The sequence below is a fragment of the Monodelphis domestica genome, chromosome 7 (genome assembly GCF_027887165.1).
Source record: "Monodelphis domestica isolate mMonDom1 chromosome 7, mMonDom1.pri, whole genome shotgun sequence".
In the NCBI taxonomy this organism is placed as follows: domain Eukaryota; kingdom Metazoa; phylum Chordata; class Mammalia; order Didelphimorphia; family Didelphidae; genus Monodelphis; species Monodelphis domestica.
This window is the reverse complement of record NC_077233.1, coordinates 145478721-145550432: the sequence shown is the minus strand read 5'-3', so window position 1 is coordinate 145550432 and position 71712 is coordinate 145478721. Positions and strand designations below refer to the sequence as shown.

The following is a 71712-nucleotide window of genomic DNA, read 5'->3' as shown; positions in this document are numbered from 1 at the left end:
CTTTTTGTTGGTAGTAAAGAATCAGAAACAAAGTAAAGTGCCCATCACATGGGGTGATCAAATTGTGATTTATGGATATAATGGAATATTACTGTGATGTAAGAAGTAATGATTATGAAAGATGCACAGAAGCATCCGAAGACATAAAAACTGATAAAGTAAGCAGATCTTAGGTAACAAAGACTTTTAACACTGTAAATGGAAAGAACAAAAAAATAAGAACTGAAAGTTATGAAATTGTGATCACATTTAGCCTCAGAAATATGAGAATGCACCTTCTTCCAGGATATGGAACACTGTGAACTTGGCTGTTGTATTTGTTAAGTTTGCTGAACTTTTCCCCCCCTCTTTTCATTTTCTTCTTATAAGGGAAGGCTCTCAGAGAAAGGGAGAAGGGAGAGATATTAGGAAATAAAGCTGATATAGAAACTAACTATGCCAATGAAACTAGTTTGCTTGTTTTTTAAGTGTTTTTTCTCAAGTAAACTGGACCTGAGAGATTGGGAGACCTAGACTCAAGTTATGCTTTTTTGTATGTTCTTTATCATGACATCTACCCTCTGTGTGCTTGAGATTCCTCAACTGTAAAGTAAGGGATTACATTACCTTTCACAGAGATGGCTTCTAAATAAACGGAAGAAGAGTGATCTAGCTACATAAGACCCTATCTCTCATGATTCTGTGTGCTACTGACCATACCTGTCCCAGGGCATGCTGCAGAAGTGTGGGGTGACCCACAAAGCGCACGTTATCAATCTTCAGCTCAAATTTCTGACCACACATGTCAGACTTAGTTGCCAAGATTGTTGCCAGAATAACATCTGAAAATCTTTAAAAAAAGAAAGTAAAATGGAAAACAATTACAATAGAAATTAATAGCACCATAACCCCAAAACTTCCAAAGGGAAGAAGCAGATAATATTAACCTGAAGCTTCATTTAAGTTTAATTTTATGAGAGTTCCAATTAAGTTGCCCAATTGTGAACCTTATTGATTTCCAACAATTCATCTTTTGCAAAATATTTCCCTAGATTACATATTTCAGATCACCACAATTAGGAGATGAAAGGCATCAAGGAGCAAAGATTGTAGGCACATGCTGCCATTTTGTGACATGCTCTGTGAAATACAGGAGAGAAATATAAGTTGCAGTTTGCTTTTTATAAAAGATTTTTTAAAAAGTAGTTGAGATAGCCACTGTTTTTGCTGGAGCTACATGTTAATATATGTACTAAGCGATTATGGACTGATGCAGCCTTCTGCTCAAGCAAATGAAGAATAGGTATTAGCCACTGTGGGACTGTCACAAATAAAGAAAAAAATTATACCTGGAAGCCTTCTTCTTCCCACCCCCAAAAGAAACACTCAACTAAATAATTCATTTAAATAATAATAAATAATATAAATATAAATAAATAAATTCATTCCTGAATGAAAAGCAGAACTTAATTCTTTGATAATCAACACTATAAATATTTTACTATTAATTTTATTTTTTCTTCACAAATGGTAGTATTTTAATTTTATTGCTATTATTTTATAAGAAAGTACATATGCACATATGTATCAATGCATACATGTACATATGTAGATAAGTCTATATTTATCTAAATGTATATAATTTTATGTCTTATTATGTATGTCACTCTCCCCCCAGATCCCTCATGCAAGGATTACAGATAACAGTATCACTCAGAGAAATGAGGGTGGCCTATGGGTGTGCCTATTACATTCTTTTATCTCTTGTAGCCCAGACCTTTGAAAACAACCTGGGTCTTAGAAATAGGAATACATCTTTGCATATGAAAAAGTATAAAAAATAATATTCCTCTTGGCAAAACCCTCTAGTTTAGGCAAGTTAAAATCTTAATATATGAAATTGGTTTTTATTAAGATTCAGCATATTCCTGTTTCTCTTGAAATACTATGGTCATACTGTTTTAGGGAAGCCAAATGCAATATATAAAAGACTTCAGGTTCATATAGTCCAATTCCCAGCCCTCAGCATCTGAACAATCAGAAATAAATTATGTACAATCTCTTTTTAAATATCACCAAAGACAGATATTCTACAATACCTTTGGTGAAATGTTCTTTTTTAATCACTGAGGGAGTGTAGAGTTTTATAGATTTGGAGCGGAAAAGGATATTATAACTCATCTAATACAATACTCTAATTTTACGTGAGAGAAAACTAAGGCCAAAGAGGTTAAGTGAATTGCCTAAGGTCACAGAGGTAAGAAATAAATCAACTCGAACCCAGTCCTTCTGACTTTAACCCTGAACAAATGTACCACTACTGTCTCAAAAAGCTATTTTTGTCTGCATTTCTTGTTGAACATTAAGCAAATAATATTTTTATAGCAGAAAAATCAATCTTTTGGTATTTATTGGAGAACTAACACAATGATTTTCTTTTTTGTTTTGGAAAATGAGTTCCTATTTAGGCTTAACTGCTTCTACAGGTCAAATAAAATACAATAAAAAGGATTCTCAAACCCTAAGCCAATGACTCTTCATTGCTTCAAGCATACTTCTATACAATTGGACAATTCTCAATGTGCATATAATGGACATCACCCCAAATTCAGTAGAATATATGAAACTTCCTACAGATGAATAATATGCTAAAAAAATGAAGCAAGCAGAACAATTGTTCCAAAAGTCTTTTCATATCTAGGTTGGTCTTGTCCTGGTCTGCAGCAGAGCAGGCCTAAAAAGTTTTCAAGGTCTTTTAGAAGACTAGATTGGTTCTGAAGCATCATAAGTTTAGGTTCTCTTATGGTAAGCCTAAAGCTATTAGAGTGATACCAAACCAAATCAATTGCTCACTGGATTCACTTATAATTGGAATAACCTGACACATGGAATTATGCACTAATATTGGTCCCTTTCACAGTCAGTGACTAGAGAAAAATGTTCCACTTGAAAATACTAAGTCTAGGTGATTCAGTGGATCTCTATCCACTCTTGTAAACAGGAAGTCATGGGTTCAAATATGACCTCAGATACTTCCTAGATATATAGCCTGGGCAAATCACTTACTCCCACTTGCCTAATCCTTACCATTCTTTTGCTTTAGAGCTGATACTTAGTATTGATTCTACAATAGAAGGTAAGATTCTAAAAAAAAAAATACTAAGTCTTAGAATCTATTAAAAAAAGTGCCATTTAAGCTTCTTGAGAGTACTTGACAATCTTTTGCAAATCTACTCCCTTGGATATAGAATAGTGCCTGGCACCTAATAAGCATTAATAGATGCTTATTGACTGACTTTTGTAGGTACTAGATATTGTCCAGGGCAAGATAACGATAACAATCATCTGAATAGGCTTTGTGGTTTACAAAGCACAGTTCTCCTTTTCATAGATGAGGAATTAAGGTCCAGAGGTTAAAAAACCTGTCCAGAGGGTTAGAGAAAGGTGTTATGTGCTAAAAAGGGCCACAGATGGATCTACTTCTCAGTCTTTTCAGCCTCATCATGATATAGAGCAAAGGAAAAGGTAGGATTTAAACTGGTCAAATATTATTCTTGTTCAAATAATAGTTTCTCTTTTTCCTCTACCACCAGGTGGCTAGAGGAAGATAGAGGGAGAGGCTAATAAAATGAACTCCATCTCATTCAATGAAGTTCCCCATTTTTTTCTTGTGCTAGTTAGATATAATTTTGCAAGAATAATTGAGGTTTTGAATGTGGAGAGACACTAGACTACAAATTCTTAGCTTTCTATAAAGACGATTTATTACCTTCCACCCTTAAATGGACAACTAAAACCAGCTTCTCTTCAGCAAACTGATCCAGTTCATTCTTTTATTTCCAAAAGTTAAAAATGAACCAAATGTGGTTGTGAGAAAATATTCTAAGCTGTTAAGAGCCATGCCATACTTCCTCCTGGTCCACTTCTATAAATCCAACATTGTGTCTAGGAGGTACAAGCAATGTATTCAAGAAGCCTAAGAATGCATGCTTTCCCCAGAGTCTAGCTGGAAGCAAAGGGGTTAGCAGGAGGCATTACTCTTTTTAATGTAGACAAGATGAGCCAATTTCAAGACCCTATTTTAAATAATACTGGCTTAGATGGGACTCTGGTTTAAATGGAGCTCTCTAGATTAAATGCAAGAACTGGAAGAACTGAAGAGTTTGGTGTTCTGAGGGAATTCTTTTTATTTTAAGTCATAACTTAAAGAAAAAGAGGACCTTATAATGAATCCTTAATCACCAAGTCAGATAAATTTTCAGATTGCTGCAAGAGTGTTCATTCAGTAGTACATACTCACCCTATAAACTGTCTGAAGACTTAATATGATTCTCTAAATACAATAAAATTCATAACTTAATTAAAATTCCTATTATTCAGAATTAAGCAAATTTGTCAAATTTCTATAAGCAACTGAATAAAAAGCAGCCAAATGACTATTAATAAAATAAAAAAAATTTAAAAAATAATGACTAATTAATAAAATACATATCTTTTAATATTATAGGAACCATTTCCACTATTTAAATGGAAAGGGTTATATTGCAATAGTGCAAAAATACTATATGCAAAAAAACAACAAAGAATTGTGATATTAACTAGAAATTCAGGCAAAATATCCATAGGAGGAACAAAATAACCTGCCTGGTCACTTACATTCCTACTAATTGATCCTGGCATTCTAATTTGACATCTCAGGGAGCAAAGAGAAAAATGAGAATGATGAGAACAAAGGTGCCACCATGAGCAGTGAACTAGTCTAATAGTGCCACCTCTGTACCTTGTAAATCAGGTAACTGCAGCTTTCCAAGTTCATCACCTCAAGTTCTTAGAAAGTAAACAGGCCCATGTAGTAAGAGGGGGCCCCCAGGGTAGGGAAAGGAATGAGGATGATCATTTATGAAATCATATAATCCATTTCTATTTGAAGAGAAACTGGTTATAAATACTTAGAGGAGAAAATCTTTATCTCTTCTTGGTACTTCTAGCAGCAGCCATGACTTAATTAAACCCCACTTAATTCCAGAACCTGGATAAAAAGTGTACCTCTAAAATGTACCTGGAGAAATCAGGAGGGAAAATAACTAAAAATCAGGAGGGAAACTAACTAGTAAAATGTACTCTTCTAGAGGGCAGCTGGGTGGCTCAGTGGATTGAGAGCCAGACCTAGAGACGGGAGGTCCTAGGTTCAAATCTGGCCTCAGCCACTTCCCAGCTGTGTGACCCTGGGCAAGTCACTTGACCCCCATTGCCTAGCCCTTACCACTCTTCTGCCTTGGAGCCAAAACACAGCATTGACTCCAAGATGGAAGGTAAGGGTTCAAAAAAAAAAAATGTACTCTTCTGGGCATGTATATATAGGAACAATCTCTGATCCCTTTCCATAACAATTATGTTGACAATACAACCTGACACCCATATTCATCTAAACTTTGTCAGAAAGGTTTGAATGTAGTATTAAAGCTAAGCCCTGTCCAGAGAATCTTTCTTGGTATTCACTTGGGCTCTCTTGGAAAAACACAATAGCTCAACACCTCAGAGCTCAGAAGAGAAAAGAGTCTGGGTTGGAGGAAAGCAGAGAAATGTTAGCAGGCCCTTGGTAATTTCTATGGGGAGATCTGAGTACTGAGCATCAGAGAGATGGCTGCTGTCATCGTTTCGTTAGTTCATTGATCAACAAAAAATGAAAATCAGAAATTAAGTACAATTATAAAGAGAAGAAGAAGCATGAGTTGAGGCAAAAAGACAGTATAGAATGTTTTGATCTTACCCTGCAACCAATTGTTCATCAGTTAGAGGACATTGCTCGCTGAAATGGGAATATGACCATCAACACCAAGCAAAAATACAACAGAAGAATAAACCACCAAAAATAACATGAGGTTGTTTTGGCTTCTTTTTTAAAGATAGTATTAAAAATTGGAAGATGTACCAAATTGTTAGGGGTTAATTGCTATAAAGCAAAGATAATCAGCTGATGAGGGAAGAAACTGTTGAATAATATTTTTAAAAGAGCATTACCTATATTCAAAGGCTTACATATATGTCTTCCTTTGAGAATTCTGTAACTATATCCCCACTCATCTACCCATCCAAAAAGTCCCAGTTTTCATATTTAGGTGGTGATAACTGAGAAGGATAAGAGTATAGAATTAGTTTCAATTCTTCAAAGAGCTTGATCTCTTCCTTCACTAAAATATAGCAACCACACACAATATCTGCCTCTCAATATCAGCTTCCTTCCTTGAAACCCTTCTCTATTTATAAAACATTTGTAGTACACTGGATATCTTTTTTTTTTAAATTTTGATTTAAGTATTTTTCCATGGTTACATGATTCATGTACTTTCCTTCCCCTTTTCCCTTTCCCCCTCCCAGAGTCGACAAGTGATTCCACTGGGTTATACATGTATTTTCACTCAATACCTATTTCTGTATTCATCATTTTTGTAATAATCTTTTAAAAACCAAAACCCCATATCCAATACCCATTTAACAAGTGAAAAATATTAGATATCTTTTTAAAGTTACTTAAGGAAGATACTCCAAAGCCCCAGTTTCTAAAAAAAGAAATATCTGTTATTACAAACCGGGAGCATCCAATAGAAAACATGCCTAACAAAATTCTAAGGATTATGTATCTCTGTATTTTTATATTCTGAATATGTCAATGAGGAAAAACTTACAAATACCAGTAGTTGGCATTTATATAGTTTACAAATAACTTTACATATATATTATCTCATTTAAGGATCATGATAATCCTGGGAGGTAGAATAGATTACACCCATTTTACGGATAAAGAAACTAAAACTCAAAGAGATGACAATGAAGTTACTCTAACTCTCTGGCATCAGTCTTAAATCTGCAAAATGAGGGTGTTCAATTAGATAACTCTAAGATCTTATCTAATTTTAACAGTCTAGAATTAGGGGAATGGGGTATAGGGATTTAGATCTGTGAGTCCACTGGTCTAGGAAAATCCCTGTTAAAAGATCTATATGAAAGAGTAAGATTGAACCACAAATTTTATTTTTTTTTTGTATTTCCTTTCACAATATGACTAATATGGAAATGTTTTGCAAGACTACCACATATAACTTATATTAAATTGCTTTACCTTCTTAATGAAGGGATAAGGGAGGGAAGGTGGGAAAGAATTTAGAACTCAGATTTTAAAAAAATAATTATTAAAAATTATTTTTACTCCTTTCTTCTCCTCTTTCCTCCTTTTCTTTCTTATTTCCTCTCCTCCCCTCACTTTTCCTCTCCCCTTCCCTTCTCTCCTTTTCTCCCCTAACCTAAGTTTATAAAGGAAAAAAATGTTTGTAATTGTTTTTACATGTAATTGGGAAAAAATATTTTAAAATGACTGAACCACAAAAGGTAGAGGAAACTCCTCCTATTATTGATGACTATATAGCCCTAAAAAAAATCACTTATTCCAAGGAACTTTCCAAGATTATGAGTTGTGGAACAGGTATCAATCTGCAACATTCTAGAATGTCTCCGCTATTAAGGGACAAAGCAGAAATCTGAATCAATAACTTCTTACTCCAAATACAATGTTCTCTACATCAAAAAGCTGCTTTCTCTGAGAAGGCACCACCTCAAAAAATGAAGAATCCACAGCAGAGAGATCTGCAAAACTCGATACTAGTGTCTAGAACCCAATGGGTTTGCAATAAATGTGTACCAAATGAATGAATCAATTGGGCAATCCCTAAACTAAATAAACAAACAGGAGTGAGAGTTTGCAATAGTATAGTTGTACTGACTATAATAATTTGTCCCTAGGGACATGAAGTTTCCCACTTCCAGCTCATATTCAGATTAGTCAATAAGGAAAAAGAAAAAAAGGCTGAAAGCTCTCAAAATTTTTGCTGACTTTGGACTGCTGAGCTCTGGATAGAGAAAATTAAAATCAAAGTAAGACTTTTATTATTACCATTATACACTTATCATATTATAACAAATAAGATTGCTTTGGTTCAGTCTTACTGTTTCACAGAATTCTTTTAACAGGAAAAACCACAACAACAATGGACTTGAAGATAAAGTGACATGTACACCATGGAAAAGAAATGTATAGTCTGAGGATCTCTGATTTCAGAGGTCCTTATACTTTATCTCATTAGGCCTCACAGCAGTACAAAAGGAAGGGTGTGACATAAAACAGTGGAATCACAAATTCCAAAGTATTCAAAGAAACATCCAATCTGAGAAAGAAATATCCCTAAAATCACAAAGAAAATTCATGACAGTGATGGAATCAGAATCTAGATCTCTGATACAACTACATGTGGTTGATCAAATCACCGGATCATAGAGTTAACAGCTGGAAAGGACCTTGGAAGCTGTCTAGACTAATCCTACCTCACTTTTTTAACAGATGAAGAAACTGAGGCCCAGAGAATTTAAGTAATTTGCCTAAGATCACAAAGCTACTAGTAACAGAAATATTGACTCCAAATTCATCATGTCTAAAAAGTCAACAAAAATCATCGTGCAGGCTGACAAATGCAAAAGGTTTTTCCAACATGGTCACTCACTAGAAAAATCCCAAACTTTCAGGCATGTTGTTGCAGAGTTCCTCCAGATGGCTCTGTCTTTCAAAACTGTTAGGCTCTTCCTTACAAATATTTACTTTGTTTCTGAATGCATTTAGAAAGTATTTTGACGAGGAAAAGTAATGAACATTATCTTGAGAACTAAATCAATTTGGCTGGCAGGACATTGTGAAATTACAGAAAAACACTTTTTTTTCTTCTATAAGCTTTTTTAGAATTGGAGAAGCCTAGTTAGAGATATGAGTGTCTCAATCCCCCCCAGGAGACCAGAGCTGAGCCCCTTGTCCTATTTCTGCTTTCCATCTAACTTGTTTCATTGTGGGGAGGGTTACTGGTGTGGAAACCCCATCAACAGAGGAAGCCAGGAAACCTCTAACCCTCATTCTTAGCAAACTTATAAAGTTGAGTGAGTTGTTCAGAGTCACACATCTCTGTCTAAGGTAGGTCTTGAACTCGGGTCTTGCTGATTCAAAAACTTTATCCACTATACCATAATGACTCTCCATATTTATGGCCACCTGAATGAGAAATATTATCATTTTCAAAAAGGGAAAAGTTATGTTAGATGTTGAAATACTGAGCATATCTACATTGTCTCAAATTTTTATGGTTCTTTCAGAAGGAATACATACCTTCTAAAAAAAATGCTGCAAAGCATCTATTTTAGTCTTAGATTGTTTCCTAGAAAGAACTTCACAGTTCAAACCTGTGCTAGAAGTAATAAAGTTAACCTTGATGAGTCTTTGTCATTCCTGGATTTAAGGTGTCTATGGAAAAGAATTTTTAGTTTTGAATAGTTCTCTGAAAAATAAAATACATAGATGGCACTCTAAAGTTCTTAAGTAAAAGAGTAGAATGGGCCTCTGGCCTATATCTCTTTAGCATATAAATTGACAAACATGCATCTCATCTGTCATATATTGTGGCAAATGATGCAAATGAATTGAACAAATATTTATTAAGTGCCTACTATACATAAGGTATTATGCTAGGTACTGAGGATACAAAGACAAATGCTAAATACCAAATGCTAGGGGCAACTAGGTGACTCAGTATATAAAGTCAGGCTTTTGGTCCTGAGATCAAATCTGGCCTCAGACGAAGTTCCTAGCTATGTAACCCTGGGCAAGCCACTTAATACAAATTGCCTAGCCCTTACTGTTCTTCAGTCTCAGAACTGATACCTAGTATCAATTCTAAGACAGAAGGTAAGGGTTAAAATATATATATATATATTCTAAGGTGTACCATTTCCTCTTGGACCTTCTTACAGCACTTCGTTTTGCAATTTACTATAAGGTGCATTTAACTATAATATACAACAATACATAATACATCTGTACTTAATCTTCTTACTCAATAGAAGTTTCATTAGTACGGGGGCAGTTTCTTATCAAAATTTTGTATCTCTCTCCATGCTTAGCACAATGTTCCATATGTGTTCCATATACAATAAGTGCTTAATAGATGTTTGCTGAAAGAACAAGAAAATCAACTAAGTGACATTCTAACAGACAGTTCAGTGCACTACCTGGACACAGCTCCTTAGCTCTCACTGCAACAGACGCGCCCTGTCAACACACGATCCCATGAACTGCTTTGGTAAAAATAAATAAATAATAATCTGGCGGCCAGCCTTTCAGTAAACAGCCTTCTCAACACTAAGCTGGTAAGCTCCATGAAAGCAGGGAGTGATACATTTTTCTCTATCTACGGCATACTCTCTAGAACATTCATTAGAAAATAATCTGTGACTATGTCCATACTTGAAGCCCTTTTAATTTGTGAAGAGCCTATACTCGTCTGGCAAAGGTTTTAGTAACCCAAGGTAACTGCTACATTACAATGAGGCAGCAAGGAGACAAATAGGGCTTACAAGTAGGGAAGTGGCAACCTTGGTTTACAAACAATCTTAAATGGGCAGTTAGAACTGCTAGAACTCAACCCATCACAGTACAAAGAACATCTGTCCCACATCTCCAACCACCTCTGGGACACCACCACCAAACATCTCAAATTCATCAAGTCTAAAATAGAAGAGTCCAAACAGGAAGTGATCAATTCTTGCAAAAAATTCACCTTTCTCCAAGCTGCTTCTTTCTACTGAGGATACCACTACACTGTCAGGCAAACAGATGCATAATTTTCCTCTCCCCTCTCCTTCACCTCTTATCTAGTTATCAAGTCTTGGTAACTACATATGCCATCCCTCTCACAACTGTGGGACTCTTTCCATTCCTCTGGCCAGCACTCCAAATCAAGTCTTCATGATCTTTCACCCAAACCATTCCAACAGCTCCATAACTGGTTTCCCCCCTTCCAGTCTTTCTTTCACACAGCTTTTAAAACAATCTTCCTAAGGTACAGGCCTCTCCATGTTGCCCCCTTGATCCAAACCTGTCACTCTTCCCCAATTACCTCTATATACAAACTCCTCAGATGAGAAGCTAAGACTATCCAAACCTAGTTCCAACCAACTTTTCAAATCTTATTTCAAATTAAACCCCTTCATAAACTCCACATTCCAGGCAAACAGGTCTACTAGCTATTCTCAAAAATCAATACTCCACTTTCCAACTTAGTGCAATATCTCTTAGAATTCTTGTTTTCCATCAAGTGCCACCTCCTTTCAGAAGACTTCTTTCATGCCCCCACAATGTTAATGTTCCTATCCTCAAATTCTCTTGTATACCCTGATTTATGTACATGTTGTATCCCCCAATGAAATATAAGCTCTTTGAAGATTTTTTTTCTTCTTTATATCATCAGTTCCCAGGACAGAGCCTTAAATATAGTGGGCACCTACAGGAGAATCAATATGGGATGGGATGGGTGAAGCTTCAGCCACCTCATGTTTTTTCATCTCCCATCTTTTCTGAAAGGGTAAGAAGATTCTCTTACCTGGAATCCCCATCTTGGTCATCTGTAATGTCTCCTGTGTTGTTAACAGCATATCGGCTACGTGGCTTGTCTGTAGCAAAAGGAAATAATATATTAAACATGATAAGTTAGGGGTCAGGACTAGTACAGATAAATGAACTCCATGAATAATCTTTACACTTCTATTTTAATCATTTGTTTCCATCCTTTTCCCCAATATGATGTAATAGGGAAAATATTAGACATGGAATCAAGAGTTTATTCCTGGTTCTACAACTTAATGGCAAATCACAATCCCTTTGGACCTCAGTTCCTTTACTCATAAAATGGAGATAATGACTTTTGTACTACTTACCTCAGAAATTTGTTGTAAGAAAATTATTTTATAACTCTAAAACACTAAAGAAATATAGGAAAGGTTATATTAGCAAACTGTTGACTCTTGGCAGCTGATTTCCATTTCCACTTCCAAGATACAGGCAAAGGTGTTTTTGAAAAAGCAATGAATTTAATGAGTGTGAAGAACAAGACAGGGAAGTGGGTTACATCAGGATGATTAAACTCTGAGAAGTCCTGCCTATTCATTGATTCCTTCTTCCTTATCTCCTTCAGCTCATAATGACCTTCCTCTACTCAGAATTCTTGTAAAACTTTGAAATCTACCACGCAATTTAGTATTTAATTTTATACTATACAATAATGTATACATTACATATACAACACTGTGTACAAATAGTATGATATCCCCAACTAGACTGACAACTCCCTGAGGGTGGGAACCCTGTCATATATATATATATATTAGATATAGATATATAGATATTTTTTAATAGAGGTCCATCCAGCAGTCTCTCTGAGGACCCAGGGTTGTCTGCCCAAGTGTGATGTCATGGTTGGATAAATGAGATGAGACACACTGTGCATTCAGCCCACGTATGCAGACATCACACACAGTGCTCTGCCATAGTACCGTGGTACGTATTATATAGGTTTTTTGGTACACACACATAATCAATTTTCTACATATGTGACATTTTACAGTGTGACTGGATATTATCAAATCACCTAAACAACACTCTTGAGACGTTACTACAACAAAAAATTCTGTGATCATTTACTAAGTTTCTACAACAATCTGTGATAGATATGATTAACGTGAATAAAGCCATTTGTAGGTTAGTACCCCTTTACCTGCTGAATCACTGTGCTTTTGGCCAGCTTTCACTATTCATCATTAATTGCTTGGGAGATGAACAACAAAACATTATTTGTATCTAGGTGTGAGGACTTTAGGCAGACCAATTTTGGGGTTTTCCTCAATTTACAAGTTCCGTTTTTCTTGTGTTACTTTGAAGTGCCTAGCAATGCTGTTTGGCTTCTGTTCCAACAAATTCACTCGAGTGTGGTAACTGTAGGACAAGATTCATTATAGTACTCAACCTTTCAGCTGGTGTTTATTGTAGGGCCTTGGAGCGTATTGTGTGCTTGAGAAAGGAGGGGTCATGGGCAGTAATCTTTGGGCTTTTATTCTGTAATTGCAATCTTTGGGGGGTAATAACCTAGGGGGCTTAAAGTAGGGTATATATTTATTGATCCTATAAGTATTTGCTCTCATGTTATTTCTCCTGTATTGGGGAGAGAATAATAATAAGTCCACTAGTGGGGAAAATTTGGGGAAAGAAGTCACAAAGGGGAATCAGCAGGGGGCCTTCATTCGGGGGTCTGCTTTGCTGACCTTCCTTCCTTGGACTGTGACCTTGTCAAGCAGTCCAGGTATGATGGCCTCTGGCATTTTTTTTTAAATTCCTCATACCATCTAAAATAGTGCTTTGTATATAGTAGATATCTACTTGTTGATTGACAAGAATAATTTACTAATAAACTTATCTCAGAATATATTAACGCCTTACTCCATCTTCCCTTTAATCCCACCTCTTTTCATTAACTAGTTAAAATATAAAATTAAAGTATGTTTAGAAATATTTGATGTATTTATGTTCCCTGTCAGTTTAAAAATCAGATGATTTTAACCTTTTTCTATAAACAAACAAACAAACCCAACCTAAAGTATTTTTTACTTCTAAAGTGCCCTTAATTTTCTTTTTTTTTTTAACCCTTACCTTCCATCTTGGAGTCAATGCTGTGTTTTGGCTCCAAGGCAGAAGAGTAGTAAGGGCTAGGCAATGGGAGTTAAGTGACTTGCCCAGGGTCACACTGCTGGGAAGTGTCAGAGACCAGATTTGAATCTAGGACCTCCCATCTCTAGGCCTGGCTCTCAACCCACTGAGCTACCCAGCTGCCCCCTGCCCTTAATTTTCTATTGGTCACTGTTCCTCAAAAGATAAAAAGTCTCCCCATCTCTGACTTATAATACATAAGTTAGACAGTTAAACTCAATATAGTTAGAACTGACTATATAATAAAAGTTTTGGTATTTTAAGATTTGCAAAGCACTTCACTTGCCTTGATATTAATTAATCCCTGCAATAATATCAGCATACTATTAGTATTACTATCCCTGTTTTATAGATAAGGAAACTGAGTTGTGGAAAAGTTAAGTAATCTGTGCAAGGCTACAAAAGTAGTAAGCAAACAAATCAGGAATTAGCCCAAGTTTGTTTGCCTGTTTCTTTCTTTCTTCTTAAACTCTTACTTTCTATCTTAGTAGCAATTCTCAGACAGAAGAGTGGTAAGGGCGAAGCAACTAGGGTTAAATGACTTGCCCAGGATCATATAGCTAGGAAGTTTATGAGGTCACATTTGAACCCAGGTCATCCCAACTCCAGGCCTGCCACTCTAACCACTGTACTACCTAGCTGCCCCTGACCTATGACACTTTTAGACAGAAGCCAAATATAAACACATGGATAAGGGACTGCTATGTTTGACTAGCTTGTAACCTATATTCAAATCAGAGATCTCAAAAGTTCTGTTTTTATCTTCTGTACCTCTCTGGCTGGGGTTGGTTAGTAGTTCGTGCTACTTTTATGTTCTTGACAAATTTGAGGAAACATCTTTATAAAAATGAGAGACAATGGGTGTGGAACATTGCACTGTGTTAGTTTTGCTAAAGTACTTGCTTGCTTTTTTTTTTTTAAACCTTTACCTTCTGTCTTAGAATTGATACAAAGGATCCAGTTCCAAGTCAGAAGAGCAGTAAGGCTAGGCAGTTGGGATTAAGTAATTTGCCCAGCATCACATTGTCTGAGGTTATATTTGAATCTAGGACCTCCTATCTCCAGGCCTGATTTTCTATCCATGAGCCACCTAGTTGCTCCCTAAAATACCTTTTTTCCCCCTTTTCTTTTTAAAAACTCTGACCTCCATCTTAGACTTAATATTGTGTATTGATTCCAAGGTAAAAGAATGGTAAGGACAAGGCAATGAGAGATAAGTAACTTGCTCAGAGTCACACAGGTAGGAAACATCTAAGGCCACATTTGAACCTAGTATCTCCCAATTCCAGGCCTAGCTCTCTATCACTGAACTATCGACCTGCCCTCTCCCTAAAGTACCTTAAAAAAATTATTCTTTCTTCTACAGAATAGCCATCTGAGTAGGAATATTATTTGAGTGGGGAGGGAAATATGTGGAAAAAATAATGTAAAAACAAAAAGTTCAAATAAAAACTGTTTTTAACATGTGGCTAAACTGGTAGAGTTAAGTAAGTAATGAAATAAACTCAATAAGGGTTCCTAAATGCAGTGCTTAGTCCTAACTCACATATCCCAAGGGATAAGTGGCACAGAACAAGAATGTGTTCAAATCCTGATTTCCAACCCATGTGACTTTGACCAAGTTGCTTTCCCTCTCTTGGTCTCAGCTTTTTCATTTGTAACTGAGAGGTTTGCATTAGATGATATTTAGGTCCCTTTCAACTTTAAATCTCTGATCTAGGAACTGATGGCCAGAACTAGAGGCACAGTACATTGGGTGAATTATGGAAGGGCATGGCCAAGAACTTCACAGTGTAAGCAGCCAGGGATGAATTATGATCTGCTTGTAGGAGACAGCACCCATATCAATGAGATTACAGATTCACAAAGTATCAAAGCATAGGAATAGTTCCAGGAAGAAATGGCATGTTGAGAAGGGAAGGTAAATAAAATGTTTTCCCATAGCAGAAAGTACAATTATGAAAATTTTGACAATTTCAGAGGATCATATTAATTTTTGACCTCATCCAAAGTACAAATATAAAAATCAACTATTGATACTTTTTTCAAATATGGTTTCTCACACAAAAAATGGGGACAGTTAAGTGGTATAGTGGATAGAGTGCCAGGCCTGAAGTCAGGAAGACTCATCTATCTAAGTTTAAATCCTGCCTCAGACACTAGCTGTATGACCCTGGGCCAGTCATTAATTCTGTTTGCCTCAGTTTTCTCATCTGTAAAATGATCTGGAAAAAGAAATGGAAAACCACTCTAGTATCTTTATTAAGAAAACCCTCAATGAGGTCACAAAGAGTCAGATACAACTAAAACAACTGAATAGAGGGGAAAAAAACAACACAAGAAATATGAATGGATAGCATTTCAGAGTTGGAACAGAACTCATAAACTATAAAACACCTGACCTTCCACCTGCAATACTCCTGAGTGTGGCCTTAACCATTTAAAACATTAACTGGGAAATATACATGTTTTAAACCCTTACCTTCTATCTTTGTGTTAGTTCCAAGATGGTGGAACTTACTACCAAGGGTAGTAAGAGTTAGGCAATGGGGTTAAGTGACTTGCCAGGGTCACACAGCTAGGAAGTGTTTGAGGCCACATTTGAACTGACTCCAGGCCTGATACTTTAGTCACTGAGCTACCTAGCTGCCCTGTACTTGGAAAATATTTAACAAATAAATTATATAAATATAAAGAGCATAATTATTGTTAATATGTACTTTTCTGGGGATCTTTAAGTATGATTTAGTGACCTCCTTTTCTATTTAAGTTTGATGCTACTACTCTAGACTATATAGTTTTAGACCCTCTAATATAACATTCGAGGAAATTGAACCACTTTGGGATTAAATGATATTCCCAAAGTTACATATGTTGTGTCAGAGTTGACTAACACAAGCTCTCTGTCCATTTTAGCCAGTGTGTTTTCTACTATACCACTGTTATCAAAATATAGTTTTGATACTTGAACCAATTTGGAAATTTTTCATTCTCAAAATTTTCTAATACATGATTTACAAATTACTAGTGCACAGTCTTCTGTAAAATAAGCATGAAATTCATTTAGAAAGGAAGTTCATAAAGTGTTGCTATCATCATTTGGAACACCAGGCCCTATGATATGTGATCATTAAACAACTGCCCCTCATATCTATAGAATATGCTTAAATAAGAATCACCTATAAGGTTGTTTTAAAGGTCAATAAACATTTGTTGGAAAAATTTTCAACAAATAAGAAACAAGTTGTTTAAAATGTTTTCATTGCTTTTTGTTTCAGGTTTGTATAGCATATCTGTAACCTTTAAAAATAAAAGAGGCAAAGAGAAATGAGCTTCACTTGGAGGAAAAATATGATTACAAGGTCATAATATTAATCTTCGAGTATCTTTGTCATTTTTCATTTTTTTTATCCCCTGCACGAAGCATGGTACCTTGGTGGAATCACAAAAAAGTCAAATATTTTTGTTTTCATCCCAAATGAGCTCACTTTTCAGGCTATACAAACCATTGAAGTCTTCAGTGCTCAAGAGAAAAAATGGGGAGAGTAGAGAAGTCTAACAGTCAGCCTTTAGTCATTGTCACCATTCTTCCCTCCAAACTTAAAAGAGGCAGCTACATGTCCCCAGGAATCCCATACCATGCTGCCAACACTGGCTCACTTACTTGTCTGGGATGCAGGGTGTTCCTGGTTTCTCTGAAATGGGTACCTGAATAGTAACTTATTGCCCCTGCTCCCTGAACTGACCAGGATCACACTGATGGGGCTGGTGTTCTCCCCCATCCTGGATCGGGTGGGGAGAACCAGAAGGTAAGGAAAACCAGGTTTAGGGGAAGTAAGAAGCTGGGGATTTGGAGGGCGTGTTCTGGGGTTGGAGTACTATAAAGTTGGCCGAGGGACCGAGGGACGGTTGAGACCTCGGGGGGATTGCAATCAGGCCTCTTTGGTGCTAGGGATGGGAGAGGGATGGAGCTTGACGGTGATGAAAGGAGGAGGCTCAGGGCTTAGGGGTGAGCTGGGGTCGGGCCTCTATCTCTGGGGCTGACAGCTCGGAGAGAAGTGGGAAGTATCCGGGCTTGCAGGAGAGAGAAGCGGGAGGCCTGGGGGACGTGGAATGGGGTTTCTGGGAGTGCAGAGGGAATTAGGCCGGGCCCGAAGGGCTGAAGAAGCCTGGGGGAGCTGGAGAGGGACTCGGTGGAGAGGAGGGATTCAGAGGGGATGGAAAGTAACAGAGACGATCTTGAAAGACGAAATCTCCGCCCGAGAGCCAGAGGGGAGGGAACCCCCAGGGCTTGCGGAGGCGGAAACGTCAACTCGCCCTCACGGGGTACGAAAGAGTCACATCCGGAATTGCCTTCCCTCATCCAAACAACCTCGCGAGGCTTCCGTAGGCCTCGAGCAGTTGCCCTAGCAACTCCGCCCCTTCCATCCGGAGATGCCGATTCTTGCGCTTGCGCCGTGACTCGTCGGCTAGAATCCGCGCACTCTGCCGGAAGTGGTTGCAAGGGACTGGCAATGATTATGGTTGTAGCCGAAGATCCTTCCAAAGACTCTTGCATCTCCCTGCCTGTTCTTCTGCTCCCTAAGAAAACACATCCACCCACCCTAACCGCAGCAAGATTCCAGCTAACTCCTTACCAAGACCCTGTGACGGAGTAGAAAAAAGCTTTGTACTAGCCTCGAATCCCAGTCCAATTCCTTGCTTCCTGGGTGACCTGTGCTTCCTCTCCCTGGGGTTGGACCAAATAACATCCCATTCGAGTTGCTTAGCCAGCCACGAAAGCTTGCCGAATCTAGGCATTTGTTAAACGGTGTGTTAAGAAATGCAAGACATTCCAATCTGCTCTCAAGGTCCTTAATTTACAATCTAATGGAGGAGACCACAGACCAATTCCCTATAAATAAACTATAGACCGGAGATTTATTAGAGATAATGGTTGAGGCTAGGCTTTACCCTTGAGAGGGATCTGGGAAAGCTTCTTGCAAAATATGGAATTTTTTTTCGCTGTGGCAGGAAGTCAGAGATCCAATGTTTGAGAGAACATTTTATTTATACCTGGCTACAGGCTGCTTTGTTATGTATCGTATGTGGAGGTGAAAAATTCAGTGCGACAAATATTAAGCATCTAGCTGAAATAAGGAATTAAAAGACTTGGATTGATATCTTAGCCGTGCCACTTAATCTATCTCTAGTCTGGCAAACCACTTCCTCTCTAGAACTTTGTTTTCATTCAAAAGAAGAGATTTTCTTTCTCCACAATTATAAGTCCTCTGTTAACTTGCTATAATATATTGGAGAAAGAATGTTGGATTTTGAGCCAGGAGACTTGGGTTTAAATCCTCAGTCTTACTTGATAGTTGTGATTATATGTCAGTCATGCCTCCTTGAGCTTCAAGTTTGCTCTCTATAAAATGAGGGGTTTGAACTAAGTGACCTCTTGAAGTCCCTTCCAGTTCTAAATGTATGTAAGTGGGACTGGTGGACACAGTCAAATGTTAAGTACCCTTTTTTGTGTTAGTAGTTTCTTCCATTGTATTAAAGTCTTCTCTGAGATAGCCCAGCCCTTGGCTGGACCCTTTTCTTTTGTATTCATTGTAGTAGACCACTCTCTGATACCCCAGCCTCTGACTATAGTCTCTTCCAAAGCTTGCAACCTGTCAGTGTATATTTCCTGTACCTAGTTTCCCAAAAGGTATATAAGATCCACAAGTTCTATTATTCTTTGGAGAATCATCTCTAATGTTGATCCTCCCAGAGATACTATCCTTGTCCCTAGAATCCCAGGGTCCTGAATCTGTAGTATTTTGGCCCCTGACTTTGTGTAGTGGCTGATTTTTATGGATCTATCTCTTTCCTGATTAAAGACTTGTTTTGCCAACTACTTTAGTAGTTCTATATTTTTCCAAGTTGATAGGTCCAAAGTAAAAGGGTGATAAGGGCTAGGCAATCAGGGCTCAGTGACTTGCCTAGGATTCCACTGCTGTTTATGTGAGGCCAATTTTGAACCCAGAACCTCCTGTCTCTAGACCTCACTCCCTATCCACTGAACCACCTAGCTGTCCCTGCTGTACTTCTTGTCTTCGATACTTGAGCCACTCTGAACTATTAGCTGTCCTCAGCACATGCATCCCTTCTACTTTCTTATTTCCCTTTACTCATGCTATTGCCTAGACCTAAAGGGTCATACTATATCTTCTGTTAAAATCACCTTCATCCTTTAAAGCCCCAAGTCAAATACCATCTTCTCCATGAAGCCTTCTCTCACTCTTTTAGTTGATAATGTTTGAACTGAGAAATTAGTGTTATTCTCAAGTTATTAATTATATTAATAATATGTAATAATTACAATAGAATAAAATTATTAATAATTATATCTAATATAATTATAATATCTAATATTCTGTCTATCTATATTAATCTAAATGTTGGTGTCCTCCCCCCCAACCCTTACAAAAGCTTTACAGCTTTAAATGAGTCTGTATGGGAATTGCCCTAAAGCAGGAGTCCCAGACTGATGGTTCAAAATTTTGGATGGTTCAAAATGATGGTTCAAAAAAAAAATTTATATATTTTTAGTAAGTGGTAAAAGAGGGTTAACTTTGAAATTTCTAAGGCCCCCTCAACCATCAAACCGATAAAATCTTAAGTACCCTTTTGTCTTGGAAGACTCTCCTATTGTATCTTTGTATTTGGATTATTGAAGCTTCTTCCAAGAGGTCCAGCCCCAAAACTTGACTGATCCTCTCATCAGCCCCTCCTAGATAATCCAATCCCAAACTACTCCTCTCCTTGTATTTGGAGCCAATTTCCTGATTTCTTTAAAATATTGATCTACTTGGATATTTTCATTGTGAAGCTATTCTCCAATTTTTTTCTTTTTTTTTTAAACCCTTACCTTCCATCTTGGATTCAATCCTGTGTATTGGTTCCAAGGCAGAAGAGTAGTAAGGGCTAAGCAATGGGGGTTAAGTGGCTTGCCCAGGGTTACACAACTGGGAAGTGTCTTTAAGACCAGATTTGAATCTAGGAGACCTCTAGTCTCTAGGCCTGGCTCTCAATCCACTGAGCTACCCAGCTGCGACCTATTCTCCAATTTCTTGAAGATTTAATTAGCTTGAATGTGTTCATTGTAAAACTAGTAGTAGTAGTAGTAGTAGTAGTAGTAGTCTCTCGGTAACCGAGGATGATGACTGTCTTTGTGCGTTTTCATAATGTGCACAAAGACACTTGTGCGTGAAGGAGATTTAAGTGGAAAAGCCGATGCACAGAGACAGTCCCACTCTCTCAGCGTTGGAAGCCTGGGTCCAGTGGCACGAAAAGTCATTACACCTGGAGACTTCCTCAGCTGCATTGGGTGGCCGTGTTGTCCTTTGTGCTCCAACACACCCTAAGCACTCCACAGTGCTTTGCTGCGTTGCCCTCTCAGCCGTTGAACCATCTTATTGGTTTCTTCCGTCTGTTCGGCTGAAGCAGTCTTCACATGCTGGGTGAGCAAAGCCCTGGTTCAGCAGGGGTCCACGAAGACCCGATGGCTACCCTCACAAGGTTTAACCAGCCTGTCAAAGCCGTTGCCCGGGGTGTGGCCGCTGCCGCATGTTAGCAGCTACTGGGAGCCACAAGTGAGAGCTGGGTATCAGGTAAGGGTCAGAGGCTGGAGAGCTGCCCTAGGAGGGCATGACAAGCCCTCCATACCAGAGATACTACCCTTCCTTGAGCACCCCATACACCCTTATTATCTCTTTGGGATACAAACCCAGCAGTACTATGGCTGGATAAAAGGGCAGACAGTCTTTTAGTGCCCTTTGGGCATAGTTCCAAATTGCCCTCCAGGATGGTTGTCAATCCATAACTTTTTAATGGACAAACTTTTAATTCCCTGGACAAGAAGTGAATTTTCCTTGTTCTACATCTTCAATTGCCTACTTTGAATAGTAGAAAACAGCTATTCTTTCTCCCCCCACAAGACTTCTCCAGGCTGAGCATTCCCATTTCCTCTAAATGATCCAAGTATGGCAAGATTTTGAGACCCTTTACAATTCAGATTGCCCTTTCTATGCACACTTCAGCTTCTCAGTGTCCTAAAATATAGTATTTAAAATGGAACATAATCCTCCAAAGGTGGTCTTATCATATGACCTGAATACTATACTTCTCTTAATACTAGCATTTATATAGTGCTTTAAAGGTTTGCAAAGCACTTTATATATCTCATTTGAACCTCACAACAACCACATTTTACAGATAGATTTGCTGAGAACAAGTGAGATTAAGTGATTTGCCCAGGATCAAACATTAAATGTCTGAGGTAGGATTTGAACTCAAGACTTCCTATCTCAAAGTCTAGAATACTATATACTATACCACAAAGTTGTCTCTTATTACAGTATAGGATTGCATCTCCATTTGTTCTGTCTTTTCAAGTCTAAAAATAATTCTACTTGGCAGAAAAAAACAAAACACCACACAGAAGACTCCATTATTTGTCCCTTTCTGAATAACTGGGACAATATTTGTATATTATCACATATGCATGTATAATATTAAAGAATATACATTACACTAAAAATAATAAACAATATCTATCTAAAACCATCAGCCAACATCATCTGCAATGGGGATAAACTAGATGCATTCCCAATAAGATCAGGAGTGAAACAAGGATGCCCATTATCACCTCTATTATTTGACATTGTACTAGAAACACTAGCAGTAGCAATTAGAGAAGAAAAAATAAATTGAGGGTATTAAAATTGGCAATGAGGAGACCAAACTATCACTCTTTGCGGATGATATGATGGTCTACTTAAAGAATCCTAGAGAATCAACAAAAAAGCTAGTGGAAATAATCAACAACTTTAGCAAAGTTGCAGGATACAAAATAAATCTACATAAGTCATCAGCATTTCTATATATCTCCAACACATCTCAGCAGCAGGAATTAGAAAGAGAAATTTCATTCAAAATCACTTTAGACAATATAAAATACTTAGGAATCTATCTGTCGAGACAAACACAGGAATTATATGAACACAACTACAAAATACTTTCCACACAACTAAAACTAGATTTGAGCAATTGGAAAAACATTAACTGCTCATGGGTAGGACAAGCTAATATAATAAAAATGACCATCCTACCCAAACTTATCAATCTATTTCGTGTGCCATACTGTGAGATTTAAAATGGTTGATGTCTTAAACTGTAGTGAGTTAAAATGGTGGAAGATATAAATTGTGATAGATATAAGAGAGGGTGAGTAAATTTGACCGCAGAAAATATGTTTCACTACAGTGTCTTGGTTTTTAAATCAAATATAAGGTGGTCACCAGGTTAATATTCCCAATTATTCAAATACCCAAGTCAACTGGGTTTTATAGAGATTTTAAATTAATAATATAATGAGGAATTAGAGAAAGAGAGAAAGAGTAGGAAAGGAATAATTATGAAGGGCCTCAAGCCAATATGGCCTAGACCTGAGTCTTAAGAGAGAGAATCAGTCAGTCAGTCAGTCTTTTAACACTCACCACAAGGTCTGCCTAAACAAGGATTCTAGTGACACCAGGCCAGCTCCATCTCAGCTGACTTCACCAGAGAGCCTTCCAGCCAGAGACTGTTCCAAAAGGCCTCTCTCCAGAGCCTCCAGAGGGACAGAGTCCCCTTAGAGGAGCTCCAGTGAGACCTCCTTAGAGATTGTCCTCCAAGAGCTTCCCTTCTCCAGAGCCTCTCTCAAGAGATTCTTCCCAAGCGATCTTCATCAGAGATCCTCCAAAAGGAATTCCTCCAAAAGGATTTCTCCTCAAGAGATTCTGCTTTTTCTTATATAGGGGTTTTTCTCCCATGTCACCTCCCCTAAGTCCCTACATCTATCAATCACCGTAGAAGCTTTCCAAAGGACTGCCCATCTAAATTCCTGCTAAGTCAACCAATCTCCTCAGTAAGTCTGAACAAGAGAAAACACAGCTGAGTCAACTAATCTCATCAAGAGAAAACTTGCCCAACCCTTTTAGGTACCTAGCATCCCATTGTATCAATTCTAAAAACAGGCCTGGCTCAAAGAACTCCTTGCCCCACCATAAGCATGGATCTAAGTACTTTCTTTGTTTAGCAAGGAGTTTTCTCCCCTAAAGCAGTCTTAAGTATGGGTGGAGTAGAGGTCCTCCCATTTCTGATCCTGGGGAGTTCTCACATCAAAATGGGGAATGTTTCTCAGTAAGAATTCCCCGATGGGGAAATTTTTAACATTCACAAGTCTGAGAGATTTCAAGATTTATAATGCCCATTGAACTTCCAAAAAACTTTTTTACTGAATTAGAAAAAAACATAACAAAGTTCATTTGGAAGAACAAAAGATCAAGGATATCCAGGGAAATAATGAAAAAAAAACACAAAGGAAGGTGACCTTGCAGTCCCAGATCTCAATCTATACTATAAAGCAGTGGTCATCAAAACAATTTTGTACTGGCTAAGAGACAGAAAGGAGGATCAGTGGAATAGACTTGGGGTAAGTGACCTCAGCAAGACAGTCCATGACAAACCCAAAGACACCGGCTTTTGGGACAAAAATCCACTATTTCATAAAAACTGCTGGGAAAATTGGAAGGCAGTGTGGGAAAGATTAGGTTTGGATCAACACCTCACACCCTACACCAAGATAAACTCAGAATGGGTTAATGACTTGAATATAAATTAAGTAAATTATGTGAACAAAGAATAGTATACATGTCAGACCTTTGGGAAGGGAAAGATTTTAAAATCAAGCAAGACTTAGAGAAAGAGTCACAAAATGTAAAATCAATAATTTTGATTACATCAAATTAAAAAGTTTCTGTACAAACAAAACCAATGTAACTAAATCATAAGGGAAGAAACAAATTGGGAAACAATCTTCATAACAAAAACCTCTGATAAAGGTTTAATTACTCAAATTTACAAAGAGCTAAATCAATTGTACAAAAAAATCAAGCCATTCTCCAATTGATAAATGGGCAAGGGACATGAATAGGCAATTTTCAGATAAAGAAATCAAAACTATCAATAAGCACATGAAAAAGTGTTCTAAATCTCTTATAATCAGAGAGATGTAAATCAAAACAACTCTGAGGTATCACCTCACACCTAGCAGATTGGCTAACATGACAGCTATGGAAAGTAATGAATGCTGGAGGGGATGTGGCAAAGTCACATTAATTCATTGCTGGTGGAGTTGTGAATTGATCCAACCATTCTGGAGGGCAATTTGGAACTATGCCCAAAGGGCGATAAAAGACTGTCTGCCCTTTGATCCAGCCATAGTACTGCTGGGTTTGTACCCCAAAGAGATAATAAGGAAAAAGACTTATACAAGAATATTCATAGCTGCGCTCTTTGTGATGGCAAAAATTTGGAAAATGAGGGGATGCCCTTCAATTGGGGAATGGCTGAACAAATTGTGGTATATGTTGGTGATGGAATACTATTGTGCTCAAAGGAATAATAAAGTGGAGGAATTCCATGGGAACTGGAACAACCTCCAGGAAGTGATGCAAAGCGAAAGGAGCAGAACCAGGAAAACACTGTACACAGAGACTGATATACTGTGGTACAACCGAACATAATGAACTTCTCCATTAATGTCAATGCAATGTCCCTGAACAGTCTGCAGGGATCTATGAGAAAAAACACTATCCACAAGCAGAGGACAAACTGTGGGAGTAAAAACACTGAGGAAAGGCAACTGCTTGACTACAGGGAGGGAGGGGATATAATTGGGGATATAGACCCTAAATGAACATCATAGTGTAAATACCAACAACATGGAAATGGGTTCAGATCAAGGACACATGTAATACCCAGTGGAATTGCGCGTTGGCTATGGGGGGTGGGGGTGAGAGGAGGGAGGGAAAAAATGACTTTTGTATCCAATGAATAATGTTTGAAATTGACCAAATAAAAATAACATTTTTTTTTTAAAGAATATACATTACCATCTACTTTGCCACTATACCCTAAGGACAATGGGACTTTTCCATCTGATTTGCAGCTGAAGATGATATACTGAATGTTCTAAAAGTCTTAGAAAAGTTTTCATTTTCACTAGCTTAAAACTATACCAAGGGGCAGCTAGGTGACTCCATAGATAGAGAACCAGGCTTGGAGATGGGAGGTCCTGTGTTCAAATGTGATCTTAAAAAAAAACAAACCGCTTACACTAAGACTTTTGGGACATACTCTTTATTGTTTTCCACATTAGAGTGTGACCTCCTTGAGAGAGGGGCTATTATGTTTTTCTATTTGTATCCTGTGTTTAGCACAGTCCTTTGCACATAGCAAACATTTAATAAATGCTTTTTCATTAATTCATTTATATTTGCTCTAAATCAGCTCTTATCCCATTTTCCATGATCTTTCAGAGATCACTGAAATTGACTCAGTAAATCAGTCATCAGTGTTTCTTTTTTAATGTTATTTTTTTGGAGGGTTTCTGGATTTGAGGTTGTTTGGTTTTTTTACATAATTGTCAATTCCCAATACTATACACATACACATTCCAGAACTCTTCCTTGTAGCAATGAAAAATAATTGAGTAAAACAACCGGACAAGCTGACCAGGTCTGGCATTTAATACTTTATTTCACAACTGTAGTCTACTACCTCTCAGTCAAGATACAGGGAGGTAGGTGGTATACATATATATCATATATTTAAACATATATAAAGATCAAAAGTACTTGGGTGTCAAAAGTTGGCCATATATTTATCTGAATTCTGATGTCTTTTAGTGTCACCCTCCTTTATACTATTGTGGTCATTTTATATTTTGTTCTCTTGATTCTGTGCAATTTTTAGTTCATAGATATTTCCAAATTTTTCTTAGTTTTTCATATTTATAATTTCTTAGAGTAAAATAAAATTCTGTATCATTCCACAATGTTCAACCAATCCTAAATCAACAGGTTTATAGTTTTTTTGCTACTTTACAAAGTGTTGCTATGAGATGTTTCCTTCTGTCTTTGACCTCCTTGAGATATATTCCCAGTAATTGTATTTCTGGATCAAAGGATATAAAAATTTTAATTACTTTTCTAGCATAGTTCCAAATTGTTTTCTAGAAAGCTTGGAATAATCCTTAGCTCTACCAAGTATCTTTCCCCACTGCCCTCCAATCACTCCCTATCTCTACAGGATTGACTTTCCAACACTAATTCTTTCATTGTTCAGGGTACAGTTCATCTGGCCCTGGAGGCTCATACTTATCAAGAGAAATTTGATCCTGTGTGTGTGTGTGTGTGTGTGTGTGTGTGTGTGTGTGTGTGTGTGTGCCTGTCTGTCTATCTGTCTCTCTCTGTTCCAAGGCAGAAGGGTGGTAGGGCTAGGCAATTGGGGTTAAGTGACTTTCCCAGGGTCACACATCTAGGAAATATCTGAGGCCAGATTTGAACCAAAGATCTCCTGAATGTAGGCCTCTGTCTCAATCCAGAGATCCCCAGCTGCCCTGAATAGATTCCCTTTTATGATCTCTTTCATTTTGGAATTCAATTTCCTGTTAGCAATTTTTGTGCTGTCTTTCCCAATACAAAATTAATTCTTGGTGGCAGCTGGGTGGTTCAGTGGATTGAGGGATTGAGAGCCAGCCTTGGAGATGGGAGGTCCTGGGTTCAAATCTGAATCAGACACTTCCTAGCTGTGTGACCCTGAAGAAGTCACTTAACCCCCATTGCCTACCTCTTACCTCTTTTCTGACTTAGAACTCAGTATTGATTCTAAGATGGAAGGTAAAGGTTTAAAAATAATTCATTCTTCTTGGAAGAAAAGATGAAAAGGAAAATGAAATTTAGTATTTTTATCTTCTCTTTGTTTCATTCACTCAGAGCAAATTTCCCTTCTTTGAAGGAATCTTCGAATATAGAATATAGAATGTTAAAGGAGGAGGTACTTTTAAACATAAAATGTTACAACTAAAGGGTCCTTGGAATATGTAATGTCAGAGGTAGAAGGGACATTGAGAGATCATCTAGTACAACCACTTTATTTTATTAGAAAGGAAGAAGACTAGCTCTTGTGGCATCTTTGCAGATGATTTATTGACTCTATTGGCCATTTTAATGGAGTTCTAGAGGACCACCTTGTCTTACATGTATTCGGCACTTGGTATTAAATTGAATTATTTTTTGTGGTATGCCTTAAATAAAATGTGGTTACCATTACTATGTTCACAGTTCTGATTTCCTCAACAATTTATAATTAATAGAGCTCTTTTCTCACCCTGCTGTCAAGGCTAATCACCCCTAATTTGTATAATATTGTATTAAATTGAATTAGACTAAACCTGAACCTATATTGCAGTTAGCTCTGAAACCCAGAGAACAGTTTGACTGTATGGCAGATAGAAGGGTATGTGGGTGGGGTAGCAGTGTAGCTGTTATCTCTTCTGTCATTGGACTGAGGATAGGTGATAGCAACCCGTGACCATGGAAGACAGGTCAGGAATGATTAAGGAGCAGCTGCACTATCTAAGAGCAACAGCCTGACTACCTGTAGCCTGGATTTAGCATGAAAATGCTTTCACCAACACATTACTCTCCCCCCAAAGTTTTGGGGTTAAAAAAAAGAATTACCCCTATATGGATAGGTATGTTTATATGTATGTGTATACACACATTTTTTACAGCTTTAAAATCCAACAAAAAAGCATATATATGTATATTTGTGTACACATATGTGAAATATATGCATATATGTGCACAAATATAAATACATATCTATACACACATAAATACTCCTTTAGAATCCAGCAAAAAGGCCAAAATATTTCTGCAAAAGAATTAAAAATGTCAGGAGGCCTGGATTCTAGAATCATATCTGTTATTAATTCACTGTGTACCCTTCTGCTAGTCATAAAATAACTTTAGTTATAATACATAGCATATATTATACTTAATAACATGTATATTATATTATATGTTATATATGACAAGCATATTACATAGAATAAGGTATAATAATCCTTGTTACTATCTACTTTGCAGGATTGTGGTATGCCTTAAATAAGATGTGGTTACTATTACTAGTTCTAACTTCTTTGACAATTTACAGGTTACAGAGCTCTTTCCTGACTCTGCTGTCAAGTGTAATGACCCCTAATTTATAGATAAAACAGGCACCAAAAGGAGAAGTGACCTGCCCACAGTTGTAGGCACAGGCCTCTGAACTCGGGTTTTCTGATGCCATTTTCCCTGATAACATACTGATATCCCAAACTTATTGAAAACGAGAATGGAGAATCTACCTGGAATCAAGAGAAAAGCTGAAATAGCCCAAAGGAAACCAAAAGAGCCATGACTGAATGTATGTATGTACGTATATGAAAACTGTGAATAACTCCTATAGGAAGCCCTAGGTTCAAAGGAGAATAAATGTAAAGCTTGAAGGGATTTTAGAGACCATTGATTCCAACTCCCTCATTTCGTAGGTGAGGAAAGTGAGGCACTAGGGAGCATTGCTTCTGGATTTCTAAAACTTATCAAATCAGTATGAAACTCCCTAATTATTCAGTGAAGGAGTAAGACAACATGTACCTGCAATATGGTGGACACTAAACTGCGGACCCAGCTTTAAGGAGACGAAGGTCACTGGAACTAGAGCCTCTGAGTGCATCCCTGTGGACTTACCTCTTGGAAATCTGCCCAAACAAGCCAGAGAGGGCAGCATCCCACCTTAGTGGGAAATGTGAGCTTTATTATTATTATGTTATGTTATTATTACATTGTCCACTTGATTTGTTTTTGTTTGTTTTTTCAAAATACCAGCTTCTAGTCTTATTTATTAGTTCAATAGTTCTATCACTTTCAATTTTATTAATTTCTCCCTTAATTTTTAGTATCTCTAATTTGATTTTCTTCTGGGAGTTTTTAATTTGTTCGCTTTCAAGTTTTTTGATTTGCATATCCAATTCATTGATCTCTACCCTCCCGAATTTGTTAATATATGCACTTAAGGATATAAATTTTCCTCTGAGTACTGCTTTGGCTGCATCCCATAAGTTACATTGTCCACTTGGGATGAATCCCCACAGACGTGTTTCTCAGCAGTTGTTAGAAAGTTAGAAAACTGTTGCCTCTAGCAAGTGTTTCTAAAGGACCCCTAATGCCTAGGAAATTGAAGGTTATTAAGCAAATCTCCATTAGTAGCATCTTCTCTCTCCTCATATGTTTCAAAGATCTGGGACTCATTATCTTCTCCATAAACTATCCTTCCTCCTAGCTTTCCTGTCTTTGAAAAGGAAACCATCATCCTTCTAGTTACCCAGTTTTGCAGCCCAGTCATTCCGAACTCTTTACATGTCCTCATCTTTCCTTTTCCTTTTCCACAATTCTAACTCAGACTCTCTCATCATCTTTCACCTAGACTATTACAACAGACTCCTAATTCATGTTTTGGCTCTCATTTCTTCCTTTCCAGTGTGACCTCCATAAAACTGCCAAAATGATCATTCAAAAATAAAAATCTGTATCAAGAAAAGGAAAAAGGACCTATTTACACAACAGTGTTTATACAGCAACTCTTTTTGTGGTGGCAAAGAATTGGAAATTGAGGGGATGTCCGTTAATTGGGAAATGGCTAAACAAATTGTGGACTATGCTAGTGATGGAATACTATTGTGCTATGAAAATGAATACAACGGAGTATTACTGTAATGTAAGAAATGATGATTCTGAAGGATGCACAGAAGCATGGGGAGACATAAAAACTGAGACGAAATGAGCAGAATTAGGTAACAATGTAAATGGAAAGAACCACAAAAAATAAAAACTGAACGCTGTGAAATTATGATCAATTTGAGCCTCAGAAAGATGGAGATGGAGGATGGCTTCAGAATAACTTAGGAAAACTGATATGAACTGCTGCAAAGTGAAGGGAGCAGAGCCAGAACACACAGGCACAGCAATATTGTACAATGATAAACTGCATAACTTAGAAATTCTCCGGAATAAAGTGATCCAAGACAGTTCCAAAGAACACATGATAAAAAATGCTATCCACCTCCAGAGAAAGAACTGATGGAGTCAATGCAGATCGAATCGTGCTATTTTTCACTTCATTTTCTTCATGGATTTTTTTGACATGTGTCTTCTTCCACAACATGATCACACATGTATAACCTATATCAAATTGCTTATCATCTCATGGAGGGAGGTAAGGAAGGAAGGAGAAAATTTGGAATTCAAAATATTGGAAAACAAATATTAAAAATTATTTTATATAATTGAGAAAAAACAAAATATTACTGAACTTTAAAAAAATCTAGCCATGCCATTCTCTCTCTCCCAACCCCACTACAAGAACCCTTAATGGCTCTCCATTCCCTAAAAGATAAAATACAAACTCCTCAACTTGGCATTTAAGGTCCTTTCTCCTGGGGCAGTTAGGTGGTATAATGGATTAAGCCCCAGACCTGGAGTCAGAAAGACTCATCTTTTTTCAAATCCAGCCTCAGAAATTTACTAGCTGTGTGACCCTGGGAAAATCACTTAACCCTAATTTGCCTCAGTTTCTCATCTGTAAAATGAGCTGGAGAAGGAAATAATAAACCATTCCAATATGCGTGCCAAGAAAACTCCAAAAGGGGTCACAAAAGGTTAGACACAACTGAAATGAATAAACAACAAAATAACTAAATTACTATTAAGGGGCAGCTAAGTGACTCAGTGTATAGAATTCCAGACCTGGAGCAGGATTATCTGGATTCAAATCTAAACTCAGATACTTCCTAGATGTGTGACTTTGGGCAAGTCACTTAACTCCTATTTGCTAGCCTTTGCCCTTCTCTCTTAGAGTTGTTACTAAGACAGAAAACAAGAGTTAAAAAAAAAAGAAAAAGAAAAAGTCCTTCCCAATCTGACTTCAGCTCACTTTCCCAAGTTTATTTCACCTCACTACCTTTCACACTCTCAACATTTCAGCCAAACTAGGCTACTTGTTATTTATTAAACTTAACTTTCATCTCTACATGCCTTTGCTCAACCTGACACTGACAACAAGTGACAATGACATAGTTCCCTTTGGCAAGGTGACACTGACATAGTCTGGACTTTCTTCTCCTCTTTTACCCCTCAGAATCCCTAGCTTCAAAACCCATCTCATGTGCTATAGAAAGAAAGCTTTTCCTGATCTTCTTGGTCATTGGTTCTCTCTCTTTCCTTATTATTAGATAAATAGACAGACAGTACAATGTAATATTCTCAGCAGAGATGATTTTTCCCTTTTCTTGATATCCTTAGAATCTAGGATGCCTTACACATGATAGGTGATTAATAATTCATGCTGATTGAATTACATTGAGTTCACAGTTCACTAAAATATACATATCTTTCAGATAAGTTATCTTGCCATTCTTTCCTCTCTTCTTTCATTGATTCTATCACTCATTTATTCAAATTAAGGGGTTTTTGGGGGGTCAAAACACTGTTAGCCACAAGGAGAGATAAACAATTTAGATAAAATAGTCCCTGCCCTCTTGAAGTTTTGTTTAGTTGAGAGATATGATAAAAACACTAAAATGTACAACACTATATGTTAAATGGCATAAGGGAGTTACCAAAATGCTATGTTGGATCTGAGGGAAAGTCACTATGATCAGAGCATCAAAAAAAGATTATGAAAGAAATGGCATTTGAGCCAGGTTTGGAGGATGGGTAAGAATTCAAGAGGGCAGCTGGATGGCACAGTGGATAGAGCATCAGGCTTGGAGTCAGGAAAATCTGAATTCAAATCTGGCCTCAGACACCTACTAACTGTGTAACCCTGGGAAAACTAGATCTGCACAGAATAAATTGAAGATAATCAAGGAGGGAAGTTGCTAGAATTAATGGGATCAGGAAAGGCTTCTTGTAGCAAGTATTTTAGCTAAAACTTAAAGGAAACTCCCTCAATAAACTTCTCCCTTAGCACTATAGTCCACAGTGGTCTTTACAATCAGAGGATCAAAAATAGAAAGGATAGGAATGGAACTTAAAGATCATTCAATCTATTTCCCTCTTTGGAGCTCAGAGAGGAGAGATGGCTTTTTCCAAGACTACTCAGATAGTAAATGATGACTTCAGGACCAGAATCTAAATCTTCTAAGTTGAAGTTTAATCCTCTTTCCACGCAGACATCTTGCAACTATCTAGGATAGACCAGAACCAATGTTTTTCCCATTTTTAAGATAAGGAAACTTGAGGTACAAAGTAAAAGACAAATACCCAATACATCAGAAACAATGCTAAAGTGAATGGTCCATACTTAGCTAGAAAAACATGTGCTTTCAGCTTTTCATTTGTTCTCAGTAAAGAAAGGAACACAGGACTAAGCAAGCTCTGGACTGGTGCCCCTGTGCCACGGAGTCTGAGATCTTCTTGCCCAATACAATACATATAAAACAGAATCCTTACATCAGAGCTAGCAGGGACATTAAAGCAAGGAAGGCTAAAACTGGAAAGAACCTTAAACATAGACTGCCATAGTCAGAATAAGAATTTGACAATTGTCTGGTCTAATATGCTCATTTTACAATCGAAGGGAATGAGAAGGCTAAGTGATTTGCCCAAAATCATTGCTTCTAAATCTAAATCTTCTAAATCTGAAAATTTAAGTGCTCCAAACACCAGGAATTATTATAACCATTGTTTCTATTAGCATCAGCTCATTTGCAAAAGAATTGACGTAACAACTCATATTTAAATATCCATAAGTATATTTAAACACAACTCAACTTTATTTATAAATATAAATATTATAATACATGAGATACAAGTATATAAGTAAACGTAATGTAAATTTGTAAAGTAAAAATGTACTGTAAAAAATAAATGTAAATAAAAATAAATTTATTTATTAAATAGCATTTCATTTTTATTATTTCATTTATAGGACAACCCGTCCTTCACACTGATGTCTGACCTTTCTTCTTATTCATAGATCTGGGCATGTTGCTCCTCAGTCCATAACTCTCCAACAGTTTCCTAGTGCCATCTGAGTCAAGTCCAAACTTTAGCCTGGCATTAAAGGCCTTCCACCGTTTGACACCACCCTACCTTTTGAACCTTTTCAGCCATGTGCTAGGCTCCAACCAAACTAAGATATTTTTCATTGCCCATAAACGTTGTTCAGTCGTTCAGTCATGACAGACTTTTTGTGATCCCGTGAACCATACTGTCCATAAGATTTTCTTGGCAGAGATGGAGCAGTTTGTCCTCTCTTTCTCCAGCAATTAATCACCTTTTGCAGAATTCTTCACTATGACCTGTCCATCTTGGGTAGCCCTGCATGACATAGCCCATAGCTTCATAGATCTATGCAAGCCCTTCTGCTACAACAAGGCAGTGATCCAAGAGAGGTTTCTGCATATCCCCCCACAATTTCTTCTTTGCCTTTACTCATGCTATTTCCCCGTACCCTCTGCACCATCTGTAGCTGTCAAATTCCTATCTACCTTTTTAAAGTTCAATTTGAATGCCATGAGTTATGTATCTTTCCTTTTTTTAATTTATTTTTTTAATTTTCCATGATTACATGATTCATTTTCTCTCCCACCCTTTCCCCCTTCCCCCTCATAGAGCCAACAAACAATTCCACTGAGTTATACAAATGTTATCAGTTGATATCTATTTCCATATTATTCATTTTTGCAACAGAGCCATCTTTTGAAACCAAAACCCAAATCATGTACTCCTATAAACAAGGGATAAGTCATATGTTTTTCTTCTGAGTTATGTATCTTTCCCCAAACCCCCCAGTGAGTAAGGACCACATGCCACTCTTGAATCTACATCTCCTAGGGATTTACCATATGTGACTTAGAAGTATAGTTGTTATTGTATTGTCATACATCCTAACAAACTATATATACACTTTATAGAAGCACGGATAGTGTTTTATGAAAACTTTATATTTCCCCCTGTGCCTAAGGCACAGTGCTTTGTAGATGGTGGATAATTAGTAAACATGATAAAGTTGAATTGAATCATTATCCCTTTTTTTACAGATGAAGAAACTGAGGCCTAGAGAGGTAAAGTGACTTTTCCAAGCTTAAATAGCTAGTTGGGTGTCAAAACTGGGATTCAGACACTGGTTTAAGTCTAGCAATCTTCCCATGAGTTTCACCTACACCACATCTCATCTTTCTTTTCTCCTTTTTTATTTGAAAATTTTTATTTAATTAATTGATTTGGAATTTTTTTTCCACAGTTAAATGATTCATGTTCTTTCCTTCCCCTCCTCCCATTCCCCTCTCATAACCAATAAGCAGTTCCACTACATATGTCATTGATCAAGACCTATTTCCATATTATTGATGTTTACATTAGGGTGATGGCTTGTCCTGGATCATTGCATTGCTGCTAGTAGAGAAGTCCATTACATTCAATTGTAGTACAGTGTATCAGTCTCTGTGTACAATGTTCTCCTGGTTCTGCTCCTTTCGCTCTGCATCAATTCCTGGAGGTGGTTCTAGTCTCCATGGAATTCCTCCAGTTTATTATTCCTTTGAGCACAATAGAATTCCATCACCAACAGATACCACAATTTGTTCAGCCATTCCCCAATCAATGGGCATCCCCTCATTTTCCAATTTTTGGCCACCACAAAGAGCGCAGCTATGAATATTCTTGTACAAGTCTTTTTCCTTATTATCTCTTTGGGGGTACAAACCCAGCAGTACTATGGCTGGATCAAAGGACAGACAGTCTTTTATCACCCTCTGGGCATAGTTCCAAATTCCCCTCCAAAATGGTTGGATCAATTCACAACTCCACCAGCAGTGCATTAATGTCCCCACTTTACCACATCCCCTCCAGCATTCATTACTTTCCATAGCTGTCATGTTAGCCAATCTGCTAGGTGTGAGGTGGTACCTCAGAGTTGTTTTGATTTGCATCTCTCTGATTATAAGAGATTTAGAACACTTTTTCATGTGCTTATTGATAATTTTTATTTCTTTATCTAAAAACTGCCTATTCATGTCCCTTGCCCATTTATCAATTGGGGAATGGCTTACTTTTTTGTACAATTGATTTAGCTCCTCATAAATTTGAGTAATTAGACTTTTGTCAGAGGTTTTTGTTATGAAGATTTTCCCCAATTTGTTGCTTCCCTTCTAATTTTGATTGCATTAAGTTAAAAAAGTTTCCTTTCTCTTTTCTTTCTCTCTCCTTCCTTTCCTTCTCTTTCTTCTGAGACTACCAGCAGTCCCAAGGGCACTGTCTTCCTTCAAAGCTAAAATAGATTTTTGAAGTTTTCACTGTCAAGAAGCTATTAGAATAGCATTAGACAATCTGAGTCCTCCCTGCCCACCCCCCTTACTGGAAAATTGGTTCATGTATCATGGAAATGATTTGGGACTTTTTATTTTAAGGCCTGAGTGGCTGAGATGAACAGAGGAGGTATGATTCTCAGTCTGAAGATAAAGAACAATAAGACCACTTATTTTTATGTCTGTACCCAAAGCATCATAGAGGGAAAATCAGGTTCTAGAATCTTTATATATTCTTTATATATACTATATTCTGAGCTAGTCAGGCCTGGATGCTGAGTTCAGTGCTTTGTGCCACAGTTTAGGAAAGTCAGCAATAAATTGGCATGTGTCCAGAGGAGGGCAACCATGATAGTGATGGGACTTGAAACCATGTCATATAATATGTACGTAAGAAAACTGGGAATCTTAGAGAAGAATTAGGAGGGACAAAGTACCTGATTTCAGATTTCTAAAGGGCTGTTAGGGGAAGGAGATTGATTTCCTCTTTTCTGTGTATCTGCAGGTCAAAACTGAATCCAAACTAGAGTAGGAGAAGTTGCAGTGAGTAAAATTTTATGTTGATAGATGGGATAACTCCCTAACAGCTGGAGATGACTTAAAAATGGAAGAGGTTGACTTGGGAGATCATGAGTTTCCTGTCACTGGGAGCATTCATTCAGAGATTGAATGACCCCTGTCACTTATATAATAGAAAACATTCTACCATGGAATGGTAAGTTGGACTAGATGATTTCTAATATCTCACCACTTCTAAGATTCTGTGAATCCAATATAATTAAGTGTGAAATTGTATGTGGGCAGAGCATAAGTTCTGTAGGGATTCAAAGGAAGGACACCGGTGTGATCTACAGGACCAGAAAGGGCTTCTCAGAGAAGGGAGAATTTGCACTGAATCCTCACCCTCAACTTTTTGTTTTCCTCTTTGATGATTTCCTTCCTAGGCCCTGAGGAAATTCTTCCTATGAGCATTCATCAAATATCAAAGATGAATCAAAGAGGTAACTCATGTTGGTGGATACAGAGCCAGTCCTTCCTTGGTTCTTAAGTCATACTAAGTCATGGTAGCTGTATGACCCTCAGAAAGCCTTTTAATTTTAGTCTGTAAATTGCAGAGAGTGAACCAACCTGCATATATGGGTATATGTATATATATATATATGGAATTTTCTTGCCTGAAGGAAAGTTCTCTATACCGTTGAATCACAGGTCCAGTCCAATTCCTAGATGCTATTGAATCCTAGAATGCTCTAACTGGAAAGGGCCTGAGAGTGCTCCTATTCCAACGCCTCCTTTTATAAATCAGAGAAATCAGAAGTGAAAATACTAACTTGCCCAAGGTAATACAATTACAAAGTAAGGGTTAGGTCAGATATAAATTGTTAAAACACTTAAATGTGCTTGTGAGCTCGCCTAATTAGCACACTTAACTATATTTTTGGTCACTGGAGCATGGGCCCCTCATATCTGTTCCTTAGACCTTGTGTCCAGGGTTGTGGCCAACACCTCCCTTCTGGACCTTTGTTAAGATGGTAGAAACCGATAGACCCCTCTTGCTCAAGTCCCTGGTCTTTCCCCCCACCCCCTGTCCATCAGGCTACTGTCTCTGACAGAGATAAGATGACCCCACCTCTTTGGGTTGTCCCCCTGTCCTTTCTAGCCAATGGCTAGGGGCAGCTGTGTAGCCCTGGTCTGGCCATAGTCCTATATAATGGGTCCCTGAAGAGCAAATAGTCACCCAGTTTTGTTCTGAGTTTCTACTGCAAGAAGAACTCAAGCTCAACTCAAACCTAGCCGCCATGTCTCTGACCAAGACCGACAAGGCTATCATCCTCACCATCTGGAACAAGATCGCCACTCAGGCTGACTCTGTTGGTACTGAGGCCTTGGAACGGTAAGAGGGGGCCCCAGGGTTAGGGACCCCTTAGCTACCACATTTAAAATAACCTCAGGGTTTTGGGTTTCTTAGCCTTCCAACCAGCAGGGAATTCCAGGCTACTCCTACTTGCCTTTGGGCAAGGTTGAAGTCCGAAGAACATTGTCCTTTCCTGGGTTTAGTATAAGGTTAAGATTAGTGTCCCATTATCTGTGACTTTTCCATAAATGTGGAAACTGAAACCGAGCTTGTTCAAGTGATTTAAGAAAGTTATAGACTAAGATGAGTTCTCTATCTATGCCCCTAAGGATAGTGGATTGGACTAAATTGCCTCTGAAGGTTCTTCCAGCTTTTAATACTACAAACTAATGCCAGGGACTGCGGGTGGTGCAGCAGGGGGTGCAGGGAGGGAATAGGGGGGGATCATCAGCAAAGAAAAATGGGAGGGGTTCTAAGGAAGTGCTGACTGAGAATGGAGGAGCAAGGTCCAAGACAGGACTCAGCCCTGGAAATTCATCTATCCCAGGGAAGAAAGTGGGGATAGCAAAGAGAAAGGGACAAAGAAAAGCAAGTATTTTGTTTTAAAGGAGGCAGAGAAGATTAGATAGAAAATAAGGAAGCAAAGAAAAGGGAAATATTAGAAGGGATGGAAGGGGGGAAAGAGTTGGCCAATGGTGGTGTTATTTGAAGAGGTTACCAAAAGAAATTGAATAAAGCAATAACCGATTTTTTTAATCCAGTCAGTAAGAAGGTATTTGGCCCCTGCTCCAGTGGAACATGCTTGTACCTATAATTGGGCTGGGTTTTGCATTTCCCCATTCTGACCAGAGCTCTTCTGGGTGCACAATTATGAATTAAGCAGGATGGAGAATGTGGACCCACTTGGAGGGGTGGGGTGTCCCCTGCAGCCTCAATACCCATCTGCCAGATTTAGTGAAGACTCTCTCCTTTCTTCTCCCCAGGCTCTTTGCCAGCTTCCCCCAGACCAAGACCTACTTTCCCCACTTTGATCTGCACCCTGGCTCAGCCCAGCTGAAAGCCCATGGCGCCAAGGTGGTCAGTGCTATTGGAGATGCTGTCAAGCATATTGACAACGTTGGGAGTGCCCTGTCCAAGCTCAGTGAACTCCATGCCTACATCCTTAGAGTGGACCCTGTGAACTTCAAGGTAAGGATTTGGGATTGGGAAGGGCAGTGGAGGAGTAGGGGCCCTGCCCCAAGGGGTACACCCCCAATTTCTTATTCCCTTCATGTCTCATCCTTCCTCTCCTCAAGTAATGTCACAATCTCATGTATTTCTCATCCCATCCCCTGATGTGTTGTTCTTTGCTCTCCCAAAGTTTCAGTTCCTTCACTAATCCCAGTCCCTGTGTTTTACCTTCTCTTCTCTGGCAGCTCCTATCTCACACCTTCCTGGTTACTGTGGCTGCTCGATTCCCAGCTGACTTCACTGCTGAAGCCCATGCTGCCTGGGACAAATTCCTGTCCATCGTGTCTTCAGTCCTGACTGAGAAGTACAGATGAGCCCCCTGGACCTAGAGTCCTGAGAGGACATTGGGAGCTGTCTCACCCACCTCCTACCCTGGTCCAGACACCCTTCCCTCCTGGTGTCTTCCCTACAGGCCTGTCCTCTATAACCTTCAAATAAATGGATAAACTTTATCTTTTGTCTTTCTGGTTATTACTTTTGATTATTATGGTCCTCACTTCTATAGCCCTCGGCATAGATCCAAGGAATAAATGGGAAGGGGGTGGCCAAAATATCAAATATTTTTTTCACTTTAAACATTATTTTATTTGGTCATTTCCAAACATTATTCATTGGAAACAAAGATCATTTTCTTTTCCTCCCCACCTTCCCCCCACCTCTCCCATAGCCGACGCACGATTCCACTGGGTATCACATGTGTTCTTGATTCGAACCCATTTCCATGTTGTTGGTATTTGCTCTAGAGTGTTCATTTAGAGTCTCTCTTCAGTCATATCCCCTTCCCCCTGTAGTCAAGCAGTTGCCTTTCCTCAGTGTTTTTACTCCCACAGTTTATCCTCTGCTTGTGGATAGTATTTTTTAGATCTCTGCAGATTGTTCAGGGACATTGCATTGACACTAGTGGAGAAGTCCATCACCTTTGATTGTACCCAGTGTATCAGTCTCTGTGTACAATGTTTTCTTGGTTCTGCTCCTTTTGCTCTGCATCACTTACTGGAGGTTGTACCAGTCCCCATGGAATTCCTCTACTGTGGGGTTTTCCTTAATGGACCTCCCTGACCAGCAGGGTCCCACAAGGGAAGGGGCTCACCTTTGTGATGGGACCCGAGGAGAGGTAGGAACCGAGAACCAGGGTGGAAATGAAAGACACCGACAAGTCAGTGGTTGGATAGGGCAGGCAATCCCTATGATACTCCCTTTGGTAGGAAAGTATGAGTACAAAGGAACATGAGGTGGATGAGGAGATTAAGATAGGAAATGCAGGCTGAGATGGTTACAGCCTCAGGGAAGGAGAAGGTCAAGAGGAGAGAGACAGTCATTGAGGAGCCCAGTGGAGCTCCATGGAAGGGAGAAAGGCCAAGAGGAAGTTCATGGGATTGCCTCTGAATTTATTCCTGTCCTGCTTGGGCCTTACTCCCAAGCACGTAGTAACCACATCACAAAGTATAGACAATTAAGACTGGGTGGCAAGGTAGAGGGAACACCTTTGGGCGTGTAGATTGCAGCTTTCCCGGGGAATTGGGTCCGAGCATGTTGATGAGTTTGTCTTAGCCAAGGGCCGCATGGCCAGTTCAAGGTTACATTCACAAGCCTCATTGGTATAACCTTATGCTTGGAGACACAGTAATCATACAGTCATTTATATTTCATAGATGTGAATATGCTTGGGATGCTACATATCACCCCCCCCTTTTTTAAAAATAAAATGAAAGGTGATTGATATAGAAATGTGACTAAATTAAAAATATAAAAATCATGTAGCATCACCAATTGATGCTTCTAGTGATTAAAAATAGATATTCAAAATATATTGCCAAAGCCTTGGCTGAAAAAGTAATTGTGATTATCAACAATAATAAAATCTTCCTTTAATACTAAACCAAATTTTCATAAACGATTAAAAATAATGACAAGGGTATTAAGAAAATAGTTTTCACTCTGATTATCCTGAATTATTGAGGTAGTAGTCCCATAGAACATAGGACAGGTGCATTAGATTATTACCCACACAGTTATGATTACAAGAAGTTGCCAGTGCTTTTATAGCAAGATAAAAGATGACTGCATCTGGATATGAAGGGGAATTTCCTTTTTCTCCCTTGTACTGATTATGCATTTTAGGGATATTCCCGCCTAGATGCCTGCCACATGGCAATATGGTTGGACTTTGATACCTGAGCCACCTGTGAATGAGGGTGTCAAGCACCGTGTCCCAGGACCTCCAACCTCAGCAGCCCACATATATCCATCTCTTATGGAATATATGCCTGTGTGTGTGGCTTTGGCTATCCGGCCCATTGAGGTGTCCTCTGCATTCCCTTTTTATGCAATCAGTGATGGTTTCCCAGGATAGTCACCTGCAACTTTAACAATTGCTGTCACGTTCTTGTAATCTGATGCTGTTGGGTACATATTAAGAGAAACATTTGCACCTTCATTGCTCAGGATTAGAGTGTTAAAAGTACTTGAAATATTTTTCAAAATATAAGAGAAAAATGAAAACAACATGGTATAATCAAAATATTCAGAGAAAATAAAGTGAGAGCATCAAATCAAAATTGCTCAATAGGATTAAAATGATATAAAATGGTATAAAAATGTTCTTAAAAATACTTTCTGTCTTATCCCCCTTTTTTTTTGAATAGCATACCAAATATATTAGCATCTTTTACATTTTTCAAACAGTAGTGCAAACATTAATACAAATATCAATTTTGCCATAAATATAACATTTTGATTTGTTGAAGACATAACAAAAATGAAGCTAATGAAATGATTTTGTACATTCTGGCTGCACATTTCCTATATGAGCCTTATTTAAATCTCTGCTATAAATGAATTAATATAATAACCAAGAATATAACATAACCAATGTTTGCAAAATTCATTCCACCAAACCAATATTTGGACTGATAGAAGCTTGAGTTGCTTTCTATGAAAAAGCAATTTCTACAGTTACTTGTTCATACAGTTTAATGTAACTTATTTTTCCTAGTTGTAAATGAATAATATTCAATGTGCTTTTTCTACAAGCTTATTAGTGCCAAAATTTTTCCTATTTTCAATACATACTCCAAAAAAGGAGAAACTTAGTGTATACTTTGCCCTTGCTCCATGTCCATCTAGGAGGTTCAACAACTGCGCGTCCACAGAGATTGTCCAACCGAGTCTTTACTTTCATGTACCAGAACATTTTCCAGTACTTGAAGTGGAAGTTAATATACCCCGAATCCAGCGGCCGTCTGAATTCTGGGACTGGTGTTAGAGAGCAAGAAAGAGTTTCCATAAAGATGGGGTTTCAGGAGTAGTGATCAACAATGATGTTATCATTTAACTACAGCAATGGCAGTTGGCACATAATGTCTACATAGTTATTGTCAGGAATATAACCTACACATAGATGTAGATGATCAATTTTCAATAACATTGGTTCCTAATTAAAACTTTCTAAAGTGCATTTTGCCTGATATCTCATCCCTTTTTTAAGAGTGATATCGGTACCATCTGTGCATTGAACATTCCTGTGCAGCATCTCCTGCATTAAACATAATTTTTGTAGTCAGGGTTGCTAGGTTTGTGCTATGAATGAAAAATGTCTATCTCCTTTCCTTTGGAGAGTCATACCAATGTCTATTCCCTTGTTGATAGACCAATTTTTTACAATACAAGTAGGAGTTTTACAATGCATACAAAATAAATTTCCTTTTGACATATATAACAGATATCCAAAATGAAAGATATACATTAGTGTTTGAACAATTATTGCTGTTTCGATTTTGATCCCATGATAAAGTCTTTGGAGTGTGGGATCCATCTGATGTCATAAATATATACGAGTGGGGTTTAGTCCATACAAGTTGACATGCTTGATATTGGTTTAGGTATAAAAGACCAATGGATGTCAGCATGACAATTGTCCATCAGTAGAATAGTAAATGTCATTAAAAGTAGTGTAATGTCAGTGTTTGGTTTTTATAGTCACCAATAATGGTTTCTTCCCGCGTGCTTGGTATGCAATCAGCTGGCATCATATAATGGTACTCGTCTGCTTCTCTTCCTGGTCCTGTGCCTCATGGCATGACGTGCTTGGTGGGTGACCAGGTGTTTTCATTCTCTGTAAACATACAAACAAACCCTCGACCCAAAATTATCATCCTGTTGGGTCCCTGACAGTCTTAATCTCCTGGCAATATTCAGCCCAATCCATGTACAACATACAATGCAACGTTTATCATTACATGAGAATTGTGATTTAATAATATTAGCTTATGTTCCTTCTGGGGTGTAGGAGAGATAGATGGTTAGTAATACCATTTCCACCCCGTTTTTCTTTTTAAAAGCTTCAATGCTTTTCCAAAAACTTATTGAATAAGATTGATTCTAATGAAGACCTAATTCGTTCTTACAAATTTAAAATGAACCCTATAAGATAAATATTATACATACATTTTGGATGATAGCAACAATTTGTGTTACAATTGGACAGTATTCACTGTATTGTTATAACATTTCAATAGTATGATGTTCATTTGATCAAATTTGGGTAACATGGAACAATTCCACTAAAATAACTGCAGGTTACATATTGTACACATACCCTTTGAAGTTTTCAGGTACATGATGAACTTAGATCTTACAACAAATACCCATATACTGGCATAATAGAATGCTTGTGAGTAACAATGATATTTTTCTCTAGGTAGATTGTCTTTCATACAATTACAATTGTGTGGATATTGCATTAGACCTGCCTATAGAGCAGTGATGGTTTTTCCAGCTCATTGGCTGCTTTTCCTGTTGTCTGGCATCGGTGCCATGTTGTGGATGGTGCCAGGCACATCTGCATTGACTTTCTGGGCAGACTGTCTTTCAGCTGGATCATTTCAGTTTTCTTCCATGGACTTCTGGTATCTGAGAAAATAAACAGAAATCTCGACCCCAAAAGAAAGCCTTATTGGGTCTTGTTAAATTAGAAAGTGGCTGAAAATATCTCCTTGTGTTTGGAGTTTGGGGCTTATCAATTCCTTTGAGCCCTTTTGAAATTGCCTGCATTTAGGCCATGGATTATCCCATTCAGCCCATGTATTGCTGTTACAAGCACTGTTACTTCACAATTGTTTTGGAATAGTTAGATATGCCCAATTATTTAAAAGATCTGTAATAACTTTGCATACTTTATCATTTTAAGCTTAATCCTATATATCAGGAGAGTGATTATCTCCCATCACATGTTAGCTTTTAGATTTTTATACCACAGGAGCATGTTGTAATGCCTCCCTTAGTCCACAATGTTTAGTTCGGACACATGTTTGAAGTGCATGAGTGACATGATAACATTCACAAGATTTTGCACTGGTAGGTAATTTCACTTGTGTGCATAAAATATTGAGGAATCCTGGACTTGGCACTCTGATGCGTCAGAGAGTGCAAGTGATCTGTGTCTGCTAAAAGCAGTGTCCTCCAGGCCATTTGCCTTTGAAAATGATTTCACCTTGGCTTTGCAATAAGGCCTACATAGATGTTTCATATTCATGTTTTAAACCAATAATCATAAAAACCTTATACCATAAATCACATTTGATTTTACCAGCTTGTGCTGTGATCTTAAGCAGTAGCCTATCTGCATGTAGCTTTTGCTTTTGTATCAACTTATACTGTGCATTTAACAATATCTGCTGTACCCTAAATAGATGCAGTAAATGTAAGCATAGCAATTGCCGTGATATTTTTATTTTTAAACTGTCAAATTTAAATTCATGAAAGGATTTTGACAATATGAATGGACTTATCAATTTTACCTAAGAGGTTTACAAGATTCTGTTGCCAAAATGGACCACCTAGTGCAAGTAACATTTGAGCTTGTACACTAGTAATTGGTTTTTTACTGCATTCATGATTAGGATTGATATATGCAATTTGAATGAGTGGTGGTGTTGCCCATTCTAAACCACACATAGGTCACTGTTACTGGTTAACAAATTAATTAATAACCTTAATAATTTATTACTGATTAACAATTTGAATCCTTCTAGCACTGTATTTACTCTGATGCCTTGCAATGCTGAGAATGTGTCTCATATTTAGAATTGATGCTATATTATTTTGATATTGAGTAATTCTAATTAATTTGCTTTTTGGATAAAGTTGCAATAATGTGCTTTACATACAATTTTCGAACTTTATACAGGTTTTTAAATAATGGCTACTAATTTTTATCCTTGTTGACCTTATGTCCTGTTTAAAAATTTAATGATTCCTACATCTTTAAAATTGGAATATATTGGAAATTTTTCTAAAGCATATGCCAATTGATGCTAGTCAATTAAAAATTTGCACTGATTTTTAATTTTGCTTTTGATAATATTCAATACTTGCCATAAAAACTTGTAACCTGAGATGCAGGCGTATGGATCAATTTATGAAACTGCTGAATTAAGTTTCCTTTCCAGATCCAAACAGTTTTGGTAGTGAGTCACATGGTTGCAAGAGTCCATGAGGATTTACCTCTGAAAACCTTGATAAATTTGTGTTTATACCTTGGTTTTTGGCCTACCGTTATACAATAATTCATTTAAAAATATTATTACAGATAAAATATCTCCTGTAGCATATGACAAAAGTCAGAGAAAGATTTTTTAACTTTTAAAACTTTGCCTTTTAAGGAATACAATTAGACCTTCTTATGTAATTTTGCCATGTCCAATCCAAATTAAGACAATTTAATTTTTAAATTTTGCTTCATAATAATACCATCTCTTAGCAAAGATCTGTTTGAAAGACATAACAGGTTTATACCTTTACATTTAAATCATAGTCCTCCTGCATTCTCTGGTGCTGCTTCAAAAGGCCTGTTTCTTTTAGAAATGCTGAACTGGTGGAGAGGTTTGCTGATAAGAAAGTCTTTTTGCTGTTTGTCCTCATGAGAGCAAAATGTCTGTTTGCTTCCTAGTTAGGGCAAACACGTGCTCTGCCTTTTTAAAGCTGGTGTTACTTTAGGTGCTTAAGGAATAGTTTTCATGCTTTGATATGATCTTATAGTGCTTATGGGAGGGATTGTCTCCTCACAGCAATTTAACCTTACGCTGATAGCCCAAAGTGATGAAAGGTTTGCTCTAAGTTTAAGCGTTGCTCATTAAGCTTTCACCATTCACCTGTGCCAGGTAACTTCTGGTAGAGAACAGTGTTATGGCACAGAGTTATGATTTTTGGCTTTTTTCTTGCCTCACTTTTGCAATAAGCAATGTTTAAGTAAAGAAATTTCTTGCCATGAACTTGTATTTAATTGATAAGAATGGTTTGGTTCTAGGACTTGTCGGTGTTAGTCTTATCTAGCCCCGTATGCTTTAGCTAGAAGCTTGATACTCTGCTTTGGATTTCTAGAGGAGTCAGGATTTCAATGGCCAGAGGCTGAATTAAACTTCCGTCTGTACTATTGGAATCATTTCTAAGTTTTGTAGGAGAAACATTTCTACCTGCTTATTTCTTTACATTTTAAATGGTCATGATACTACATTAAGCATGGGTGGAGGCAGAGGTTGACGAATATTTCTGTCTGTTTCTGCAGCAACAGGCAGGGGAGAGATAGCAAGCATAGATCAGTCAGCTGAAGGAAGAGAGTTAAGTATATTGTTAGTATCTTTAGTGAAAGGAAGGGCAAGAGACTGAAAGATAAGTCAATCCTCCTTGTTTAATGTAGCACTTTAATCAGAAACCATGTGCTCTTAGCAGCAGCTAATATTTGTCTTAATTTCCCATCATCTGGTGTAAAGTTTGTTGCTAAAGAGTTTTGATCAGCTCTGTAATGCTGCGAGCTTCCCATATTTTTGCATGCTATGGCACAATCTAGAAATCCTGCTTCTCCTTTGCAGGGGGCTGTCTGTAGCCTCCTTATTGCTGTTTTGGCTTGCAGAGTTCTGCGGGGGAGGGGGCGGGCTGCACAAGACCAGAAGCCTTAAAGGATGAAGGTGGCTGGAGAAGGCTGAAAGCTTCCGAGGAAGGGACTTCCTCTTGCATTTGGAAAGATTCTTCTACTTTATGATCGGGATGCTGAAATGGCTTTGCGTTGAACGCCCTTTGCCTAATTCCCCACGTTGTAAAAGGTAGAGGAGGGAGCAGTGAGCCAAACGCATTGAACATTATGGCTTCCCCGCTTCTTAGAATGGAATCCTCCATAGTGAAAAGATTAGGAGAAAGTGTTAGACTTGCCCATGGTGCTCTCTCGGCCATCTGCCCTAAGAGATAGGTCAGAGCAGAGGCTTCTTCCTCCACAGGTGGAGGGACCTTCGGCATTCTGAGAATTCGAGTTAGACTGAGGCTTGGCTTTCCAGCACCTGTGATGCCTAGAGTCTGCACAGGTTGTGCCATCAAGGCCATCCTTGTATTTCCCAAGTGTTGCAACCAACTTGAGATATTTTCTGTCTTTCTTTCTGACACGGCCTCGTTTTTTGTTGTTTTTTTTTTTACCAATCAGATCTCATAGCTGCACTTTGGGAACTCCCCTTGCCGGGAATTCAGGCTTCGCTTCAGTGCCCACCTAAGCAATGCTTCAGAGATCTCAATACCTTTCTGTTCAATCAGAGACATTAACTGTCTAAGGTGACGAGTATATGATGAGGCTATTGACCCGAGGTTCTAGATAATTTCTAAAATAAGAACTTGAAATAAAAGACATTTCTTACCGTCAGAGGCCACCTGCCCCATACGTCTTTGTGATTCCGTACCTCGATGAATGCTCCTCAAGTTGCACGTGCTTGAATGCCTGTGACAAAGGAATTTCGCTCCCAAATCCAGGGTGCCAAGTGTGGGGTTTTCCTTAATGGACCTCCCTGACCAGCAGGGTCCCACAAGGGAAGGGGCTCACCTTTGTGATGGGACCCGAGGAGAGGTAGGAACCGAGAACCAGGGTGGAGAATGAAAGACACGGACAAGTCAGTGGTTGGATAGGGCAGGCAACCCCTATGATACTCCCTTTGGTAGGAAAGTATGAGTACAAAGGAACACGAGGTGGAGGAGGAGATTAAGATAGGAAATGCAGGCCGAGATGGGAGATGGTTACAGCCTCAGGGAAGGAGAAGGTCAAGAGGAGAGAGACAGAGACATTGAGGAGCCCAGTGGAGCTCCATGGAAGGGAGAAAGGCCAAGAGGAAGTTCATGGGATTGCCTCTGAATGTATTCCTGTCCTGCTTGGGCCTTACTCCCAAGCACGTAGTAACCACATCACAAAGTATAGACAATTAAGATTGGGTGGCAAGGTAGAGGGAACACCTTTGGGCATGTAGATTGCAAACCGTGCTTTCCCGGGGAATTGAGTCCGAGCATGTTGATGAGTTTGTCTTAGCCAAGGGCCACATGGCCAGTTCAAGGTTACATTCACAAGCCTCATTGGTATAACCTTATGCTTGGAGACACAGTAATCATATAGTCATTTATATTTCATAGATGTGAATATGCTTGGGATGCTACACTCTACTTTATTATTCCTTTTAGCACAATAGTATTCCATCACCAACATATACCACAATTTGTTCAGCCATTCCCCAATTGAAGGGCATCCCCTCATTTTCCAATTTTCTGCCACCACAAAGAGCACAGCTATGAATATTCTTGAACAAGTCTTTTTACTTATTGTCTCTTTGGGGTACAAACCCAGCAGTGCTATGGCTGGATCAAAGGGCAGACAGACTTTTATCACCCTTTGGGCATAGTTCCAAATTGCTCTCTAGAATGGTTGGATCAATTCACAACTCCACCAGCAATGAATTAATGTCCCTACTTTGCCACATCCCCTCCAGCATTCATTACTTTCCTTTGCTGTCATGTTAGCCAATCTGCTAGGTGTGAGGTGATACCTCAGAGTTGTTTTGATTTGCATCTCTCTGATTATAAGAGATGTAGAACACTTTTTCATGTGCTTATTAATAGTTTTGATTTCTGTGGCTGAGAACTGCCTCTTCATGACCCTTGCCCATTTATCAATTGGAGAATAGCTTGATTTTTTGTACAATTGATGTAGCTCTTTGTAAATTTGAGTAATTAAACCTTTGTCAGAGGTTTTTATGAAGATTTTTCCCCAATTTGTTGCTTCCCTTCTGATTTTAGTTACATTGGTTTTGTTTGTACAAAACCTTTTTAATTTGATGTATTCCAGATTATTTATTTTGCATTTTGTGACTCTTTCTAAGTCTTGCTTGCTTTTAAAGCCTCTCCCTTCCCAAAGGTCTGACATGTATACTATTCTGTGTTCGCCTAATTTTCTTATAGTTTCCTTCTTTATGTTCAAGTCATTCACCCATTTTGAATTTATCTTGGTGTAGGGTGTGAGGTGTTGATCTAAACCTAATCTTTTCCACACTGTCCTCCAATTTTCCCAGCAGTTTTTATGAAATAGTGGATTTTTGTCCCAAAAGCTGGGATCTTTGGGTTTGTCATATACTGTCTTGCTGAGGTCACTTGCCCCCAGTCTATTCCACTGATCCTCCTTTCTGTCTCTAAGCCAGTACCAAATTGTTTTGATGACTGCTGCTTTATAATATAGTCTGAGATCTGGGACTGCAAGGCCCCCTTCCTTTGTATTTTTTTTCATTATTTCCCTGGATATCCTTGATCCTTTGTTCTTCCAAATGAACTTTGTTATGGTTTTTTCTAGATCAGTAAAAAAAATTTTTTGGAAGTTCCATGGGTATGGCACTAAATAGATAGATGAGTTTGGGTAGGATGGTCATTTTTATTATATTGGCTTGTCCTACCCATGAGCAGTTAATGTTTTTCCAATTGTTCAAGTCTAGTTTTAGTTGTGTGGAGAGGTGTTTTGTAGTTGTGTTCATAAAGTTCCTGTGTTTGTCTCAGCAGATAGATTCCTAGGTATTTTATTTTGTCTAAGGTGATTTTGAATGGGATTTCTCTTTCTAGTTTTTGCTGCTGAGCTGTGTTGGAAATATATAGAAATGCTGATGACTTATGTGGGTTTATTTTGTATCCTGCAACTTTACTAAAGTTGTTGATTATTTCGATTAGCTTTTTGGTTGAATCTCTAGGATTCTTTAAGTAGACCATCATGTCATCCGCAAAGAATGATAACTTGGTCTCCTCATTGCCAATATATTTTTTAAAAATATAAAAATATTTCATTTTCCCAATTACATGTAATAACACTTTTCAATATACATTTTCCAAAATGATAAGATCCAAATTGTCTCCTTCATTTCCACTGTTATGCCTTCTACCTGGGAGCCCTGGGAAAAGACACCCTCCTCAACACCATCCCAGTCCCAAGAGAATACCAAGGCTAGTTGACAGAGCAGATTCATTCAGCCCATCCTTCCTGAAGCCCTGTCATAGGCTCAAGCCATTACTATACATATAGCCCCTTACATTCTTCTCAGACACATGCTCTATAATACTGTGTGGTTCCTTGACCATAGGAAGCTAGGTAGCACAGTGGATAGAGAACCAGACCTGAAATCCTGAAGATCTGAGTTCAAATCCAGCCTCAGATGCTTACTAGCTATGTGATCCTCAGTCACTTAACCCCATTTGCCTCAGTTTGCTCATCTGTAAAATGAGCTAGAGAAGGAATTGGTAAACTACTTCAGAATCTTTACCAAGAAAACTCCAAATGGGGTCATAAGAGATCATACTGAAACAACTGAACAACAGTTCCTTGATCATCCTTGACTCCAGGGAGAAGTAGGCATATTATAGAAACTAGTTGTACCTTTATATTCACAAGACCTCCCTACCTTCATTCTCTTCAGGCTCTTCACTTGCCTATACCAGAAGCCAGGTCCTGGAAGAATTTCCACCCCAGGCCCTTCTCCCCCCCCCAATTATTGAATGACTCTTGAAATATTATTTCAAGAATCTTCCACTTCTGCTTCTCTTCACAATCTTCTCTCTGGCCACCTCCACCATAACTTCCTTGCCAGCTATCCTCCCCCATCAAATCAACTACATTGTTCCTGGATAGGGTATGTCAATATAGTGCCCTATGGCCCCATTTACCATCCCAGTAACTTTATAATGCAAGTTCCATTCCCTAGTTATCATTCTTCCATGTGTGTTGTTTCTGATATTAGAATAATATCAGAATAATATCAAAAGAATAAAAAAAAGAATAAATAAAATTAGAATAAATGCTCTTTGAATCAGCAATACCACTGCTGAGACTATATCCCCAAAAATAAGATAAAAAAAAGGGGAAAGGACCTATTTGTGCAAAAATATTTATAGCAGCTCTTTTTTGTGGTGGCAAAGAATTGGAAATTGAGGGGATGCCCATCAATTGGAGAATGGCTGAACACATTGTTATGTATTATGGTGATGGAAAACTGGTATGTGCTGTAAGAAATGATAAGCAGAACAATTTCAGAAATACCTGAAAAGACTTATATAATAATAATAATAATAATAATAATAATAATAAACTCATGCAAAGTGAAATGAGTAGAAACAGATATTCTAGAAGGCAAGGGAACTGGGTCTACAACCAAGAATTAACTACCCAGCAAAACTGACTATATTCTTTCAGGGGAAAGTATGGTCATTTAATAAAATAGAAGACTTCCAAGCATTCCTGAAAAAAAGACCAGACCTAAACAGAAATTTTAATGCCCAAATACAGATTTCAAGAGAAACATAAAAAGGGAAATAAGAAAGAGAAAAAAATTAAGGGCTTCAATAAGGTCAAATGGCATGTATTTCTATATGGAAACATGATATCTGTAACTCTTAAAAAATGTTATCATTATTAGTAGCTAGAAGAAGTATACATAGAGAGTGCAATGGTAAGCTATTTAGGGTAATATGTCCAAAAATATAAAAAACAAGGGGTGAAAAAAGAGGTTAATACTAAGAGAAATAGGAAAAAGAGGTAAAATGGGGTAAAATATATCACATAAAAAAGCGGTGGAAGGGGAAGAGTAGAAGACCAGTACAATGAAAGGGAGGAAGAGGCTGGCAAGAGGTAATATTTAAATCTTACTTTCACTGGAATTGACTCAGAGAGGGAAGAAGAACTGTCAGATCCATTAGGAAACAGAATTGTCTCTTGCCCTATAAAGAAATAGAAGAATAATAAGAAATGGAGTGATGGGAGGGGAGTAATACAAGAGAGGGAGAGTTTAGGGGAGTATTTATTTGTTTATTTTATTTGGTCAATTTCAAACATTATTCCTTGGTTACAAAAATCATTTTCTATTTCTCCCTCTCCTCCCCCAACCTTTCCCGTTGCCCAAACGCAATTCCACTGGGTATTACTTGTGTCCTTGATCAGAACCTATTTCCATGCTGTTGGTGTTTGCATCAGAATGTTCATTTAGGGTCTACATCCCCAGCCATATCCCCTCGACCCATGTAATCAAGCAGTTGTTTTTCTTCTGTGTTTCTACTCCCCCAGTTTTCCCTCTGAATGTGGATAGATCCCTCAGAGTTGTTCAGGATCACTGCATTGTAGGGGAGTATTTAAATGGCCCTATAGTTAAAGGGGAATAAAAAGGGAGGTGGTGGGAGGGGGAGTAATATAAAGGAGGGGAAAGGGGGGAGACTGACTAAAAGCAAAATACTAGAGGGAAAGGAGAAAGGTTAGAATTAAAGGAGGAAGTCAAAATGGAATACACAGACGCTAATCTTAACTATATATGTGAATGGGATGAACTCATCCATAAAAGAGAAGCAGATAGCAGAATGGATTAAAAACCAGACTCCTACCATATGTTGTCTACAAGAAACACCTGAAGCAGGTAGATAAGAACAGTGTAAAAGTAAGAGGCTGGAGCAGAATTTATTGGGCTGTAACTCAGACCAGGAAGGCAGGAGTAGCAATTATGATCTCAGACAAACTAGAGTAAAAATAGATTTGATTAAAAGAGATAAGGAAGATAATTACATCTTGATAAAAGGCAGTATAAATAATAAAGAAATATCACTACTTAACATGAATGCACCAAGTGGTATAGCATCCAGATTTTTAAAGGAGAAACTAAAGGAGCTTAAGGTGGAAATAGACAGTAAAAACCATATTAGTGGGGGACCTCAACCTTTCCATATCAGAACAAGATAAATTGAACCCAAAAATAAATAAGAAAGAAGGGAAGTGAATGAAATATTGGAAAAATTAGGGGACAGCTAGGTGGCTTAGTGGACTGAGAGCCAGAGCTAGAGATGGGAGATCCCTGGTTCAAATCTGGTCTCAGACACTTCCTACCTGTGTGACTGGATAAGTCACTTAACCTTGTTTGCCTAGCCCTTACCTCTCTTCCACTCAGAACCAAAAGACAGTATTGATTCTAAGATGGAAGGTAAGTGTTTTGTCAACATGGAATCTAGGAATCCCAAACTTGTGGCCTAGTGGGATCTGACAAACCCCAAGTTTCAGGACTAGCTTATAGGTTGGAGACCCCGAAGCTTGTCCTTGTTCCCTTTTCCCTTGGGAATCTGCCCTGAAGGGAATCCCAGGCTAGTAGTTTCAGACTGAGTCGGGGACCCTCAGGGGAATAGACAATCCACTTCAGGTGGGAGCTAAACCCAATCCAAAGTCCAGTGACTCTTTGGTGCTATAGGCAGTGCCTCAATCTCACAAGCTGAAGGTCCAGAGGCTGTGATATACGGGAAGGCTTCTGGAGACAAAGCTTTGGGGTCTCCAACCTATAAGCTAGTCCTGAAACTTGGGGTTCATCAGAACCCACTAGGTCACAAGTTTAGGATTCCTAGATTCCATGTTGACAGTTTTTAAAAAATGAAATATTCAAAAAATTAGAGCTAATAGATATCTGGAGAAAATTGACTAGGGATAAAAAAGGAATATGCCTTCTTTTCAGCAGTACATGATACGTATATATAAAGATTGACTATGTACTAGGGCATAAAAACATTGCAAACAAATGTAGAAAAGCAGAAATAATAAATGCAATTTTTCAGATCCTAATGTAATAAAAGTCATAATTAATAAGGGTTCATGGAGAGGCAAATTTAAAATTAATTGGAAACTTAATAATCCAATTCTTCAAAACTAGTGGCCGATAATGTTAAAAAAAACAACAAAAAACTAGTGGTCAAAGAACAAATCATAGAAACAATGACTGATTTCTTTGAAGAGAATGACAATGAGGAAACATCAAAATCTATGGGATACATTCAAAGTAGTACTCAGGGGAAAGTTTATATCCCTAGGTGCCTATATCGACAAAATAGAGAGGGGGGAGATTAATGAATTGGGCATGCAACTTAAAAAGCTAAAAAAAGAACAAATTTTAAATCCCCAGGTAAAAAATTAAATTGGAAATCCAAAAAGTCAAAGGAGAAATTAATAAAATTGAAAGTAAAAAAAACTATTGAACTAATAAATAATATAAATAAAGTAAGTGAACATAGAATAGTATACCTGTCAGATCTATGGGAAAGGAAGGAATTTAAGACCAAGCAAGAGATAGAGAATATTACAAAATGTAAAATGAATGATTATATTAAATTAAAAGGGTTTTATACAAACAAAACCAATGCAACCAAAAGTAGAAGGAAAGTAACAAACGGGAAATTTTCATAACAAAACTCTCTGACAAAGGTTTAATTTCCCAAATATGTAGGGAACTAAATAAAATTTACAAAAAAACAAGCTATTCCCCAATTGACAAATGGTCAAGGGATATATGAATAGGCAGTTTTCAGATGAAGAAATCAAAACAATCAATAAGCACATGAAAAAGTATTCTAAATCCCATCCTGATTAGAGAAATGCAAATCAAAACAACTCTTAGGTACCACCTTACACCTAACAGACTGGCCAATATGGCAGCAAAGGAAAAGAATAAAAATTGGAGGGGATGTGGCAAAGTCGGGACATTAATGCATTGCTGATGGAGTTGTGAATTGATCCAACCATTCTGGAAGGCAATTTGGAACTATGCCCAAAGGGTGATAAAAGACTGTCTGACCTTTGATCCAGCCATAGCACTGCTGGGTTTGTACCCCAAAGAGACAATAAGGAAAAAGACTTGTACAAGAATATTCATAACTGTGCTCTTTGTGGTGGCCAAAAATTGGAAAATGAGGGGATGCCCTTCAATTGGGGAATGGCTGAACACGTTGTGGTATATGTTGGTGATGGAATACTATTGTGCTCAAAGGAATAATAACGTGGAGGAATTCCATGGAGACTGGAACAACCTCCAGGAATTGATGCAGAGTAAAAGGAGCAGAACCAGGAGAACATTGTACACAGAGACTGACACATTGTGTGGTACAATCGAATGTAATGGACTTCTCCATTAGTGGCAATGCAGTGATCCTGAACAACTTGGAGGGAGCTATGAGAAGGAACACTATCCACATCGAGGAAAAACTGTGGGAGTAGAAACACCAAGAAAAATAACTGCTTGATTACATGGGTTGATGGGGATATGATTGGGGATGTAGACTCTAAATGAACATTCTAGTGCAAACATCAACAACATGGAAATAGGTTCTGATCAAGGACACATGTAATACCCAGTGGAATTGTGCACCGGCTATGGGAAGGGGGGGGGGGGGGGGGAGAGGGAAAGAATATGATTCTTTTAACCAAAGAATAATGTTCTAAATTGATGAAATAAAATTAAAATTTAAAAATAAAAAAATGTAAAAAAAAAAGAATGCCTATCCTTCGAACCAGCCATAGCACTGCTGGGTTTGTACTCCAAAGAGATAATAAGGAAAAATGTTTGTACAAAAATATTTATAGCCGTGCTCTTTGTGGTGGCAAAACCCTGGAAAATGAGAGGGCTGTCTATTGATTGGGGAATGACTGAACAAATTGTGGTATCTGATGGTGATGGAATACTCTTGTTATGTAAGGAGTGATGAACTAGAGGAATTCCATGTGAACTGGAAAGACCTTCGTGAACTGATACAGAGTGAAATGAGCAAAACCAAGAGAACATTGTACACAGAGACTGAAACATTGTGGGACAATAATATGTAATGGACTTTGCTACTGATAACAATGCAATGATCCAGGACAATTCTGAGGGACTTATGAGAACGAACACTATCCACATGCAGAGAAAGAACTGTGGGAGAAGAAATGCAGAAGAAAAACATATGATTGATGATGTGGTTCAATGGGGATATGATTGGGAGTTTGGTGCTAAATAATCACTCTATTGTAAATATAAATAATATGGAAATAGGTTTTGAACAATGATATATGTATGACCGAGTGGAATTGCCTGTCAGCTCTGGGTGGAGGGAGGAAAGAGGGGAGGGAAAGATCATGAGTCATGTAACCATGGAAAAATATTCTTTTTTTTCCCAATAGATGCAGGAAAAATATTTAATAAAATTTACCACCCATTCCTATTATTAATAAAGTTCACCAGCAAGAGATATAAAAATAAATTCTATTTAAAATAATGTTATACAATATAAAATATATGGGAATCTACTTGTCAAGACAAACACAGGAATTATATGAAAACAATCACAGAACACTTTTCACACAAAGTCAGATCTAAACAATTGGAAAAAAAAATCATTTAAAAAACTAGTTGAAATAATTAGTAAGTATGGCAAATTTGCTGAAAAGAAAATAAACCCACATAAATCATCAGCTTTTTCTATAATAGCTTTTTTTTTTTTGCCTTACAAGGGGTAATTTATTTTTTATTTTTTTTAAACATTATTTTATTTGGTCATTTCCAAACATTATTCATTGGAAACAAAAAATCATTTTCTTTTCCTCCCCCCCCCCATTGCCGATGCTTGATTCCACTGGGTATTACATGTGTTCTTGACTCGAACCCATTTCCATGTTGTTGGTATTTGCTCTAGAGTGTTCATTTAGAGTCTCTCCTCAGTCATATCCCCTCCACCCCTGTAGTCAAGCAGTTGCTTTTCTTTGGTGTTTTTTTAAAAATAATATTTTATTTGATAATTTCCAAGCATTGTTCATTAAAGACAAAGATCATTTTCTTTTCCTCCCCCTCCCCATCCCCCATAGCCGACACATGATTCCACTGGGTATCACATGTGTTCTTGATTCGAACCCATTTCCATGTTGTTAGTATTTGCATTAGAGTATTCATTTAGAGTCTCTCCTCTGTCATGTCCCCTCAACCGCTGTAGTCAGGCAGTTGCTTTTCATCGGTGTTTTTACTCCCACAGTTTGTCCTCTGCTTGTGGATAGTGTTTTTTAGATCCTTGCAGATTGTTCAAGGACACTGCATTGCCACTAATGGAGAAGTCCATCACCTTCGATTGTACCACAATGTATCAGTCTCTGTGTACAATGTTTTCCTGGTTCTGCTCCTTTCACTCTGCATCACTTCCTGGAGGTTGTTCCAGTCTCCATGGAACTCCTCCACTTTATTATTCCTTTGAGCACAATAGTATTCCATCACCAACATATACCACAATTTGTTCTGCCATTCCCCAATTGAAGGGCATCCTCTCATTTTCCAATTTTTGGCCACCACAAAGAGCGCAGCTATGAATATTCTTGTACAAGTCTTTTTCCTTATTATCTCTTTGGGGCACAAACCCAGCAGTGCTATGGCTGGATCAAAGGTCAGACAGTCTTATAGTGCCCTTTTGGGCATAGTTCCAAATTGCCCTCCAGAATGGTTGGACCATTTCACAACTCTACCAGCAATGAATTAATGTCCCAACTTTGCCACACTCCTCCAGCATTCATTACTTTCCATGGAAAAATATTCTAAATAAATAAATTATTTTTTAAAAGAAAGCAATTAGCAGAACCAGGAGAATATTGTACACAGTAACATCTACATTGTATAATGATCAACTGTAGCTATTCTCAGCAATACAATGATCCAAGACAATTCTAAAGGAGTCATGATGAAAAATGCTAGGCACCTTCAGAGAAAAAACTGGAGTCTAAATGTAGATCGAAGTATACCATTTTTCACTTTACTATCTTTATGAGCTTTTAAAATTATGTATGTCTTCCTATACAAGATTAGCATGGAAATATATTTTGCATGATCACACATGTATAACCTAGATAAAATTACTTGCTGTCTCAAGGAGGGAAGGGAAGGAGAGAATTTGGAACTCAAAATTTTATAAAACAAATGTTAAAAAATTGTTTTTACATGTAATTGAGGAAAAGTAAAATATTATTTAAAATTTTAAAAAGTATATATATATATATATATATATATACACACACACACATACATATATATATATATGTTAAGGTCAAGTACTACCTTTACTATATTTGTATCCCTAATGCTTAGCACCAAATTTGACACACTGAAGGACTTAATAACTGTTTTCTCATTCATTCGTTTGTTCATTCAACTTCATGAGCTATAACCAAACCCTACCCGAAATTTCCTGTTCATGTCCAACCTTTCTCCCACTGAATTTCAAACATAGACAAACAGGACTCTGAATTGATGGCTGAACAAGAGTCAGGTAAAGAACCCACAGCTAGCAGAGAGAACAGTTCTCTTGGATCCCAAAGCAGACATGCCTTTTTCTCTTTGCTCTCTGTCTCCCTTTCCCTCCTCTCCTTTATCTTCTTTCTCGTCCTTCTCTTCCACTCTCTTCCTTCTCTCTTCTTTTTTCTCTCCTCTTTCTCTCTCTCCTCATTCTTTTCATTTTCTCCTCATTCTATCCATATCATCTTTTTTTGTCTCTTCTTTCTTTCTCTCTCATTTCTTCTCTCTATGACTTTTCTCCATCTCCCTCCTTCTCCTCCTCTTCTACTTTTTCATTATCATCAACTTCTTCCTTTTTTCCCCCTCCCCATCTGCCCTCTCTCTTTTCAATTAAAAACAAAACATATATTAATCATTTCTATGTACTAGGCACTAAGAGAATTGCAAATATAAAAATATCAGCCCCTGTCCTTAATGATCTTATAATATATCAGGGAATGTAATCATACAACATTCACACAAAAATATTACAGAAGATAGAATGAATGAAATAGGGGCAAAGAAATAAACCCACATAAATCGTCAGCATTTCTGTATATTTCCAACAAAACTCAGCAACCAGAGTTAAGAAGAGAAACTCCATTTAAAATCACTCTAGACAATATAAAAATTTGGGAATCTATTTGCCAAAACAAATGTAGGAATTATATGAATACAATTGTAAAACACTTTTCACACATATAAAATTAGGTTTAAATAACTGGAAAAATATCAATTGCTCATGGGCAGGTCAAGCTAATATAATAAAAATGACAATCCTACCTAAATTAATTTATTTACTCAGTGCCATAACTATCAAACTACCAAAAATACTATTTTATAGAACTAGAAAAAATAATAACAAATTTCATCTGGAAGAACAAAAGGTCAAGAATATTAAGGGACTTAATGAAAAAAATATGAAGGATGGTGGACTAGCAGTACCAGATCTTAAGCTGAAGTAATCATCAAAACAACCTGGTACAGACTAAGAAATAGAAATACAAGGGTGGATTAATGGAATAGACTAGGGTAAATTACCTCAGAAATCTGGTGTTTGATAAACCCAAAGATCCCAGTTTTTGGGATAAGAACTCACTATTTGACAAAAACTGCTGGGAAAATTAGAGAACAGTATGGCAAAAATTAGATTTAGATCAGTATCTCACCTCCTATATCAAGATACAAATGGGTATATGGTTATAATGGGTATATGATTAAAACATAGTGACATTATAAGTAAATTAAGGGAACACAGAATAGTTAATTGTCAGATCTATGGAGAAGGGAATAATTTATGAGCAAATGATAGAGAGAAAAGACTACAAAATGTGAAGTGAATAATTTTGATTATATTAAATTTAAAAAAATTTATACAAACAAAACCAATGCAACTAAGATTAGAAGGAAAACAAACTGGAGAAAATTTTTATAACAAATTTCTCTGACAAAGGTCTACTTTCTCAAATATATAAAAAACTAAATAAAATTTATAAGAATCCAAGGCATTCTCCAATTGATAAATGGTCAAAGGATATGAATAGGCAGTTTCCAAATGAAGAAATCAAAGCTATGAATTAATCACATGAAAAAGTGTTCTAAATCCTTCCTGATTAAAGAAATGCAAATTAAAACAATTCTGAGGTACCACCTCACACCTAGCAGATTGGCCAATATGATGGTAAAGGAAAATGATAAATATTTGAGGGGATGTGGCAAAATTGGAACACTAATGCATTGCTGGTAGAGTTGTGAATTGGTTTTAACATTCTGGAGGGCAATTTGGAATTATGTCCAAATGGTTATTTGGGCATACTGCCTACCTTTTGATCCAGTAATGCCACTATTAGGTCTGTATACCAAAGAGATTTTTTAAAATGAGAAAGGACCTGTTTGTACAAAGATATTATAGTTGTGTTTTATGTGGTGGCAAAGAATTGGAAACTAAAGAATGTCCTTCAATTGGGGAATGGCTGGACAAATTGTGGTATATGATGGTGATGGAATACTCTTGTGCTGTAAGGAATGATGAACAGAATGATTTCAGAAAAAGCTGGAAAGTCCTATGTGAAATGATGCAGAATGAAATAAGCAGAACCAGGAGAACATTATAAACAGTAACTGAAATATTGTGGGACAATCAAATGTAATAGACTCTGCTACTAACAGCAATACAATTATTCAGGTCAATTCTGAGGGACTTATGAGAAAGAATATTATCCACATCTAGAGAAAGAACTGCTGGAGTCAGAATGCAGATGAAAATATATAATTTATCACTTGTTTATTTGGGGTTTTGGTTTTATAAGATTATCCACTTACAAAAATTAATAATATGGAAATGTTTTGTGTGATAATACATGTATAACCCTCCATATCTCCCTCCAGGACCTTGGGTCCAGGCTCATGGCCAACACCTCCCTTCTGTGAAGATGGAAGGACCTGATAGCCCCTCTCTTCCACACCCTAACTGCCCTCCACGAAATCCCACCCTATTCTCAGTTCTTCAGCCCCCAGCCCTCCCACTAAGCCATTGTCTCTTAGACAGATAAGATGACTCCACCTCTTTGGGGGACCTCCTCTCCACTAGCCAATTGTTATGAGCCACTGTCCATCTGAACTGTTCCTAGCCCTATAAAAGGGGACCATCAGGGAGCAGAAAGTCACCTAGCTTTTTCCTGAGTATTCACTGCAGGAGTAACTCGAGCTCATCCTCGACATAATCACCATGTCTCTGACCAAGTCTGACAAAGCTTCGATTGCCAACATTTGGTCCAAGATCGCCCCCCAGGCTGAGGCCCTTGGCACAGAGACCTTGGAGAGGTAAGAATAACCCCACCGTCCAGGATCCTGGAATATGGGGAAGGGGCCTGTTCTTGAGGAGCACTGAGGAGCCCAGGGACAGGGGCTTTGTTGGGGATACTTCAGGTCCTTTCCAGGTTCTTTTTGTAAATTTCAGAAAATACCACCTTGTCCAGCTGACCATGACCCAGAACAAGGGGGCACAGAGCTATATCCTGCTGAGATAACTTAGCCTTGAAAAGACTTAAGTTTGCAGGGAAGGAGGAAGCAGTAGCAACCAGACAGAGCTCTGCCCAAGATCAATTCTAGGGAATCAGGCTGACTTAGATATAAGGATTGTGAAGTCCAAGGAACAATTTATCTGATCTTGGACAAGTTTCTTCTCACCTTCCCTAGTTCTGTTTGTTGTTTTTTTTTCTTATTTCTATAATGAGGGGGTTGGAGTCAATGGTCCTTCACGTCCCTTCCACTAGCTCTATCAATTCTCTGTTATAAATTATCTCTTTATAAACCATAGAATGAGACATAATTAAAGAGAGTTTTCAGTGCTTTGAAAATGAAATTTAGGGGGTAGTTGAGTGGCTCAGTGCATTGAGAGCCAGGTCTAGAGATGGGAGGTCCTGGGTTCAAATTTGACCTAAGACACTTCCTAGCTGTGTGACCTTTGGGCAAGTCATTTAATGCCCATTGCCTAGCCGTTACTACTCTCTCCTGCCTTGGAACTGATACACAGTATTGATTCCAAGCTAGAAGGTAAAAAAGAATTTTTTTTAATTTAAAATTTAAATTAATAAAAATAAATTAAAATTTAATTAATAATTTTATTATTTATTATTTTTATTATATATTTATATCATTATATATTATTAATTAAATTAATAATAATAAAAATAATATAATATAATATAATTAATTAATTAAAATAAATAAATTAAAATTTAAAAAAGAATGAAATGCACAATTGCTTAGCCCTTGCTGCTTTTCTGTCTTAGAGTTGATACTAAAACAGAAAATAAGGTTTTCAAAAACAAAACAGAAACAAAATGATTGTCGTGATGGTTATATGTTGCTTTGCAGTAATCTTAACAATATCTATAGCCCTAAAGCCTCTGATTATCAGACCTTCAAAATACTTTAAAAGTTCTTATAAAATATCAGATATTTTCTGATTCTGTCATTCTAAGTTCTATCTTCTATGATTTCTTCCAGATCTGACATTCTTTTTTTATATTTCAAAAATCTCAGCCAATTCTGACATTCTGTACTCCAGAATTCTATGTCTGATAGTACTTTACAATCCTGGAAATATTTCCTTTGCAAACACTTATGAGGAAAATAGTGCGAGTATGGTTATTTCCATTTTAAAGATGTGGAAACTGATTGTCAGCAAAATGGCATGACTGGTCCAAAGTGACAATAAATAGTAGACTAAAAACTAGAATCCTCACTCTTTACAGTCTCTCCACCCTTCCCTCAGACCCAATTAACACTATACCCCCTCTTTTTCTAGGCTTTTCCTCACCTTCCCCCAGACCAAGACTTATTTCCCCCACTTTGACCTGAGCCCTGGCTCAGACCAGCTGAAAGCCCATGGCTCCAAGGTGATGGGTGCTATTGGAGATGCTGTCAAGCATATTGACAACGTTGGGAGTGCCCTGTCCAAGCTCAGTGAACTCCATGCCTACATCCTTAGAGTGGACCCTGTGAACTTCAAGGTGAGGAAATGAGCTCAAGGAGGGCAGCAGAGGTTGCCACTGTGGCTAGGACTCTGGATCCTAGTTGATCTCCCCAAGATGCATGAACCCAGTTGATGAAGGGTCCATTCTGTTTCTTATTCTCTAAAGTCTCACCCTTCTTCCTTCTCCATACCTCAGTGTTCTATCCACTTCTTTCTTCTACACTCTAATGTCTTACCTCCTGTCCTCCCATCCCTCAGCATCTTGTGTTTTTTTTCTCTTCTAAACACTCAATATTTCACCTGCTTCTCTTCCTCATCTCTTATGTTTCCTCCCCTATTCCTCTATTCTCCAATATCTCACCTGATTTTTTCCTTTATCTCTTCAATTCCTACCTCTCCCCCTCCCCAGTAGTCTTGTCCTCTTTTTACCCTCACTTAAGTTTTGCCTCACTCATCCCCAAATTTCTCACTCTCTTCTTCACCTTATGTTGACAGTTCCTGAATCACTGTATGCTGGTTACTCTTGCTGTGCACTTCCCTAATGACTTAACTGCTGAAACCCATGCTGCCTGGGATAAGTTCCTGGCCCTTGTGACCGCAGTTCTGACAGAGAAGTACAGATGAGCCCTTTGGACCTCAAGCCCTGGAAAGGCAAATGGAGTCTTGCTGCCATTGAACTCTAGAGCTTCATCCCACTCTGTTGCCCTTTTATACTCTTCCCCTTTCCCCAATATACTGTTTTGTCCTTCATGACAAATAAACAAATGAAGCCTGAGTCTCTTCATCTACTTTCTTGGCTTTCTTAATGGTTTCTATTCCAAAAGACCAATTAAAGATAAAAGTCTCAGATCCTTTGGGAAATGGAAAGTAAAGGGATAAAATGGAGTATTAAAGTCAGAGTTGTATAAGGTCATGGTTAGGACATCCTAAATCAAGCCTTGCCCATTTCCCCCTCCCCCCCCCCCAGTAAGGTCAAACCCACCTAACTTAGATAGACTACAAAGGGAGAGTCAATAGTTTATTTTATTTTTATTCCAAAATATTTCATTTTCCAATTACATATAAATTGTCTTCCCCCACTTCCCCCCCCCAAGATGGTCAGCAATTTGATCTCGGTTATACATGTATTACCATGCAAGGTGTACTTCCACACTGGTTATTGTTGAATAGTCATATAGAACCCAAACCACAAAATAAAACCATAAATAAGTTAATGTCAAAAACAGTCAACTTTGATCTGCATCTGACTCCAACCGTTCTTTCTCTGGAGGTGGAAAGCATTCTTTGGAGTGACTAGTTTTGGAGAGTAATCAGGGAAAGGAACAAGAACTGAGAAACCACTGGGGAAGGGATCAGTGGACAAAGTAAGGAGATAATTAATTAGACATCTGAACAGAGAATTATACTCCACAGAACGTTAGAACTGGGACTTAAAATAGAGAACCCAGACTATCAGTGCTAGAAGGAACCTTAGAAGAAAAGGGGTCTTGGAAAATAGAAGGGATTTTAGGGATCTTTTAAAGCAAGACCCTTGTTTTACAGATGGGAAAACTGAGAGCCAGAGAGGGGGAGGGGGACGAGACTTGTGAAGATTTGATTCTATCTAGGTTTCCTACTAGGCACTTGAAAACTGTCCATAAGCAACTGCTTTACAACTCTGTATTACAGTTATTTAGGGCACTAAGAAGTCAAATCATAGCAAATGGGATGAAATCTGTGTCTTTCTCATAAGAAATGCTAAGTACCTAGATGGATGCTAGTACTTTCCCTTCCTTTTAGAACTCCCCCCTCCCTCTAAAAACAAAACCCTTGTGTAAGGATTATAGATGAACAGGTGCTGGTGTTACTTTAAGGATGGTGACTGATGTCACCATTGTGAGGAGCTTGTTGTGAAGGAGGAAGGAGCTGCATGGTAGGATGACTCCTACTCTCTCTCTCTCACTCCCTCACTCCTCCTGGGTAGTGCTACTCAGGAAATTGGGGTTCCCCTCTTATATGAGGGTGATGAGAGGATGAAGGAAGGTCTCCCCTATCAGGTGATATAAGGGGTACCCCCAAGTTCCTTTGAATGAGATGGCTCAAAGGACAAGCCTCCCCAAGTCTTGACTTAGTGGGGAAGGGGTCTTGATTACCACTCTGCTATGGCTGATCTGTAGCCTCAAGGGCTTACCTTCCTTTAGCTCTTAGAATAAACCACTTGGAAAATATCTGACTGTGTGTAAGAAGGTTTACTGGGTAATGACTATAAGGAAAGATGGGGAGCTGGAATGAGGAAATCGGGTCCCTGATCTATGTCTCCAAAAGGTCCCTCTCTCTGGCAGCTGTAAAGCAAACCAGAGTTTCTCCTTCCCTTACCACTATTACTCCCTCCTAATTTAATAATACAGGGGCTAAAAAATAGTCAGAACAGGTGCAAAGGCAAAGGGGAGAGAGCCAGGCTCTTGGGCAGAGTCCACGACACTCTTGGGTCAGAAGAGTCTTGACACTCTGGTTAGATGTTCTCAGAGGTACAATGTTGCTGAAATGCTTTGTAGGAGTAGTCTCAGGGCTAATCACAGGTGAATCCTCGATTGGCTCTTGGCAAGATCCCCAGCAAGGAATATGCTTCCTGCCTCTTGGAAATCTTCGTTCAAAAAGCCCCCCAGAGGTCTTCATGGAGCTCCTCTAAGTCCCTTCTCTTCCAGCATCCTCTGCTACCAATGGTCATTGCTGTCAATCGTCTTTTCTTTCACTGTTCCATCTTTCCCTTTGCAACCTGCCCTTACACTTGACCTTTCGCATTTCAAAGGCCTTGAGGGATGGAGTAATTCACAATCCATCAAATTTTGTAATCTACAACCCAATATGTCTACAATCCAGTGATTCACTCATCTTTTAATTAGATGTCTAACTCATATATCTTGTAAAACCCAGTAATTCACTTATCTTTAAAAAATGTCAAAGATAGGGTGGCAGCTGGGTAGCTCAGTGGATTAAGAGCCAGTCCTAGAGATGGGAGGTCCTAGGTTCAAATCTGGCCTCAGCCACTTCCTAGCTGTGTGACCGTGGGCAAGTCACTTGACCCCCATTGCCTAGCCCTTACCACTCTTCTGCCTTGGAGCCAATACATAGTATTGACTCCAAGACGGAAGGTAAGGGTTTAAAAAAAAATGTCAAAGATAGGGGGCAGCTGGGTCGCTCAGTGGATTTAAGAGCCAGACCTAGAAACTGGAGGTCCTGGGTTCAAATCTGACCTCAGACAATTCCTATCTGTGTGACCCTAGGCAAGTCACTTAGCCCCCATTGCCTAGCCCTTACCTCTCTTCCACCTTTGATTCTAAGACAGAAAATAAAGTTAAGGGATGGAAGGTAAGGGTTAAAAAATGTCAAAAATGACAACATCTAACCAGAACAAAAGGTGGGAGGGGGGAAGAGTTTCTTTGATTGGAGACCCTATAAATTGAATCTTTGGACTCAATTCTTTGACATTCATTCCTTAGGCACCAAAAGCTGCATAGTGTCCCTGTCGTGAGAAAGAATAAACTGCCTCCTTCTACTTTGGCTTCTGAGCTCCGTGTTTGTGAACTTCTTTCAGTGGTGGGGCCCACCAGCCATGACCCCATCCCACACAACAGCATCATACAGTCAATTTGTTTCAGAGGGAGGAGGGTCTTCCAAAAACCAAGAGCAGCCCTCTAGACATTAAAAGAGGTTGCCTCACTATACTGGATATGTGAGGTGTATGTGTATGTATATTTGTGCCAATATAATATTAAATATACATTAGAATTATTAAAGAATTTCAGAACTAGAAGGGATTTGAGAACACAATGTTAGAAATAAAAGGACCATAGAGTTCATCTAGTCTGACTTTCTCATTTTAGAAATGGGGAAACTGAGGCTCAGAGCAAGCCAAAGACTTAGAGCCATCATTCCAATGAAAGAGTAGCCAACACTCCTTCTACTTTTAATTGAAGGCTTCCAATAGTGGGGTCCATTTCTTTATTCATTTATTCACTAATTAATTCTCTCACTAATTTATCCAATGATTTAATTCACTCATTCATTCATTCATCTTGGTTTGGAGAAGAAGGCAGTTCCAGGAGGCCTCTTAGGGAGAGTTGAACCTTGAGATCTCAGGGAGACATGGAGGGCTGGGAAAGACTTGAGGTTCAAGGGGATGGGGAAAGACCCTAACATCACAACAGAGACCAATAGCTGGGGGAAGGAGGGGAACGGAAGACCAAATCAGAAAAAGGTTTTAAGAAGGCTACCCAGGAAAAGTGAAGAGAGAGATAAAAAGGCTGATGAGTCTTTTCTTACAAAACCTTTATTGTCTGTCTTAGAATCAATACTGTGTATTGGTTCCAAAGCAGAAGGGTGGTAAGGTCTAGGTAATGGGGGTTAAGTGACTTGCTCAGGGTCACACAGCTAGGAAGCTTCTGAAACCAGATCTGAACCCAGGACCTCATCTCTAGTCCTGGCTCTCTGTCCACTGAGCCATCTAGCTGCCCCAAGACTGTGGGGCTGCCCTCCCTCCATCCTCTCTGCCCTACTACAATTCCTGATTTATTGCTTCCAAGAGGTGCTGGCTTCCCATCTGCAGGAAGAAATACACCATGGAGATGCATGACACCTGGGACAAATTTCTGGCCAGTGTGGCTGTGTTCCTAACAAAGAAATATCACATTCACAGGAGTGAAGAGACATGAATTCTAGTTTGAGTTCTACTAATTTATTATGTCACTTGGGTTGTCACTCCTCTTCCCTTGGCTTCATTTTCCTTCTTCATGAAATGAGTGGGTTGGACTAGATGACCTCTAGGGTCTCTTTCTGTGTCTGATGGTCTATTTTCTATGTTCTTTTTAAAAAACCCTTATCTTCCATCTTGGAATCAGAACTAAATATTGTGTTTCAAGGCAGAAGAATGGTAAGGGCTAACTAGGCAGCCCAAAGTCACACAGCTAGGAAGTGTCAGTTCAGATTTGAACCCAGGACCTCCCGTCTCTAGGCCTGGCTCTCAATTTACTGAGCCATCTAGTTGCCTCTATTTTCTATGTTCATAAGGTCTTTTTCATATTTAATAAGAGCATTTAGTATAGGAATGGTAGAAATCTTATTGGCACAAACCTTTAAGAAGAATATTGTTAACTATTATTATTATTATTTTGAAATATCAATTTGGCAACAAGGGCTTGTGTTGGGTAGAAGAATGACAACATCTTTTGAGACTAGAGCAAAGGAGAGAAGAATGGAAAATTATGTTAATATGATTTGAAGTATGGAATTGGGAAGGAGGAGGACTTGGAGAGGTTGAATTGATTCTTAGGGTCATTCCAATGGGAAATTCTCAGTCGTTTTACTGGTGTGACCAGACCAATTCACATACAGCTCTACCAACATTATATAAATGCCTATTATCATGCAGCTCTTCCAATATTTGCCATTTTCTTCATTCTTCCTTTTTTTTTCTTTCAATCTTATGAGTAGAAAGTAGAACCTCAGAGCTGCTTTTAATTTGCATGTCTCTATTTAGTAGCAATTTAAAGCATCTTTTCCCCCTATGGTTATTGATAGCCTGTATTTCTATCTTTGAAAACTGCCTGCCAAACACAGAGTTTCTACTTTCATGTACTCATTACCTCACCAAAGTTATTGTAATGATCTTCCTAACTTTTTTTCTGGCCTTCTCTGATCAATCCTTCACATAAGAGTCAGAACCATCTTCCTAAGTCACAGGCTGAAGGCTTCATTCCTCTTTCAAGGACCTGCAGTGGCTTGGGAAAAGATCCCAGAGTTATGATACCCACAATGCACGCCTGATGCGTGTTACCATAGTTCTTCTCAGCGCCCAGCAACTTCCCGACAAGGCTCTCGCAGACACAGCCCTCCTTCTGGAAGCCCAAGGCTCGGGTAAGGAACCTGGAGGAGGCCTGGACTCAGGACGTTTGAGTCCCTTTTAGCGCTACATCTATGAGCATATAGACTTCAGGAGAGCTCTTTGGACCATGACATTCCTACCGCTGGCTCCCATCTGGCCGGATGCTTCCTAACGAAGTCCCAGGGAATAGAAAGCTTTGGGGCTACTAACTATGATTAGGGAATGAACTAGAATGGGTGATTTGGCTGTCAATGGCTTACTTCTGCTCTGTGTTTGAGCCTCACAACATTCCTAAAGAAAAGCTTGTTCAGGTGACACAGTGGCTCAGCTGCAGGGAAAGGACTGACCCAAGTCTCCTGACCCTCAGGACAGAGCTGCCTCCCAGGGTGTGTCTTCATTGGGTTCCCAGGCTGCTGGTGTGAACAGATAGACAGACACCCAAGTGTGACTGAGGGACAGAGGACAGACACTCCTATTCAGATACAGCTGTGGTCTGGATCCCTCCTATCCCACCTCAGTCTTCCAGTCTGTAGTAGGTGGGCACCCAACTGTCTGACCCAGCTGTCCTGTTCTGCCAGGGAGCTATCCTTGTACTTCATAGGCTGGGGATGACAGCCTGGGTGAAAGCTGGGACTCTAGAGGTCATCCACACCAACTTCTTCCCCTCATTTTGCCGATGGGGAAACTGTGGTTTTTGCTCAAGGCCACACAAGTACTTATTGACAGGACCAGGTGATTTGCACTGGGGTCTCCTTCCTTCAACCAGTGTTCATTCCACAGCACCCACTCTGCTTTCTCAGTTAGGGGAAGAGTGAAGAAGAAGACTACAGGTGAATGAGATAATAGCAGTTTATAAAGAAAGCCCTTGCTGCCTGCCAAACGCTGTGCGGAGCTTTGCTCAGTTGTCTCCTCTGATCTTCATAAAGATCCTTCTAGGTGGGGACTCTCATGATACTCATTTTACAAAGGAGGAAACTGAGGCAAAAAGCTCAAGTCAGTTGCCCAGAACTAATTACACAGCTAGTAAGTTCATGGGGTCAAACTTGAACTCGAGCCTGGTGCCCCAATTCACCCAGCCTGACTGCACAGGAGAAAGGGCTCAGGTCCAGAGCCTACACAGAGTCCCATCAGAAAGTAGGGGAGTCCGAGAGAGGTGGGAGAACAGCGCCCCCTCGAGGGGGTGCACAGTCTCTCTCTCCTGGGATCAGTGACTCGGCTGGGCTCCTGGCACCCTAAACTGGGCACCGTGCCAACCAATGAGCAACGCCCACTGGGGGATCTGCCCAGGGTGTGCCCTTCCAGGGAACCCCTTAAAAGGACTGTGGGGCTCGGGGCTGCATCTTTCTGGACCTGTAACAGAGCCGGAAAAGAAGTCAACATGGTGCTCTCTGCCGCTGACAAGACTAATGTGAAGGCCGCCTGGAGTAAGGTGGGAGGCAACAGCGGTGCCTACATGGCTGAAGCACTGTACAGGTAAGGGCTCCCTCCCCTCCTGGGCCCTTCCCACTCTCCCCGTAGCCCATCCCCAGGCCCCTGGACCCAGGGATGCTCCTCCACAATTCAGAATCCCAGTTCGCGTCTAGAACCCCAAACGCTTCCCTTGCGCGTCCTGAGGCCACCCGGCACCGCGCGGTCTTCTGAGCCCAGAATCCTCTTCTCTCCTTAGCACCTACGAATGCGTCCCCCGGTCCTTAGCCCCGCGTCTGGCCCCGCAGTGTCCGGGGCACCGTGCTCTGGATGATGCCCCACTGAATCCCTCTCTCCTTCCCACAGGACCTTCCTCTCTTTCCCCCCCACCAAGACCTACTTCCCGCACTTCGAATTTTCCGCGGTCTCGGCTCAAATCAAGGGTCAAGGCCAGAAAATCGCCGACGCCGTGTCCTTGGCCGTGGCGCACATGGATGACCTGGCCACCGCCCTGTCCGCCCTGAGCGATCTGCACGCCCACAACCTGAAGGTGGATCCCGTCAACTTCAAGGTGAGCCCGAGCTCCTGGGACTCGCGGGGAAGCTGAGCTCGCCCAGGGCCGCCAGGAACGCGGCTCCCTTGACGGAAGTGGTTCTTCCTGGGAACACCTGGAGCCCAGGCTCTGAGTGTGGTCAGTGGGAGCGCAGGGGCGGGGGAGGGGGTGCGTGGCAGGTTAGAGAAGAAAGCGCGTAGGGGCACGGGAGGGGAGGGGGGCAGAAGCGCGGTGTGCGTGTGAGCGCGCGCGCCCAAGGCGACCGAGCCTGACCCTGGAGCTGTCCCTTCTCTTCCAGTTCCTGTGCCACAATGTGCTCGTGACTCTGGCCAGTCACCTCGGCAAGGATTTCACTCCCGAGATCCATGCCTCCTTGGACAAGTTCTTGGCTCTTCTGTCCACCGTGCTGACCTCGAAGTACCGTTAAGTCTGTGTCGGAGGCCAGAGATTTCCTCCCCCTCTTCCCCTCCTCCCTCGCCGTCACCGCCGTCCGGGCGGAGGCTGCGGGGCCCTCAGAGTCCCTAACCCCATGCTACCTGGCACGGACAGATGGAAGTCTTCGAATAAAGTCTGAGTCTGCTACAACTTGGTTGTGTACGCTTACTTTCTGAGAGTGTGGGCTCGGATGTGCGGGGGCGGGTGTGTGCGTGCGTGTGTGCGCGCGTGTGTATGTGTGTGCGTGCGTGTGTGTATGTGTGTGCGCGTGTGTGTGTGTGAAAGGGGGGGCGGGGGAGATGTTTGTGGGGAAGAAGGAACTTCAGTGTTTGTTTCTAGAATCCCGACTCCTGTGGCTCCTTCCACAGCCCCGAAGCGCTGGAGGTGGGGAGGGAAAGCCGTGCAATAGGAATGGGGGAGGGGATGGACCTAGACCAGTCTCACGGCCCCCGGCACCCTTGGAGACGCCCCGAGCCTCCTCACCCACCCCCAGCTCCCTTTCGCCACAAGCATTGACTGTGTTCTAACGGAAGACAATAAAGCTTGGTCTGGCCTTGAGAGGAGCTCCCTCACTAGACCTGGGAAAGTGCAGTGAGTGTGAAGC

General features: G+C 38.9%; 4 protein-coding genes and 1 long non-coding RNA gene across 10 annotated transcripts in view; 4 read left to right on the top strand and 1 right to left on the bottom strand.

Moving 5' to 3' along the window:
* The window catches only part of NPRL3 (NPR3 like, GATOR1 complex subunit), a 73565-nt gene extending 56161 nt beyond the window's left edge, over positions 1-17404 (bottom strand). For 3 of the 5 annotated variants that reach the window (XM_007499168.3, XM_007499170.3, XM_056805765.1), the window contains exons 1-4: positions 17271-17404; positions 11451-11520; positions 5750-5788; positions 700-829 (exon numbers count right to left, since the gene is read on the bottom strand). In XM_007499168.3, the coding sequence (XP_007499230.1) occupies positions 700-829; positions 5750-5788; positions 11451-11520; positions 17271-17388 (357 nt within the window). In that variant the 5' untranslated portion in view covers positions 17389-17404. The remainder of the gene's footprint in view (positions 1-699; positions 830-5749; positions 5789-11450; positions 11521-17270) is intronic. The other 2 variants (XM_007499169.3, XM_056805766.1) reach the window with 1 other exon arrangement.
* An 18724-nt stretch (positions 17405-36128) lies between these two features.
* LOC130455529 (uncharacterized) lies at positions 36129-37527 on the top strand. Of its 2 annotated transcripts, none has more exons than XR_008913555.1 (3): positions 36129-36259; positions 36379-36588; positions 37083-37527. It is a non-coding gene; the product is annotated as an uncharacterized LOC130455529 (long non-coding RNA). The 2 variants fall into 2 exon arrangements; XR_008913556.1 differs by lacking the exon at positions 37083-37527 and adding an exon at positions 36818-37075.
* Positions 37528-37538: 11 nt separating this feature from the next.
* Positions 37539-39410, top strand: LOC100618776 (hemoglobin subunit zeta). Its single transcript, XM_003341673.4, has 3 exons — positions 37539-37767; positions 38712-38916; positions 39144-39410. Exons 1-3 carry the CDS (start codon positions 37673-37675, stop codon positions 39270-39272), a joined length of 429 nt encoding a protein of 142 aa, XP_003341721.1. The 5' UTR covers positions 37539-37672; the 3' UTR covers positions 39273-39410.
* Positions 39411-60955: 21545 nt separating this feature from the next.
* On the top strand, positions 60956-63628 carry LOC100618817 (hemoglobin subunit zeta-like). Its single transcript, XM_003341674.4, has 3 exons — positions 60956-61196; positions 62686-62890; positions 63349-63628. The coding sequence occupies exons 1-3, from the start codon at positions 61102-61104 to the stop codon at positions 63475-63477; spliced, it is 429 nt and encodes a 142-aa protein (XP_003341722.2). The 5' UTR covers positions 60956-61101; the 3' UTR covers positions 63478-63628.
* A 6355-nt stretch (positions 63629-69983) lies between these two features.
* Positions 69984-71258, top strand: LOC130453478 (hemoglobin subunit alpha). Its single transcript, XM_056805764.1, has 3 exons — positions 69984-70186; positions 70487-70691; positions 70972-71258. The coding sequence occupies exons 1-3, from the start codon at positions 70092-70094 to the stop codon at positions 71098-71100; spliced, it is 429 nt and encodes a 142-aa protein (XP_056661742.1). The 5' UTR covers positions 69984-70091; the 3' UTR covers positions 71101-71258.
* The last annotated feature ends 454 nt before the right edge of the window (positions 71259-71712 follow it).

Bases quoted from the DNA above. Each gene is read 5' to 3' on its own strand.
- LOC100618776 (XM_003341673.4), top strand. From the start codon at position 37,673: ATGTCTCTGACCAAGACCGACAAGGCTATCATCCTCACCATCTGGAAC. The intron at 37,768-38,711 runs GTAAGAGGGGGC...TCTTCTCCCCAG, and splicing joins GGTACTGAGGCCTTGGAACG to GCTCTTTGCCAGCTTCCCCC. The intron at 38,917-39,143 runs GTAAGGATTTGG...CTTCTCTGGCAG, and splicing joins TGGACCCTGTGAACTTCAAG to CTCCTATCTCACACCTTCCT.
- LOC100618817 (XM_003341674.4), top strand. From the start codon at position 61,102: ATGTCTCTGACCAAGTCTGACAAAGCTTCGATTGCCAACATTTGGTCC. The intron at 61,197-62,685 runs GTAAGAATAACC...CTCTTTTTCTAG, and splicing joins GGCACAGAGACCTTGGAGAG to GCTTTTCCTCACCTTCCCCC. The intron at 62,891-63,348 runs GTGAGGAAATGA...TTATGTTGACAG, and splicing joins TGGACCCTGTGAACTTCAAG to TTCCTGAATCACTGTATGCT.
- LOC130453478 (XM_056805764.1), top strand. From the start codon at position 70,092: ATGGTGCTCTCTGCCGCTGACAAGACTAATGTGAAGGCCGCCTGGAGT. The intron at 70,187-70,486 runs GTAAGGGCTCCC...TCCTTCCCACAG, and splicing joins ATGGCTGAAGCACTGTACAG to GACCTTCCTCTCTTTCCCCC. The intron at 70,692-70,971 runs GTGAGCCCGAGC...CTTCTCTTCCAG, and splicing joins TGGATCCCGTCAACTTCAAG to TTCCTGTGCCACAATGTGCT.